This window comes from Coregonus clupeaformis, chromosome 36 (assembly GCF_020615455.1).
Source record: "Coregonus clupeaformis isolate EN_2021a chromosome 36, ASM2061545v1, whole genome shotgun sequence".
Classification (NCBI taxonomy): Eukaryota; Metazoa; Chordata; class Actinopteri; order Salmoniformes; family Salmonidae; genus Coregonus; species Coregonus clupeaformis.
Window position 1 is genome coordinate 33,455,641 of NC_059227.1, and position 70,286 is coordinate 33,525,926.

The 70,286-nt window shown below is 45.8% G+C and overlaps 4 protein-coding genes across 9 annotated transcripts in view; 2 read left to right on the forward strand and 2 right to left on the reverse strand.

The window, feature by feature from the left end:
• Positions 1–6,533: 6,533 nt before the first annotated feature.
• mideasa (mitotic deacetylase associated SANT domain protein a) lies at positions 6,534–19,589 on the reverse strand. 2 transcript variants are annotated; one of them, XM_041865541.2, is made up of 13 exons: positions 19,140–19,589; positions 16,541–18,435; positions 13,545–13,772; positions 12,537–12,885; positions 11,965–12,034; positions 11,602–11,747; positions 9,215–9,318; positions 8,885–8,960; positions 8,607–8,695; positions 8,259–8,402; positions 8,012–8,134; positions 7,319–7,497; positions 6,534–6,826 (listed from the first exon to the last, which is right to left on the reverse strand). In XM_041865541.2, exons 2-13 carry the CDS (start codon positions 18,107–18,109, stop codon positions 6,583–6,585), a joined length of 3,321 nt encoding a protein of 1,106 aa, XP_041721475.1. In that variant the 5' UTR covers positions 18,110–18,435; positions 19,140–19,589; the 3' UTR covers positions 6,534–6,582. The 2 variants fall into 2 exon arrangements, with proteins under 2 accessions (XP_041721475.1, XP_041721474.1); XM_041865540.2 differs by having other exon boundaries at positions 13,545–13,775.
• A 634-nt stretch (positions 19,590–20,223) lies between these two features.
• Positions 20,224–33,631, forward strand: LOC121552416 (tau-tubulin kinase 2). Of its 5 annotated transcripts, none has more exons than XM_041865340.2 (15): positions 20,224–20,311; positions 21,858–21,983; positions 22,342–22,489; positions 22,727–22,800; positions 23,008–23,148; positions 23,582–23,686; positions 24,221–24,286; positions 27,456–27,548; positions 27,637–27,762; positions 27,982–28,139; positions 28,969–29,179; positions 29,706–29,923; positions 30,391–30,862; positions 31,143–31,858; positions 32,129–33,631. In XM_041865340.2, exons 2-15 carry the CDS (start codon positions 21,912–21,914, stop codon positions 32,493–32,495), a joined length of 2,967 nt encoding a protein of 988 aa, XP_041721274.1. In that variant the 5' UTR covers positions 20,224–20,311; positions 21,858–21,911; the 3' UTR covers positions 32,496–33,631. The 5 variants fall into 5 exon arrangements, with proteins under 5 accessions (XP_041721274.1, XP_041721276.1, XP_041721273.1 ...); XM_041865339.1 differs by lacking the exon at positions 20,224–20,311 and adding an exon at positions 20,674–20,980; XM_041865341.2 differs by lacking the exon at positions 20,224–20,311 and adding an exon at positions 20,674–20,980 and having other exon boundaries at positions 32,132–33,631.
• Positions 33,632–34,868: 1,237 nt separating this feature from the next.
• On the reverse strand, positions 34,869–37,168 carry churc1 (churchill domain containing 1). Its single transcript, XM_041864955.1, has 4 exons — positions 36,963–37,168; positions 36,551–36,686; positions 36,276–36,346; positions 34,869–35,909 (listed from the first exon to the last, which is right to left on the reverse strand). The coding sequence occupies exons 1-4, from the start codon at positions 36,999–37,001 to the stop codon at positions 35,817–35,819; spliced, it is 339 nt and encodes a 112-aa protein (XP_041720889.1). The 5' UTR covers positions 37,002–37,168; the 3' UTR covers positions 34,869–35,816.
• A 65-nt stretch (positions 37,169–37,233) lies between these two features.
• Positions 37,234–70,286, forward strand: part of LOC121552618 (zinc finger protein 106) — a 38,875-nt gene continuing 5,822 nt past the window's right edge. The window contains exons 1-12 of the mRNA XM_041865582.2: positions 37,234–37,329; positions 37,855–37,952; positions 38,246–38,307; positions 38,878–39,078; positions 51,229–52,719; positions 53,026–53,395; positions 53,502–53,571; positions 60,730–60,884; positions 61,097–62,214; positions 62,486–62,535; positions 62,736–62,878; positions 65,594–65,728. Of these exons, the coding sequence (XP_041721516.2) occupies positions 37,857–37,952; positions 38,246–38,307; positions 38,878–39,078; positions 51,229–52,719; positions 53,026–53,395; positions 53,502–53,571; positions 60,730–60,884; positions 61,097–62,214; positions 62,486–62,535; positions 62,736–62,878; positions 65,594–65,728 (3,891 nt within the window). The 5' untranslated portion in view covers positions 37,234–37,329; positions 37,855–37,856. The remainder of the gene's footprint in view (positions 37,330–37,854; positions 37,953–38,245; positions 38,308–38,877; positions 39,079–51,228; positions 52,720–53,025; positions 53,396–53,501; positions 53,572–60,729; positions 60,885–61,096; positions 62,215–62,485; positions 62,536–62,735; positions 62,879–65,593; positions 65,729–70,286) is intronic.

A 70,286-nucleotide genomic window follows, 5' to 3' on the forward strand; every position in this document is an offset into this window, starting at 1 on the left:
AGAATGTTATTCCTATAATCCCAGAATGAAAAAAATAAGTTTTGAACAGTCCATGGAGGTTTCTTTCATGTCTTACTGTTATCTTACTGTTGAGGAAGTTAGTTGTACAACAACCCATGTAGAACCACATATGGCAATTATTTGGAATCACATGACAATTTATTCAACATTTATTATACAAACATAGTTTTACCATATTTTGTTGATAGTCACAAGTATGTTCTATAAACATGACATTACCTGGGAACCTAATGAGAACATTTGGGGAATGTTCTGTGGGGGTTGTTACAGATGTTGCGCACAACACTTTAGTGAATGTTAGGAGAACATTCTGAGGATATTTCCTTTAAAACATTTTTAAAAACTAAATGTTAAATAAAACCCTAACTAGAACTTAATGGGAATCTTAGATAATGTTCTGGGAATGCTCCCAGTTTGCTGGAAGGGGATTCATAGGTGGTGGGGTCACTGAGGCAGATTGGGTCCTTGGTCCCCGAAGGCCAATGACTAGAGGTTTACTCCATTGCGGAAATGATTTGCTCAAATCATATTGAGTCGACACACAGGACTGCTGTATTGATGTATTGCAGGTCGTGTCTGTAACCTTGATGATTTGATGAGATTCATGTCGTCAAAGCTACTAAAAGTTCTGTTCTTACATCCACGTGTTCGTCTTTTGACACTTTTCCCCCATGTAAGCCTATGACATTGACATGCTTTCTTTAATCATTTTCTGAAAAGTGTCCTGGCCTTTTGCTTAAATAAAAAAAAACATAGAAATTCACTTTGAAGGCGTAAATGCCTAAGCGTTTGTAGTAATGATGACTGCATATTTCCACTTGATGCAGACTTTAACCTAGACTTTGCTGCTGATCCAGAGGAATTGATCGGCCAATAAGTCTTCTAAGACATTACAGCGACATTGATCCTCTTCCTGCCCTTGTCTCCTATCTTTAAAGTCCACACAATAAAATCATCCATCTTGTTCCCCGTCCCTAACATAACCCATCATCATAGTGCACTTTAGACCAGACCGTAGTGCGCTATGAAGGGAATAGGTTGCTATTTGGGTCATAGCCTGGGTTTGACTCTGCTCGTAATGGGGCCTGATTAGCAGTGGGAGGACTCGATGAGGACACTTGATCCCCACTTAGCCCCTGCTGCCTCAGCACGGCCCACAGGGGATGACCGATGCTGGCTCCCTAGGAGACGAGAGGGGTGGGAGATGTGGAGAAGGCCTCAGCACAGCCCACAGGGAAATAGGACCAACGCTGGCTCCCTAAGAGATGAGAGGGGAAGGAGACGTGGAGAAGGCCTCAGCACAGCCCACAGGGAAATAGGACCAATGCTGGCTACCTAAGAGATGAGAAGGGAGGGAGACGTGGAGAAGGCCTCAGCACGGCCCACAGGGAAATAGGACCAATGCTGGCTACCTAAGAGATGAGAGGGGAAGGAGACGTAGCGAAGTCCCATAGATTAAGTCATTGAGACTGAAGGCTATAGGACCAGAGAAACAACACTAGGTCCATATCCTAACACTAAACATAGTGCACTATATAGGGCAGTGGTTCAGAGAGATAAGGGGAGATGAATAAATGAAAATAAAAATACTTTTCTTATTTTTTGGAACTCAGCCGGCCATTACTACGCCAATAAATGACAACATACATCCGGACCTTTGCCACCTAGGACATTTGTGTGACCGGACCTTCTCAAATAGTAAATAGCATGAGTGAAAGTTTGGGAATCACTAAATAGGGAATAGGGTGTCAGACACAGAGGAGGACCATATGCTTGAGGTACTCCCAATCAGTAGGGATCATAACTGATCAATTGTGTTGACAGAAACAAGAAGGGGAGGAGTCTTACCATTGAGCCACAAAAATACACATTTCTTATCGTAAAAAACATCTGTACAGGGTAACATTACATTTTGTCCCCTTTACAGACTCGAAACACTAAAGACCACCAGGCTGGAAGAAAAGAGAAGCAGGAGGGTAGTTAAACCCCCGGCCGGTAGCCCTATATCACTCTCTTCAGGAGGGTACAGTAGGTAGTTAAACCCCTGGCCGGTAGCCCTATATCACTCTCTTCAGGGCTGATGGAGCAGTCTTGGCTGTGTCCCAGGTGCCTCTCTCTCTCTCTCCCTCTCTCAGCAAAGTGGAGATGTAAATGAGGGCTGGGAGGGAGGGAGGGAGGAAGAGGGAAAGAAAGAGGCAGAAAGGTAAAGGAGTGGCTGTCAGGAGAGAGAGAGAATGTGGCTGTCAGGGCCCCCTGTGCGTGATGACTGTGGGATGAAGGCGAGGCAGGCCACTTTATTTTCTTCTCTAGGCCTTGCATCTAATCTCCTAAATGCTGCTGCTGCCTAGGCCTGGCTGTGTGTGTGTGTGTGTGTGTGTGTGTGTGTGTGTGTGTGTGTGTGTGTGTGTGTGTGTGTGTGTGTGTGTGTGCGCGCGCCAGGCTGTCCCAGCTCTTACCCAGTGTTCTTTTTAACAGCTAGTTATTTAACCTTGGCAGAGTCACAAAACACTTGCCACGCCCCCAAGGCTCAGACGAGCTCGCCCTCTGTCCTTCCCACTGTGTAGACAGTGTGGAACCTGGGTTGTATTCATTAGTGCATAGCGTAGCAAAACGTTTTGAAACGGGAAATGCTTTGCAACAAGAAAGATTGTTTCTTATTGGACAAGTTGAGGTTCTCCCCCACCCGTTCTGGTCAGTTTTCATGCGCTTGGTGAATACGACCCTGTATAGGCATGACCTGTTGGATAGCTATGAGGTTTTTGATGCTCTTCCCTCTTCTACAGTCATTGACAAAATGTGTATATTGGACTTATGTACACTAATACATAAATAGATGCTAGTTATGGCTGAAATAACAGGCCAAAGCACAGTCCTGTAAATAAATACAAAATTCATCTTTGTTGTATACAATTTTCTCTTATAATGTGTCATATCAAATCACTTTTGACATTTGCTATAATTTGTTATTGACTTGTCTTATGTCTTTAGTTTTGTGTAGTGTAGTATGTTGTCCTACTAATAATAGAGCATATGTATTGAAACCCAAGGCAAGTTTTTGAAATGTAAATTGGGTGGGGAAATAGTCCATTGATGATATTGAAGCACTGCTTCCCTCTAGTGGTGGTTGTTAACAGCATACAGGAGTGCATTAACTAGGAAGCAAATATAAGCAAACAGGCTGAAACAGGGAGGTACCATAGAGTAAGATAGAGGTCTCTGGATGAATAAAACCCGTTTTGGCATGGACATTGCATTAAGGGATCCACTATTTTAAAGTAGTCAACTGGGTGGGACTTCCCAGAGAGGAAGATGTGAAGCGAGAGGATTTACTCTGCCCAAAATCTGTCCATGTGAGTGAGATAAGCCGTTTTTTGTATGGAGGTACAGTATATGACTTTTTATAAACACTTTTATACACAAAACACACACATTCAATGTTAAAGGTCACTTACTTTGTAGTTTAAAATGTGCAATTCAACCTTAGAGTTTGATGACAATTCTTAAAAATGTCCCCACAATATTTTCCTTAAAAAAAGTAAAGAACAATTCATACAAAGTGATATCTACATTATCCCCAATTTTAGAAAACAGATCGATATTATAAAAGTGAAGTCACTTTGATCATGATTTAGTAAGGCAAAACAGGTATCCACGTGTATAGCTAGTTCGTTTAAACGGCCGCTGCGTACAAACTATTGAGAACAACCATTAGGCCTAAATAGTCCACACAAAGATATAGCAATATAGATATTCCAATATAGATATTCAATTAATAGCAATATAGATCTTCCAATATAGATATTCAATTAAATAAGTGATATAAAAGATGTGAGATTGGCAAAAGCAGTAGAATACAATACAGTGCATTTACAAATCCTTTTCACATTTCCTTGTGAAAAATAAACACGTTAAAAAAATTGTTTGAAAGATGTGGAGTGGCAAAAGCAAAACAGAAGTTGTGGCACTGTGATGTGAGACAAAGTGGACGTTCCAGGTTGCGCTGGGCATCTCTGAAGATTGCTATATCATATACAGTGCCTTCAGAAAGTTTTCCACATTTTGTGGTGTTACAGCCTGAATTTAAAATGGAATAAATTGAGATTTTGTGTCACTGGCCTACACACAATACCCCATAATGTCAAAGCGGAATTATGTTTTTGAGCCAATAAGTATTCAACCCCTTTGTTATGGCAAGCCTAAATAAGTTCAGGAGTAAAAATGTGCTTAACAAGTCACATAATAAGTTGCATGGACTCTCACTCTGTGTACAATAATAGTGTTTAACATTATTTTTTTATGACTACCTCATCTTTGTGCCCCACACATACAATTATCTGTAAGGTCCCTCAGTTGAGCAGTGAATTTCAAACTCAGATTCAACAACAAAGACCAGGGAGGTTTTCCAATGTCTCGCAAAGAAGGACACCTATTGATAGATGGTTAAAAATAAAAATAAATGTAGAGATTGAATATCCCTTTGAGCATGGTGAAGTTATTAATTACAAAGACACAGGCGTCCTTCCTAACTCAGTTGCCGGAGAGGAAGGAAACCATGCAGGGATTTCACCATGAGGCCAATGGTGACTTTAAAACAGTTATAGAGTTTAATGGCAGTGATAGGAGAAAACTGAGGATGGATCAACAACATTGTAGTTACTCCACAATACTAACCTAAATGGCAGAGTGAAAAGAAGGAAGCCTGTACAGAATACAAATATTCCAAAAACATGCATCCTGTTTGCAATAAGGCACTAAAGTAAAACTGCAAAAAATGTGGCAAAGAAATTAACATTATCCCCTGAATACAAAGCATTATGTTTGTGGCAAATCCAACAACACATCACTAAGTACCACTTCATATTTTCAAGCATGGTGGTGGCTGCATCATGTTATGAGTATGCTTGTCATTGGCAAGGACTAGGGAGTTTTTTTTAGGATAAAAAGAAACGGAATAGAGCTAAGCACAGGCAAAATCCTAGAGGAAAGCCTGGTTCAGTCTGGACAATAACCTAAAACACAAGGCCAAATATACACTGGAGTTGCTTACCAAGACGACATCTAATGTTCCTGAGTGGCCTACTTACAGTTTTAACTTAACTTGAATATCTATGGCAAGACTTGAAAATGGCTGTCTAGCAATGATCAACAACCAACTTGACAGAACTTGAATAATTGTTTTAATAATAATGTGCAAATATTGTACAATCCAGGTGTGCAAAGCTCTTAGAGACTTACCCAGAAAGACTCACAGCTGTAATCACTGCCAAAGGTGATTCTAACATGTATTGACTATGTAAATGAGATATCTGTATTTCATTTTCAATACATTTGAAAACATTTCTAAAAACATGTTTTCACTTAGTTATTATGGAGTATTATTGTGTGTAGACGGGTGAGAAAAATAAATGTAATCCATTTTGAATTCAGGTTGTAACACAACAAAATGTAGAATAAGTCAAGGGGTATGAATACTTTCTGAAGTCACTGTAAATGTGGTTCCTTAGACTCTAAAACACCTCCCCGGGTGTTGTAAGATCTGATCATTAGTGCAGCACGTCTGAAATAATGACGACCTGGAACGCCTCCATACTCAATATCATTGTTTTAGGTACAAAGATGATTTGTATTGGTTTGTTTTTCTGGGGGTGGGATTTGTCTTTCCATCCCTCTTTCTCTGCCGCTCCTCCCCATTCCTCCCCTCTCTCACTGCCAGTCCTCCCCATTCCTCCCCTCTCTCACTGCCAGTCCTCCCCATTCCTCCCCTCTCTCACTGCCAGACCTCCCCATTCCTCCCCTCTCTCACTGCCAGTCCTCCCCATTCCTCCCCTCTCTCACTGCCAGTCCTCCCCATTCCTCCCCTCTCTCACTGCCACTCCTCCCCTCTCTCACTGGCAGTCCTCCCCATTCCTCCCCTCTCTCACTGGCAGTCCTCCCCATTCCTCCCCTCTTTCTCTGCCACTCCTCCCCATTCCTCCCCGCTCTCACTGCCGCTCCTCCCCATTCCTCTCCGCTCTCACTGCCGCTCCTCCCCATTCCTCCCCTCTCTCACTGCCACTCCCTCCCCATTCCTCCCCTCTTTCTCTGCCACTCCTCCCCATTCCTCCCCTCTTTCTCTGCCACTCCTCCCCTCTCTCACTGCCGCTCCTCCCCATTCCTCCCCTCTCTCACTGCCACTCCTCCCCATTCCTCCCCTCTCTCACTGCCACTCCTCCCCTCTCTCACTGGCAGTCCTCCCCATTCCTCCCCTCTCTCACTGGCAGTCCTCCCCATTCCTCCCCTCTTTCTCTGCCACTCCTCCCCATTCCTCCCCGCTCTCACTGCCGCTCCTCCCCATTCCTCCCCTCTCTCACTGCCACTCCCTCCCCATTCCTCCCCTCTTTCTCTGCCACTCCTCCCCATTCCTCCCCTCTTTCTCTGCCACTCCTCCCCTCTCTCACTACCAGTCCTCCCCATTCCTCACCTCTCTCACTGCCAGTCCTCCCCATTCCTCCCCTCTCTCACTACCAGTCCTCCCCATTCCTCCCCTCTCTCACTGCCAGTCCTCCCCATTCCTCCCCTCTCTCACTGCCAGTCCTCGTCCTTTTCATCTTCTGCCTCATCACTGACCTCATCCTGTTCCCCTGCTCCATTCCCACCCTCATTCCCATTCTGCATAGCCTCTGCTGCCTCCCTGGCCCTTGCCTCCCCCATCGCAATGGCCGCCCGTTCCTCCTCCTCCTCTTTGAGTTTGAGCGCGGCTTCCTTCTTCTCCCGCTCGGCGTGGCTCTTCATGTGGGCGCTGCGGCTTTTCACCTTGTAGAACACCCTGGAGGTCAAAGGTCAGATATATACATGAACAATATAACCCAGAGAGCTATATATATAGAGAGATACCTATGGCTCTGATGGAACCTACAGCCACACAGGTGACATTCCAGGTCACCTTTTTTTGCAGTCGTTCTGTGCATCTCAGAAGATTGCTATAGCATATCAATGTGGTTACTGAGACGTAAACTCTTCTCCAGGTGTTGTAAGATCTAATTATCTGTGCAGTGCGACTGCAACAAAGACAACCTGAAACGCCGCCAATGGCGATTGTCTCCATTGTTGCCACACCGGTCTGAGATATGTCCAGTGAACACTGGTCTCTAAAAGAGATGCCTGGTTTATAATACTCTTGGTCAATCCCTGTCTTTCCCTGTTGTTTTCTTTCACTCAATTAAAAACTGGTGGGGAAAAGCATTAATGGTGAAATGTGTTTATCTGTTTGCAGATCATATAAACATAATCTTACAGGGACAGACACACACACACTGACCTGCTACACTTCTTGCAGGGGAACACGCCCTCTGGGTCGCCCGGGGGCTTTGGGGGCGCTCCACTCTTCTTCCCAGCAGACTCGGGACGAGGTTTTCTGGGTGCAGAGGGATGGGTTGGATGGGGAGGACCAACCTTGTGTACAGCATCCTGGTCCCTGTGCCCTAGCACTGCTCCTGTCTGGTGGGCCAAACATTATATAATTGTGTTAGTCTGTTATACCAGTGTTGTACTGTCCTGTTGGTGAATCAGTCTGTTATACCAGTGTTGTACTGTCCTGTTGGTGAATCAGTCTGTTATACCAGTGTTGTACTGTCCTGTTGGTGAATCAGTCTGTTATACCAGTGTTGTACTGTCCTGTTGGTGAATTAGTCTGTTATACCAGTGTTGTACTGTCCTGTTGGTGAATCAGTCTGTTATACCAGTGTTGTACTGTCCTGTTGGTGAATCAGTCTGTTATACCAGTGTTGTACTGTCCTGTTGGTGAATCAGTCTGTTATACCAGTGTTGTACTGTCCTGTTGGTGAATCAGTCTGTTATACCAGTGTTGTACTGTCCTGTTGGTGAATCATTGGTCAAAGGACATATGATAGCAAGTATAAATAGATACCGCTATGGGATGGATATAAACATGGTACAATGAGGTTTAACAATCATTTTTTAAATGTAATTTCAAGTGAAAATTAGCACTTACATTGTCGTGAGCCTGTAGTGTCTGAGTAACCCTCGACTGGTTGCCATCTTGACCTCGGTCACATGACCTTTCCCACTTCCTGTCAACTTCTTCTTTCTGACTTGTTTTCGATCCCTGAGAGCTCTGTGAATAAGAGACAAATAACACAATAAGTGGTCATCTTAGTAAAAGTAATGTTAATATATATTTTTACGTACTCATGAATGATTTGTTTCATAATATTTGTTTTCATTAACTAAAGACTTACCTTGACATCCCCTACTGCCTCTGTGTGTTTCTCTGCTGGGGACTCTGGAGGTCCGTAGGTAAGGGTTCCACTGCGACTGACCTTCACCTGTTTCTTATGCATGTAGTAAAACTCCACACATTGTGCCACTGTCTTTGTCTGCACCTGTATACGGAAAGACAAAACACACACACAAAGTTATTCATTACACTCTTCCTCTCCCCTCATTCCTGTACACACACACACAAATACAGACACAGTTATTAAAAGGTTATTGACTTCTTATAGTATTCCCACTGTTTGCCCAGGTGATTCATGCCATGTGGTGAAACCGCATGGCCGACATGGCCTGGTTAGAAGTGAGCGTACCAGTTTCTGCACCATGAAGAAGTCCTTCCTGTAGACAGAGATGCCTTTGTTGAAGCAGCGCTTCTCTGAGGGAGTCCAACTGTCTGATCCTGGGGGGAAATTATTCACCATACTGTCAATGTGTGTGTGTGTGTGTGTGTGTGTGTGTGTGTGTGTACCGGAGTGAGGGGTGTGTGTGAAATTTGGGGGTGAATTAATTCCACCACCCCCTCCATTTCCCCTTTAACAAGCGCACTCTTCAGAAAGAAGCACTTGAGGAAACAAAATGGCTTCCCCACCTGAGTAGTGATAGTCTGCCAGGTTGTGGTCTTTAGAGAAAATGGGCTCCTTGAGCAGCAGGAACGCCAGGGTCTCCTGGGGAGAGCAGCACAATTCATCATCGGGGATGTGTCCTAAATGGCACCCTATTCCCTATACAGTGCACTATTTTGACCAGGGGCCATAAGGCTCTGGTCAAACAAAGCACACTATAAAGGGAATAGGGTGCCATTTGGGATGCAACCTGGGCGAAACTAATTTGCCACAAAGGGGATTATCGTGGAAGTGTACGGGAATCGGCATCATGTTTAATCACTCGGTTAAATCACTGGGTTAGTCACTCTACTCACAAGGACATTGCCCCCGCACTCATGCAGACAGTGGAGGGCCAGCTCCTGATTGGTGCCTCCGCCATACAGAGCGCTGGAGCAGGCCAAGCTCATCAGGTCGTCCACTAGGGGGAGAGAGTGAGGCAGTTTTAAGGGAGGAAGACAGGGAGGGGGCAGGTGCAGGGAGAGAGAGAGAGGGTGGGGGAGAGAGAGAGAGAGAGGTGGGGGAGAGCGAGAGAGAGAGAGAGGTTGGGGAGAGAGAGAGAGAGAGGTTGGGGGAGAGCGAGAGAGAGAGAGAGGTTGGGGGAGAGAGAGAGAGAGGTTGGGGGAGAGAGAGAGAGGGTGGGGGGAGAGAGAGAGGGTGGGGGAGAGAGAGAGGGTGGGGGAGAGAGAGAGAGAGGTTGGGGGGAGAGCGAGAGAGAGAGAGAGGTTGGGGGAGAGAGAGAGAGGGTGGGGGGAGAGAGAGAGGGTGGGGGGAGAGAGAGAGAGGTGGGGGGAGAGAGAGAGAGAGGTTGGGGGAGAGAGAGAGAGGTGGGGGGAGAGAGAGAGAGGGTGGGGGGAGAGAGAGAGAGGGTGGGGGGAGAGAGAGAGAGAGGGTGGGGGGAGAGAGAGAGGGTGGGGGAGAGAGAGAGGGTGGGGGGAGAGAGAGAGGGGGGGGGAGAGAGAGAGGGTGGGTGGAGAGAGAGAGAGGGTGGGGGAGAGAGAGAGAGGGTGGGAGAGAGAGAGAGAGGGTGGGGGAGAGAGAGAGAGAGGGTGGGGGAGAGCGAGAGAGGGTGGGAGAGAGAGAGAGGGTGGGAGAGAGAGAGAGAGCGAGAGAGAGGGTGGGAGAGAGAGAGAGAGGGTGGGAGAGAGAGAGAGAGGGTGGGAGAGAGAGAGAGAGGGGTGGGAGAGAGAGAGAGAGGGTGGGGGAGAGAGAGAGAGAGGGGGGAGAGAGAGAGAGAGAGAGGGGGAGAGAGAGAGAGAGAGAGAGAGAGAGAGAGAGAGAGAGAGAGAGAGAGAGAGGGTGAGAGAGAGAGAGAGGGAGAGAGAGAGAGAGAGAGAGAGGGTGGGAGAGAGAGAGAGAGGGTGGGAGAGAGAGAGAGAGAGGGTGGGAGAGAGAGAGAGAGAGGGTGGGAGAGAGAGAGAGAGGGGGGGGAGAGAGAGAGAGGGGGGAGAGAGAGAGAGAGAGAGAGGGGGAGAGAGAGAGAGAGAGAGGGGAGAGAGAGAGAGAGAGGGTGGGAGAGAGAGAGAGAGAGAGAGAGGGTGGGAGAGAGAGAGAGAGAGAGGGGTGGGAGAGAGAGAGAGAGAGAGGTGGGAGAGAGAGAGGGGGGGGAGAGAGAGAGAGAGAGAGGGTGGGAGAGAGAGAGAGAGAGGGGGAGGGAGAGAGAGAGAGAGAGAGAGAGAGAGAGGGTGGGAGAGAGAGAGAGAGGGGTGGGAGAGAGAGAGAGGGTGGGAGAGAGAGAGAGAGGGTGGGAGAGAGAGAGAGAGAGGGTGGGAGAGAGAGAGAGAGAGAGAGAGAGAGGGTGGGAGAGAGAGAGAGGGTGGGAGAGAGAGAGGTGGGAGAGAGAGAGAGGGTGAGAGAGAGAGAGAGGGTGGGAGAGAGAGGGTGGGGGAGAGAGGGTGGGGGAGAGAGGGTGGGAGAGAGAGAGAGAGGGTGGGAGAGAGAGAGAGAGGGTGGGTGAGAGAGAGAGGGTGGGTGAGAGAGAGAGGGTGGGAGAGAGAGGGAGAGAGAGGGTGGGAGAGAGAGCTACCTTGGCGTTACAAGCGAGAGAGAGCGAGAGAGGTCCTCTGTAGCTCAGCTGGTAGAGCATGGCGCTTGTAACGCCAAGGTAGTGGGTTCGATCCCCGGGACCACCCATACACAAAAATGTATGCACGCATGACTGTAAGTCGCTTTGGATAAAAGCGTCTGCTAAATGGCATATTATATTATTATATTATAGAGAGGGTGGGAGAGAGAGTGAGAGAGAGGGTGGGAGAGAGAGAGAGAGAGGGTGGGAGAGAGAGAGAGAGAGAGAGAGAGAGAGAGAGAGAGAGAGAGAGAGAGAGAGAGAGAGAGAGAGAGAGAGAGAGAGAGAGAGAGAGGTGAGGGAGAGAGATGGGTGGGAGAGAGAGAGAGGGGGTGGGAGAGAGAGAGAGAGGGTGGGGAGAGAGAGAGAGAGAGAGAGAGAGAGAGAGAGAGAGAGAGAGAGAGAGAGAGAGAGAGAGAGGGTGGGAGAGAGAGAGAGAGGGTGAGAGAGAGAGAGAGAGAGAGAGAGAGAGAGAGAGAGAGAGAGAGAGAGAGAGAGAGAGAGAGAGAGAGAGAGAGAGAGGGAGAGAGAGAGAGAGAGAGAGAGAGAGAGAGAGAGAGGGTTCGGCTCGGGTTGGCCCTATCCTGTGAAAACAGTATTAGATTACTATAATCTTTGAGTAAGGGGCAGTGTAGTTACCAGTCTCCTGCTCTGCGTGGCGTAGCAGGGACTCCTTCATGGGGAGCCAGACCAGGTCAGCCTTGTGCTGGTCGCACTGGGTCAGCGAGGTGTCACACTGCAGCTCTGGCACCTCCGCCTGGTACTTCAGGCCAATGTTAATACGCCTGGGGGTGGGGAGAGGGAGGGAGGGAGGGAGGGAGGGTGGAGGGAGAGAGATTGTGGGTTTGATTCCTGAGGCCACCCATATGTAAAATGTGTGCATGCATCACTGTAAGCCGCTTTGGATAAAAGCATCTGCTAAATGGCATATATATTACAACTGCATCATAATGCATTATACCTGCAGGCTTAGAGTCCAGTGTTACAGAGGTTTGTACTCACGGTTCAAAGCTGACAGGTGTGGCATCGGTGATCAAAGGGAGGACTGGGGGCGTGATGTCTGTAGAGCTGGCTGCAGAACACAAAGGAACACAGGACCTTTAGGACGCTACTATCTGGACAGAGATAGAGAGCATGTAGAACTTTAGCTGATCTCAGAATGCAGGAAGTCATGGGGCCATTTACCTCTGGAGGACTGTGGGGTGCGTCCCAAATGGCACCCTATTCCCTACGTAGTGCACTGCTTTTGGCCAGGGTCCATAGGACCGGTCAAAAGTTGTGCACTACATAGGGAATAGCATACACTTTAAGCACTGGTTTCAATGTTCAATAGCGATTTCTCCATTGAAAATGCTTTTTTAGTCCAGGACTAAGCTTTACTACTACTAGCCCTAAGAGTAGCGGACTATTGACAGAGAAATACATTGTGACAAGGATGCATGCAGTGCATGGGAAAAGAAAGGAACAGATTTGGAGAGAAAAAAACATAAGAACAATAGAGGTAGGGGACCTCTAGGAGAGAGAGAGGGAGAGAGATACAGCGAGACTCCTCAAGTTTCCGTGACAAGACTTACTGGAACGCAGGAGGCTGCGTGAGGCCGACTTGGGCGTGTTGGGTGGCGGCTGCAGAGTCTGGTTGCCGGCGGCGATGGAGGACAGGAAGGTGGAGAAATAGAGACCCGAGCCTTCGCGCACCGGCGACAGGATGGGCGGTGGGGTGTAGGGCGGCAGGGTGAAGGGGTGGTCGGGCAGGCGGATTGGCGAACGCAGATGGCTCTGGTAGGGAGTGATGGCGGAGTAGACCGAGGGGGCGATGAACGTGGCCGGTTTGGGCGGCGGGATGAAGAGGGGTTCGGGACGAGGACGCCGTTTGTGCTTGGCTGATTTCACATCGTCGTCCTGCCCAGCGTCGCTCTCCCCGTCCTGGTTGGGTGAGACAATCGTGAGGAGTTCAGTGATATTTCAGAGAATGACAAGGACAAATAGCGAAACAACCAACTGCAATGGTTCAGTGGAAGGCGAGAGTGATATTATGAGACTTGTGTGGGGGTGGGGAAGTAACCAATGGGATTACTGAAGTCGCTAAATAATCATGTTGTGAAACCACATCGAATGTTTTTGGCATCAAAGAGGCTCCATTGAGTCCTATTGATTGATAGCGAATGACAACCCAACCCATTGTGGAGTTAAGGCCTAATTTCTACATTCTAAAGCATGTCCCCCACAGCAGGTCATCATATCTGGGTTCAAATAGTATTTGTTTTCTTTCAAATTCTTTAGCTGCGCTTGATCGAGCGTGTCTGGCTGGCACAACAGAACAAACAGAATAGTTTAAAAAGGGCAAACCCCCGCCCACCTGGAACTCCAGGCAGGCTCAATCAAATGCTCAAAGTATGTGAAAGAAAGCAAGTACTATTTGAACCCTAGATCGTGTTCATTAGGCACCAAAACATAAGAAAACAGACTGAAACAGTGAGGGACTATGTGGACTTGTCCAACAACGAACACTAAAATGCTGCAAAACATTTTTACTACGCCGTGCCTAATGAATACAACCAAGGTCTGCATGCAACAGGACTGACCTGGCTGAAGCTCTCTGACAGGGAGTTCCTCAGTGAGCGGCGGCGGGCCACAATGACCGAGGGCTTGTGTTGGGACTGGTGCGGGAGCAGGGCGTGCTGGCCCGGGGGGCGCCCGTGAGGCCAGGTGCCCGGAGGGGCTGTCTGACCCTGGCGCACTGGCACGGACACAGGGATAACCAGGGGCACCATGCCAGCCTGTCTGCCAGTAAGCCCCTCCTCCTGCTGCTGCTGCTAGAGAAAGAGAGGGGGGGATAGAGGGGAATAACTGATGAGGTGAGAGACAGAAAAAATACAGAAATGAGAGAATAGAGATAGTGTGTACATTGCCTTCGGAAAGTATTGAGACCCCTTGACTTTTTCCATATTTTTTTTTACGTTACAGCCTTTTTCTAATATATATATATATATTTGTATTGCCTCATCAATCTACACACAATACCCCATAATGACAAAGCAAAAACAGGTTAGTAGAAATTTAAACCCTTATATGACACTTTACTCAGTACTTTGTTGAAGCACCTTTGGCAGCGATTACAGCCTAGAGTCTTCTTGGGTATGACGCTACAAGCTTGGCAAACCTGTATTTGGGGAGTTTCTCCCATTCTTCTGTGCAGATCCTCTCAAGCTCTGTCAGGTTGGATGGGGAGCGTCGCTGCACAGCTATTTTCAGGTCTCTCCAGAGATGTTCGATCGGGTTCAAGTCCGGGCTCTGGCTGGGCCACTCAAGGACATTCAGAGGCTTGTCCCAAAGCCACTCCTGCGTTGTCTTGGCTGTGTGCTTAGGGTCGTTGTCCTGTTGGAAGGTGAACCGTCACTCTAGTCTGAGGGCCTGAGCGCTCTGGAGCAGGTTTTCATCAAGGAACTCTTTGTACTTTGCTCCATTCATCGTTGCCTCGATCCTGACTAGTCTCCCTGCCGCTGAAAAACATCCCAACAGCATGATGCTGCCACCGTCATGCTTCACCGTAGGGATGGTGCCAGGTTTCCTCCAGACATGACACTTGGCATTCAGGCCAAAGAGTTCAAACTTGGTTTCATCAGACCTGAGAATATTGTTTCTCATGGTCTGAGAGTCTTTAGGTGCCTTTTGGCAAACTCCAAGCGGGCTGTCATGTGCCTTTTACTGAGGAAAGGCTTCTGTCTGGCCACTCTACCATAAAGGCCTGATTGGTGGAGTGCTGCAGAGATGGTTGTCCTTCTGGAAGGTTCTCCCATCTCCACAGATGAACATTAGAGCTCTGTCAGTGTGACCATCGGGTTCTTGGTCACCTCCCTGACCAAGGCCCTTCTCCCCCGATTGCTCAATTTGGCCGGGCAGCCAGCTCTAGGAAGAGTCATGGTGGATCCAAACTTCTTCCATTTAAGAATGATGGAGGCCACTGTGTTCTTCGGACCTTCAATGCTGCAGATTTTTTTTGGTACCCTTCCCCAGATCTGTTCCTCAACACAATCCAGTCTGAGCTCTAAGGACAATTCCTTCGACCTCATGGCTTGGTTTTTGCTCTGACATGCACTGTCAACTGTGGGACCTTATATAGACAGGTGTGTGCCTTTCCAAATCATGTCAAATCCATTGAATTTACCACAGGTGGACTCCAAGTTGTAGAAACATCTCAATGATGATCAATGGAAACAGGATGCCTCTGAGCTCAATTTCGAGTCTCATCGCAAAGGGTCTGAATACTTATGACTCCAGTAAATGCCTCAAATCTCAATTCTGCACTTTGCACCATTGAACTCCACTCCACCCCATCCGGGCCAACTCAGAAGTGTGCTGGCTGGGCTTGTGATTCAGAAATAGAAAAAAGAAAGCAGCTCAACCTTGGGATTGTGAATAACAGTGGTATAAATGTTTTATTAAGGCACCTGGTTGGGGAGAGAGTGTGCAGGAGTGTGAGACTGCAGGCTGTGGATCTAGGCTGCAGCCTCTCCCTAGCTCAGCTGAATGTTTGGGGAGGGAGAACCCGGAGTGGATCCAGCCGCGGCCCTCCCTGGCTCAGCTGAATGGCTGGGGAGGAAGAGTCCTGTGGAATGTAGAGGTGTGCAGACATGTAGCTGCTTCAACAGTCTGCACCCAGCACACAGTTTCTCTCTCTGCAGTCTGCACCCAGCACACAGTCTCTCTCCCTCTCCCCAACGATTTATTCGATAATCAGCATGTTTTGCCTTTAAAAAGCAAGTTCTGAAAAAATGCAGCTGCTTCAGACTGTTGAAGCCTAAGGGAAACGTAAACATAAATTCCTGACAGCAAGGCTAGGGATCACTCTTTTCTCACAGAAGTACAGCATAAGGGGAAGTCCTGCATAGAAACCATGCTCTTCGTCTTGGAAGAGGAACAGAGAGTTGTAGTGGTCACAGTGGCAGCAAAGTATGGGAATGACACAAACATTTTTCCTGTCAGCCGAGAACTAATCTAACGTTAATAGTCAGTCCGCTGTGGGGTAAATCCAGCACTTGCAGAAAGAGGAAAATATGTATAATTATTTAACTAAATGTACTGTACAAGTGAGCGAAAATAACTGTAAGTAGCAGTAGAAGTATTGTTGTCTTAATTTACTCCAATCAGGGGAGGGGTGGTAGGATTCAGGGGTCACATTATTATTAATAGCTTCAGGAAATACATGAGGTATTTAACTCAAACAACATAATTATTTCCCTGACCCATTGTGTAGGCGTTTGTGTACACAGAGACAATTTTGAACACTTGTTGTTCAGAGGTCTATGTGAATGATTGTTTTTTGTGTTCTTTTAAAGGAGTCTGGCAGACCCACTCCTTTTGTATTTTGTGTTTATTGGACAGATGAGAGAGAGGAAAGTTGATAGGAGGACGGTGCTAGAGCATTGGTTCAGATTCAAACCAATGCTTGCAGCGGTACACAGTACATGTGATCCAGACGCAGGGGCTTAGACCGCTGGACTACCCCAGGCCACTATGTGAGTTGAACTTGGAACAGGTTTTAGGCCTGGTTGAACTAAACAAAAGAGTGTAAACAAACCTTTGCCATCTTGGCGGAGGGCAGTGATTCCCTCTCCGAAGCCTCCTGGGCCAGAGTCTCCAAGTTGATCTCTTTCGACGCCCTCCTCCTCCGGTGGGTACTCTGGATGACCCCCCCAGTCGGCCCCTGTCTCTCCCCCCCCTCTCGTCCGGCCACCACACCATTCTGGGGTACCTCTCCGGAGGTCTGGTTCCAGGAGGATAGTGAGGGAGGGTCCCCGAGGGGTGATAGCCCGTCTCTGGAGAGGCGGCGGGAGCGACGGGGGGCAGCCGGAGATGCGTCTGAGGAGGGTGACATGGGGTCCGATGTGAGCTTTGGAGGGCAGGAGGGAGTGCTTGACGGGTCAGTGGATGGGGTCTCTACATCCGGTGTATGTCCCTGTGTTTCCACAGACGGAGGCATGTCCTTCTGAGGGGGTGTGGGGCTAGCGCTAGACAGACAGTTGTCAGGGGGCTGGTTGTAACTCAGGAAGTGTTGGTTTGGCTGTTGCTTTTGCTGAGACTGTGGCTGCAGTATTTCCTGCGGTGGTAAACTGTGCGGTTGCTGCTGCTGCTGGTGCATTTGTTGCCGTTGCTCCTGTTGTAGTTGCTGCTTGTAGTACTGCTGCTGCAGCTGCTGCTGCAGTTGGATCTGATGCTGTTGCATTTGGTGCTGGAGCTGTTGCTGCAACTGGTGCTGCTGTTGTTGATGATGATGCTGCTGCTGATGTAGCTGTTGTTGCTGCTTCTGCTGTTGTTGATGTTGTTGCTGCACTTGGTGCTGCTGTTGCATCTGAAGCTGCATCAGTTGGTGTTGTTGTTGGGTTTTGGGCTGCTCGTTGTAGCTCAGGTTGGGCATGGCCTTGGTGCCCCCCTGGACCACCTGGTAGTACCCAGACGGAAGGTGCTGTTTGGTGGGTCCGAACGCCAGCTGGAAGGGCTGCAACAAGGACCCTGGTGGCATGGAGGGGTGAGAGGAGGGGGCATGGGGGGGCTGAGCCTGGAGATCTACACCCTTATGGCCCTGCTGGAAGGCCTGGAGCTGGGCTTGACGCATGGCGCCTGCCGCACCATGCTGACCCCACTCTAAGCCCCTAGCCTGGACCTGGGCTTGAGCTTGGGCTGCCTCCCTGTAAACCTCCATGGATCCTGGAGCCTGCTTCTCTGCTGGCCCCATTTGCAGAGCAGCTCCTCCATCGTGGCTCCCCTTGGGGAAAGCCATCTGGCCCCTAACATTGTTCAAGCCACCCATATACGGGCTAAAGTTCTGCCCCCATGGATTGGTTGGCAGGGGCCCAGGAGCATCCTGAGACCAGCCAGCGGCTTGGATGGGGTCCTGGTGCATCCATTTGACAGGGGCAGTCTGCTGGTAGTGTGCCCGACTTTGGGGCCCCTTCTCTGGGTTGAAGACCCCAGAGCCGTGGCCTCGAGACTCCCCGACCCCGTGAGCAGACTCCAGAGCTGGGGGGCCCATACCCCCATAGAAGACATCCCCGGCGTGCTGCACTGTGGGCTCCTTCATGGCAGCTGCAGCCCGATGTTTGCCCCCACTCTTATCAGGGATCACTTTCTGCTGGGGAGGAAGACTCATACTATAATCATCAAGCTAAAAAAAAAAAAGACAACAGCGGGGGAAAAAGTTGAGGTCCTTTATATATATCCCCAGTCACTTGAGTGAAAAACAGGGACAAGGCCAAGTGTTTCTGCCTACACTGCCTCGGTCTGGGACCGTTGTGGCCTGCTTCGTTTAATAGCGAGAACAGAGGGACTCGGGAGGAAACATAAGTCCTACAGGAAAGGGTAGAGGGTGGAGACCACACACACCTCCTCCCTCAAGTCAGATCTGAAGAAGTTTGCTGCTGTTAGGGGTCCCGGCAGACCTGGATCCCCTTGTGTCCCTCATTCATGTGTGGGACCCTGAAAGACAGAGGGTGAGAAAAACGACTGGTAAAATATTTGTGAATTAAGTTTTCAACAAGCTTGTGTGCAGGACAGGCCTGTTTGATTGGCTCGGAGGAAGGAACTAGGCTAATTATATTGAAAGTAAAATACGTTTCAGAGAGCACGCACTGTACAAGTATTGTGCAAGCAAAGTATTAATAATGCTGAAATATTTCCAAATCCAATTACCGTAATGACATCACAGACACAAAAGTAGTCGTGTCGGCCCATTGTTTACAGATCATATATATGTTGGTTTCGACTGTGATAGCAGGCTGCAACAGTTGAGGCGTGGACTGTACAGAATTGCCATTTGACACAACGAGAAATACAGGAAGCGAAGGAAAACAAGTTGAGTCGCTTTCCACCCCCCTCGCGGAGCCCCCAGTCCCCAGCCAATTGCATGCAGATTTCAGGCAACCTTTTGTGTTGTAGTAAAGTCTTGTTGCCACACTGTTGCCTTCGCAGATTAGATACAGTAACAATCTGCGCATGAATTTATCTGCAATAAATGTGGCCATTAAAATCACATCGTGGCTTCTTTAAAAAGTAAAACTAAACCTACAAAACACAAATTGCATACTGCCATGGGATTGTGTTTACAATTGCAACTTCTCCATGTTTTGCGATCATGTTGATCGACACGTGATATGCCATTAATTAAATTAATTGACACTTACCGTTTCGATATCATTTTATGTATATGACGGCGAGTTCTGCGGAGCCAATTTCCTCTGGGCCAAAGTCGAATGCATGCAGCTCCATGACCGGATCGTGCGCAACAGATAACATATACTTCGAGTTCGACTACTTTTCTTCAAGCCAAAGAGTAAACAATTTGCATCGAAACAATTCAAACAAGCGATTTGGGATGTTTGTTGTTCAAACCTAAATCCAGGTAAGTACAATGTCTACAATATTGCACACAGTGAATTAATAACACACTTTCAGGAAAACATGTCCAGCAACTTTCTCCCCGCATCGAGTGTGTAGGTACATAAACCCCTGATCCCGTTGGGTATGATCACAATGTGACTTACATTTGGTTATTTGCGTATTTTGAATAGATCTTTCTGTCATATGCATTGGTTCTATTGTATTCACTGATACGATCAGTCTACACAGAGTATTTATAAATCTAGGAAGCTGCGCAAACGCATTGACGTTCTGAGCCCATGAATGCTCCGCCTCACCCTTCAACCGCTCATCTGACGTATGCTATCCAATCCGATTGTCTGACCACGCCTATGTCCATATCCTTATAAGGTTGTCCCACTGCTTGTGGCATCGTCCAGTAAATTGCAGCACACCCTGGCAATGAGGGGATTCGATTAATCTGGCCTGGGCGCCCGGATAGGCGTGTTTTGCACAGGGAGAAATTGATTTTGCATTCGTTTTGGAACCGGCTGCCTCCCGGGTGTGAGCCAGATGCCCCGTTCAAAGCCCACGGCGAAGTCGGCTCCAAACAAAAGTGACGTAATTAAGCATGAAGTAATGAGTAGGATTCTGTGTTTTCACATGCAAAAGTGATTGAGTTCGATAAAAACGCTTTATCTGCCTTCCCAATGAAAACTAGTTCAACAAACATATATTTATTGAAAAGAGATGTATGTGTCTGAAAGATGCACCATGCTGCTTTGTTGACAACGTGACCGAGCAGCGCAGAATACTGTTCGATTTGAGATGGGCGCTCCTCCCTCACCGCTTTTGCCGATCTCGTCATAGGCCATGGGACCGGTACCCCGCAGCTCAGCATAATCGGTTCCGCCCAGTGCTTCTGAAGGGGGATTTCCGTCAGCAAGGGGGCTCCCAAAGGGGTCACATGTTGAAGGGTGCATGCACGGCCAATTCCGTAAGTACCTAATTTGGGTAGTACAGTGGTGTGGCAGACAATGTCATATTTTGGATATGTGGATAGATATCAAAATGCATCATTTGAATTCCCAAAGTAATCTATTGTAGCATTTTATAGCACAACTATCATAGAATGCCATTTTGGTTTAATGGGCTGTCTGAACTGTCATTTGTTCAATGCCAGTGCCCTGTCATTGTCAATCAGATTCAGGTGTCAATGACTCTGCATTGACTCTGCGTTGCTGTCCTGAGGATGCCACTTTTTTTGCGCATAGTACTGTACTCTCACAACCTCATCACATTCACAGCATGTGCCAGGAAACTCTGTTGATTCTAATAATGCTGTGACAGTGACATCCCTAGCCCGGCAGCGGAGATAAACAGAGCATCCTCTTCTCACAGAGAGAACTCTGCAAAGATTCTGAGGGACAAAGATGCAGAGGGATGATCAATCAATGGATACAAGGGGGAGTGCTTGTCGGTGACGTAACGGATGCTGTTGGGTGAATGAGCGGAGGAGAAACCTTCTCCCCAGTTCGTTATGTGCACAATAAAATGTTTTAAGAGTTGAAGGCAGCACTCACAGCAATGGATATGGAGAAATGTCAGTTAACTGCCTGCATTTAAAATAGTAGCTACATGCTTGGAAATGGTGCAATCAAACAAGGTAGGTTAAGATGTAACAAGTTAGGATGAAACAGCCGCATGTGCATCTGCCTTGCTAGCTAGGCTACCTAACGTTAAATAGCATGCTAGCTATTTTGCTAGGTAGTTAAATAGCTTATTCCAGAGATAAGAAGAAAACATTTGCTGGTACCAGATCACTAGCTTGGGTTACCCATATTTATTATTACCCTAGCTACAAAATGTCGGATAGTTAGGTATGTAGCGTTAGCTAGCTATCTAGAAAGATAGCTAAGCTAGCATTGGTTTGTTGATAGCTAGCTAACGCTGCCAGGCAGTAGATGCAGAGCCAGAGGGTGGCGCTTTATTGAAGCAAAGCAAGGTAAGGTCGTCCTGGTGCAGGCTAGCAAATTTGATCAATGCCAGTTAACTGTTCCCTTTCTCCCTCTATTGCAAGACATTAGACCTAACTTTAGCTAGCGAGCCAACCAGCTTGCCAGATAATATCAAATCAAATTCTTATTGACAGAGTTTGTCAAAATGTGCTGAGTATGAGTCTTAAATTCTTAACCACCTAGTGCAGTAAATGACTTGGCTAAATGAGATTTGAAAGTAGCTAGCTAGCATGCAATAGAGGTTGTATATTCTGCTGATGGGGCTATTGATATGTTCAGTGTTGATTCAGTTTGATAGAAACAATCATTGTTAAAGCTGTGGGTATAAACAAATAGATTCAAATGTTCCAATATATCCTTTACATTAGTTTGTTGGTGAAGAAAATGAAAGGACAGTGACAGCACGCAAATGATGACATCTCTCTGAGGACACATGTAGATGGAGGTAGTCAAGGTCTCCAATACTTTTGCATGATTTGTCAGATAAAACATCTAATTGTCTTCGTCCTTTCCCCCTTACTGCAGTAAGAAGCCAGCGACACTGATGCCAGGGTCAAACCGTCGTTGGGAGCACTCAAGATGAGTTGCGTTGTAGAGCAGGCGGCAGACATCCTGTCAGTGACAGACCTGGTCCGGGAGAGATGGAGGGTGGTGAGTGACTTAAATACTACCGGCTGCAGAAAGGGCACAGCTAGCTTCGGTCAAATCTGTCTTGTTGCTGCGCCCATTCTCATAGCCAGACTGCAGCAGAGATATTTTCAAGGAAGCTTTCTCTAATGTGTTCATTAATTCAACATTTCTTTAGAATATCATGTTCAACTTTGGATATGGACTACCGGTATGAAATGTTGTGTGTGTGTGTGTGTGTACCTTTTTTATTTCTGTAGGTACAGTACGGGACTTTTCACACAGGACACTCACATTTTCACTCTCTCTCTCTCCTCCCTCCACCTCTCTCGTTTCTTTCTTTACTACCTGAATTCTACGTTCTCCTCCATTCCATTTGCAGGTGAAGAAGATTGGCGGGGGAGGCTTCGGGGAGATCTACGAGGTACTGGATCAACTGAGCCAGGTCAACGTGGCACTGAAGGTGGAATCTGCACGGCAGCCCAAACAGGTGCTGAAGATGGAGGTGGCTGTGCTGAAGAAGCTCCAGGGTGAGAGACAAGGGCCCTGTTGGAATACAGTAGGACCTCAGAGATACAAATACGTCTAAAATGGACGTAGTTCGTAAAACACTGAAATGTCCATAACTTGGAATTTCATTCAAAAACCCGCATCAAACCTTTATGGAAAATATTGATTGCATATTTACATTAATCATTTAGGCAGATACTGTACATATCTGGTGTGTTTTAGGGCATGTAAGCAACATTTATGTTTCTCTGTTTCAGGTAAAGATCACGTGTGTCGCTTTGTGGGCTGTGGTCGTAATGACCGCTTCAACTATGTGGTGATGGAGCTTCAGGTAGGGTGTGTGTGCGTACCTGCCCTTTGAAATATTTGAATCCTTTTGATTGTAATGTGATTCGTGGATTCAAATAAAGTATTTGAAATGTTCAAATAAAGTATTTGAAATGTGTGTGTAAAAGCATGATTGAGTAGCTCAGCCTTGGGTGACCATGACAATGTCCCATACCCCACACCACAAACATTACCTTACTGTATCCTATAGGGGAGGAATCTGGCAGACCTGCGCAGAACTATGTCTCGCGGCACCTTCACCGTCTCCACCACTCTGAGGCTGGGCCGGCAGATGTTGGAGGCCATCGAGAGCATCCACTCTGTGGGCTTCCTGCACCGGGACATCAAACCGGTAAGAGGTCATGGGATCATGGCGAGGGAACAATGGGGGGTGATGCATCAGGAGTGAGGGAACAAAATGAGAGCATAAAGGAGTTCCTGGTAACGCCTGAACTTAAAGCGTTAATGCAGGTATATCGCATTATTATGCAGTTAAAATGTATTGAACGCCTTGTCATAAGCGTGTATGACCCCCCCTTATAATGTCTAATGGTCATCTCATAATGATCCTGACTAAATCCCAGCCATTTTTATTTAGTAGGAACATTTAATAATACATAATAATAATACATAATACTTATTGTAAGCCTTATTATAAAACAACAAGTTATAAAGCATTATACCAGGCTCTGTAGTAAAGTGTTACCGGGTTTACCTGGAGATGATTGGTAAGGACGAGACGGAGTAGCACTGACCGATGTTACCTGTGTTTTTTACTGCTCCAGTCAAACTTTGCCATGGGGCGCCTGGCCAGCACGTGCCGATGCTGCTACATGCTTGACTTTGGTCTGGCCCGGCAGTTCACCAACTCTTGTCAGGAAGTGCGCCCTGTAAGTATTCGTGTCACGACTCAGGATGAGACACTGGAGGCGGACAATTTGAATTATTATACAACAGGGGGGCAAACGGCAGGTCAAGGTCAGGCAGAGGTCAGTAATCCAAGGCAGAGTCAATCAGGGGCAGACAGGGTCGGGGTCAGGCTCAGGGTCGGCAGAAAACAAAACTAGGGAAAACAAGCTGGAACAACCTGACAAGACGAACTGGCAACAGACACAGAAAACGCAGGTATAAATACACAGGAGATAATGGGGACAAATAGGAGACACCTGGTGGGGGGTTGGAGACAAGCACAAGACAGGTGAAACCGATCAGGGTATGACAACTCCTGCCTGTGTGTGTACGTGCGTGTATGTATTCGGTCTCAGCTTCATTTGTGAAATTCTCTGGCTACATTCCAATGTCCACTTATAATGAAGCAATATATTGGGCATGCATTCTAAATAGTATGCTAGTGTAAATAAATAAATAGCTTCAATCTAATTTCTTATCGCTCTTTCTTTTTTTCTCCTTTCTTTCTTTCTCAGCCTCGTCCTGTGGCAGGGTTCAGGGGAACAGTGCGCTATGCCTCAGTCAATGCACACAAGAATAAGGTGAGTCTCTCCCCCTCTCCTTTACTTGGGGTAAACCTTATACTATATATACAGTACCAATAAAAAGTTTGGACACACCTACTCATTCAAGGGTTTTTCTTTATTTTTACTATTTTCTACATTGTAGAATAATAGTGACGACATCAAAACTATGAAATAACACATATGGAATCATGTAGTAACAAAAAAAAGTGTTAAACAAATCCAAATATATTTGAGATTCTTCAAATAGCCACCCTTTGCCTGTGGATGTATTTCAAGGCTTACCTTCAAACTCAGTGCCTCTTTGCTTGACATCATGGGGAAAATCAAAAGAAATCAGCCAAGACCTCAGAAAAAAGATTGTAGACCTCCACAAGTCTGGTTCATCCTTGGGAGCAATTTCCAAACGCCTGAAGGGACCACGTTCATCTGTACAAACAATAGTACGCAAGTATAAACACCGTGGGACCACGCAGCCATCATACCGCTCAGGAAGGAGACGCGTTCTGTCTCCTAGAGATGAACATACTTTGGTGCGAAAAGTGCAAATCAATCCCAGAACAACAGCAAAGGACCTTGTGAAGATGCTGGAGGAAACAGGTACAAAAGTATCTATATCCACAGTAAAACGAGTCCTATATCGACATAACCTGAAAGGCCGCTCAGCAAGGAAGATGCCACTGCTCCAAAACCACCATAAAAAAGCCAGACTACGGTTTGCCACTGCACATGCGGACAAATATTGTACTTTTTGGAGAAATGTCCTGTTGTCTGATGAAACAAAAATAAATCTGTTTGGCCATAATGACCATCGTTATGTTTAGAGGAAAAATGGGGACGCTTGCAAGCCGAAGAACACCATCCCAACCGTGAAGCACGGGGGTGGCAGCATCATGCTGTGGGGGTGCTTTGCTGCAGGAGGGACTGGTGCACTTCACAAAGTAGATGGCATCATGAGGAAATAAAATTATGTGGATATATTGAAGCAACATCTCAAGACATCAGTCAGGAAGTTAAAGCTTGTTCGCAAATGGGTCTTCCAAATGGACAATGACCCCAAGCAGACTTCCAAAGTTGTGGCAAAATGGCTTAAGGACAACAAAGTCAAGGTATTGGAGTGGCCATCACAAAGCCCTGACCTCAATCCTATAGAACATTTGTGGGCAGAACTGAAAAAGCGGGTGTGAACAAGGAGGCCTACAAACCTGACTCAGCTACACCAGCTCTGTCAGGAGGAATGGGCCAAAATTCACCCAACTTATTGTGGGAAGCTTGTGGAAGGCTACCCGACATGTTTGACCGAAGTTAAACAATTTAAAGCCAATTCTACCAAATACTAATTGAGCGTATGTAAATTCTGACCCACTGGGAATGTGATTAAATAAATAAAAGCTGAAATAAATCATTCTCTCTACTATTATTCTGACATTTCACATTCTTAAAATAAAGTGGGGATCCTAACTGACCTAAGACATGGGAATTTTTACTAGGATTACATTTCAGGAATTGTGAAAAACTTGAGTTTAAATGTATTTGGCTAAGGTGTACAGTCGTGGTCAAAAGTTTTGAGAATGACACAAGTATTTGTCTTCACAAAGTTCGCTGCTTCAGTGTTATGAGAGATTTTTGTCAGATGTTACTATGGTATACTGAAGTATAATTACAAGCATTCCATAAGTGTCAAAGGCTTTTATTGACAATTACATTAAGTTTATGCAAAGAGTCAATATTTGCAGTGTTGACCCTTCTTTTTCAAGACCTCTGCAATCCGCCCTGGCATTCTGTCAATTAACTTCTGGGCCACATCCTGACTAATGGCAGCCCATTCTTGCATAATCAATGCTTGGAGTTTGTCAGAATTTGAGGGGTTTTGTTTGTCCACCCGCCTCTTGAGGATCGACCACAAGTTCTCAATTGGAAAAATGTTTTGTTCCCCGAGCCACAGTTATCACTTTTGCCTTATGGCAAGGTGCTCCATCATGCTGGAAAAGGCATTGGTCGTCACCAAACTGTTCTTGGATGGTTGGGAGAAGTTGCTCTCAGAGGATGTGTTGGTAACATTCTTTATTCATGGCTGTATTCTTAGGCAAAATTGTGAGTGAGCCCACTCCCTTGGCTGAGAAGCAACCCCACACATGAATGGTCTCAGGATGCTTTACTGTTGGCATGACACAGGACTGATGGTAGCGCTCACCTTTTCTTCTCCGGACAAGGTGTTTTCCGGATGCCCCAAACAATCGGAAAGGGGATTCATCAGAGAAAATGACTTTACCCCAGTCCTCAGCAGTCCAATCCCTGTACCTTTTGCAGAATATCAGTCTGTCCCTGATGTTTTTCCTGGAGAGAAGTGGCTTCTTTCCTGCCCTTCTTGACACCAGGCCATCCTCCAAAGGTCTTCGCCTCACTGTGCGTGCAGATGCACTCACACCTGCCTGCTGCCATTCCTGAGCAAGCTCTGCACTGGTGGTGCCCCGATCCCGCAGCTGAATCAACTTTAGGAGATGGTCCTGGCGCTTGCTGGACTTTCTTGGGCGCCCTGATGCCTTCTTCACAACAATTGAACCTCTCTCCTTGAAGTTCTTGATGATCCGATAAATGGTTTGTTTAGGTGCAATCTTACTAGCAGCAATATCCTTGCCTGTGAAGCCCTTTTTGTGCAAAGCAATGATGACGGCACGTGTTTCCTTGCAGGTAACCATGGTTAACAGAGGAAGAACAATGATTTCAAGCACCACCCTCCTTTTTTAAAGCTTCCAGTCTGTTATTCTAACTCAATCAGCATGACAGAGTGATCTCCAGCCTTGTCCTCGTCAACACTCTCACTTGTATTAACGAGAGAATCACTGACATGATGTCAGCTGGTCCTTTTGTGGCAGGGCTGAAATGCAGTGGAAATGTTTTTTGGGGATTAAGTTCATTTTCATGGCAAAGAGGGACTTTGCAATTAATTGCAATTCATCTGATCACTCTTCATGACATTCTGGAGTATATGCAAATTGCCATCATCAAAACTGAGGCAGCAGACTTTGTGAAAATTAGTATTTGTGTCATTCTCAAAACTTTTGACCAAGACTGTATGTAAACTTCCGACTTCAACTGTATGTATGTATGTATGTATGTATGTATAGCTGTATGACTACATGTTCTCACCTTGCTCACCCATGATGTGCGTGTCTGGGGTCTGCAGGAGATGGGTCGCCATGACGACCTCTGGTCTCTCTTCTACATGCTGGTAGAGTTCATGGTGGGCCAGCTACCATGGAGGAAGGTCAAAGACAAAGTAAGTGTGTGTGTGTTCGTGCATGTGTGTACGTGCATGTGTGTGTGTACGTGCGTGTGTGTTCATGCGCTTTTCCCTCTACTCACAGGAACAGGTGGGGAACCTAAAGGAGGCCTACGACCATCACCTCATGCTCAAACATCTCCCCTCAGAGTTCAGCGTCTTCCTGGATCATATTCTGACCCTGGACTACTACACTAAGCCTGACTATCAGGTATATAGCTTTCCATATGTGCTCGTTACCTCATAAATATCCAGTAAATATCCAGTCTTCCTCAAACTAGAATTTGAATTTTAGTTTGCTTCCTGATTTGACTGATTTTGAATGGAATTGAACCCAACCCCTGTGCCCATGTGTCTCTGTCTGCCAACAATATAAATTCTTCCCATTGTCTCGTAATGCTAAATGTCAATGTTTTGGGTTCTGTTCCAGCTACTAATATCAGTGTTTGAGAATGCCATGAAGAGCCACAGTGTGTTGGAGAACGACCTGTATGACTGGGAGAGGTGTGACTCGGAGGATATGCTTACCATCACCGCCTCCGCCACCACAGCTCAGCAATTCACCCGACTCACACCAGCTTACATGGGGTAAGAACTGCAATAATGGTGGACTTATTGTTTTTAAAAAGTAGGGGAGAGGTAGAACTGTGTGGTATCAGAAGTTGGGTAACTTTCCCAGAATTCCTGTTTATTGCATCCCCATTCCAGGAATCTTTCAACCTGGATTTCTGGAAAACCTGGACATTTTGGGAAAGTTCCCGAAATTTTGCAACTCAAATCCAAAGTAGTAACTGTTCTATTCTTAAATGCAGAAATGTACTTTGTCTGGCTTCGTGTTGATTGGTGTGATGCAGAATATTTGTGTGAATGCTTGTAATTGATGCCTCATTGGTCAGCATTTGCTGATTGGACTGTAATATCTTCCTTCAAGTCGACGGCGTCCAACTTTTGTCCCACTCATGCAAGTCAACCCATGGGTTGTTTTTATATTCCAAGCTTTTTGGGGGGAAGGGGAAACCTGCATAGTCAGTCAGCGATCCCTTGGAAACCACCGGCCTAATTTGTACTCAGGAAAGTAGCAGCTAAATGACCTTTCTTTCTCTTTCTCTATCTCTCCCTCCCTTTCTCACTCCCTACCTGCCTCCCTCTCTCCCTCCCTTTCTCACCCCCTCCCTGCCTCTCTCTCTCTCTCCTGTCTCTTACTCTTCTCACCTTTCTCACTCCCTCCCTGCCTCCCTCTCTCTCTCCTGTCTCTTACTCTTCTCACCTTTCTCACTCCCTCCCTGCCTCCCTCTCTCTCTTGTCTTTCTCTATCTCTCCCTCCCTCTCTCTCTCCTCCCTCCCTCTCTCTCTCCTGCCTCCCTTTCTCTCTTATCTATCTCCCTCTCTCCTCTCGTCCTTCTCTCTCTCCCCCCAGCATGGCCAACGCCTCGGTGCTCCCCGGCGAGCTGCAGAGGGAGAACACCGAGGACGTACTGCAGGGCGAGCGCCTCAGCGACGCCGACAACTGTCCCCCCATCCCGGCCCAGCACCAACGTGCTGCCCAGGGTGCCGACGTGTGGGAGGAGTTGGACCGCAACCGCAAACACGCCGCAGCCCAGCAACATCAAAAACAGCTCATCAGGAAGGTCCGGATTGGAACACATACATATTTCATTTTTTTGTGATTTCTTAAAATGTATTGACCATAAAAATAAATACTGGGATGGAGACAGAGGAACACACTGTCATGCTATGAAAGAAACACCCCTGTTAGTTTCCCTTTTACTGCTGCAGTTCAGCTAACCTTGTCTACGTCACCAGGAGCATTTTCTATGTTTCTATACTGTTCTTAGTCCAGCTGCAACTGCAGGGATGGATATTAACAATGTACACAACACTACTGAGACCCAATTATGTTATGGACTTCATTGCATTACTTAAACTTGGGACCCAGCGATATGACCTGACCATAGACAGCAACAGCAATCAAATGTATTACTAAGGGAGAAGCAAGAGGCTGAACAAGATTAGCCTCTTACCTCATCCTCTCTTTGTGTGTGTAAGAAGTCACCTGGCTTTGTTAACGTCATTGTGGAATCCTACCTTTAAAATAGTATTTCCTACTCCCAACACCTTTTTTGTGACACAGCTAAATTCCAACCCCTTCTCCAGGTGGTGAGTGAGGACGAGCACAGCCAGAACCAGGGGGGTAACCAGAGCCCCAACACAGGCTCCGTCCAGAGCTCCCCCAGACGGGTGCGCTCAGAGACCATGTTCCTGGACCGGGCAGCCCCCCTGCTCCGGAGGATGAGACACAGCCAGAGCCTGGCCTTCGAGAAGAGACTGGCCCCCGAACCCAAGCCCACCATCGAACGCTTCCTTGAGGCCTAGTCAGTTCCTTTTATCATTCTGCTACAGTAGTTTAATAGTTTATATTGTGCTACAGTATGCACTAGGACAGTGGTTCTCAAACCTCCTCTCGAGGACCGTTAGACATTTCACAATTTGGTTTTAACCCTGAACTACCACACCTGATTCACCAGTCAAGGGCATGATGATGTAAAATCAGTGTTCTAGCTCTGGAAGAGATCAACTTCATGGAACTGTTGAGGGTCCCTGAGGACAGATTAGAGAACCACTGCACTAGGACGAGGCAGGCACAAGGCAGAGTGATATGTTTTAACAAATTAAGAGTTGTTAGACTTTTGTTTCACCCAAGCTCTTATTTTGTTGGACTGTTCATTGGCAAGTTAGGCAGATTTTATGTTGCTATTTTCTATCTCATTTCCATTAGTCAACTTTAAAGATGAATTGAACGATTACTCAAATGCCAATTCCCAAATGCCTATATTTCCAGTCTGGGGAAGCAGCGTCCACAGGAGCGAGAGAAGACCATCCCCGAGAGCGGTGGGGGGCAGGGGGAGCAGGTTGGCACCCCCTGTGACGAGGACCAGGCGACAGGGACTCCCGGCGGAGTGGGGACCCCTGACCAGGACCAGGAGGATGGGGCTGGGGCCAGCAGTGGAGGCTTTGTGGCCCTCAACCTTAGCCCCGTGCCCCAGGAGGGAGACTCCCAGGAGTGGGTGATGCTGGAGCTGGAGCAGGGGGGAGGCAGCGGGGCCTCTGGGGCAGCCAAGCCTCCAGGAGATGACGCTCTGGATGGGGATAAACCAGGGGCCCAAGCAGAGGCCGAGGCCCAGGACCAACAGCCTCCCTCAGCCCCGATCAGTCCCGTCCAGTCCCACATGGCCCTGCCCTGTACCTGGTTACTGGGCGGCAAGAGGCTGCCTGGGATGCTAGGCCACATGGGCCGAGCTCAGATGGAGCAGGTGAGTGAGAGTTTGGCGGAAGAACTGCTCACACATATACTCCATGCATACATACAGTTCTATTACTTTTTCAAAATGTCTTGGTGCAGCATTTCTTAAATATGACCCTGACGGTGCATTTACATCCACTTTGAAGGAAATGTTGTTTACTTCAGCAGGTAATTTTTTGAATGCTAAGAACTGTACACACCCACACACACACAAAAACAGAGAAATCTGTACTTCTCTCTACTTGTGCCTCCTCACTCCATCTCCCAATAACCTCTGTCTCTATTTACAGTCACCCAACCCCGTGCCACAGTCCCCCGTGACAGAGAAGAGTGAAGCCATACCACTAGAGGCCCCGTTCACCAGACCCACCGACCTCCAAGAGGGCAAGGTTGGCGAGATGGTCCAGTCAGCCCCCAGCCCTGTGCCAAGCCTCATCCCAGCCCACCTCGCAAACGATAAAGACCCAGAGAGCGACTCTGGTCTCCCCGACCGTTCCTCTGAACCCAACCAGCGCCCCCAGGTGGAGAAAGCTAGAGGCGCCGCGGAGAGTGCCGGCACTGTCTCCTCCTCACCCCCACCGGTCCTCCTACGAAGGGACTCCCCCTCCTCGTCCAGACTGAGCCGCATCCCCGTACGAGACCCAACCACTGCCCCGGATTCCCCCACCCCCTTCACCATGGACCACCGTCACCGCTGGAGCAGCCCTGTGCCCGGCTCGCCCTCCCACTCGCCCTCGCCATCCCTCTCCTGCGACAACCTGCTGCCCTGTGGCGTCCGGGAGCGGCTCCTGTCCTGCTCAGACCGCGGCTCACGCTCCGACTGGCTTGGGGAGGACCGCGACTCCCTCTCGCTCTCCTCCTCAGGCAGCAGGAGTAAGATCCCGCGTCCCGTCAACCCCCCTCCTCTGGGGCCCGAGCAGCAGCAGCAGCAGCTCTCCTCCTCCGGCAGGTTCCTGCCTCGCCCGCCTCCCGGGAAACCGCCCACACGCCTGGCTGTAGACAACAGGTATGAAAAACATGGCGTGATGGCACAGCATTGGGCCACATTCAGTAGGGCAAGCATTATGGCACGTTGCATATAGAAATGTGATGAATACCGCTGGTGTAATTTCTCATTGGACAGTCTCTATTCTTCAGTCTGTCTGCTCTACATTATATAGCTGTGTCTGAACGTTCCACAACGTTGTGCCCTGCCGAACGCAACCCAGGTAGGCTGTAATAGTAAGGGTTGCAGTTTTTAAAAACCTTACCTTACCCCTTCTGTTCTCTGCCCCAGTAGGCACCGGCGGTTCCGGGTGCGCGCCAGCAGCACCAGCGATGCTGACTTCCTGGCCAGCCTGACCCAGCTGATGAAGGACCGCGGCGGCGCACTCTTCAGTCCCCCGCCACGCCCCCGCAGCTCCTCCTCCTTGCTGCAGCGCTCACTCAGCTCCTCCCCCTCCCGTCACGAGCTCCGCGAGGGGTGCGGGGTCTTCCTGGGGCGCAGCTGCTCTCCGTCCAGCTTCTCGGGGTCCCCTCCCCCTCCGCGGTACCCCCAGGACAGGCTCAGCGGGCAGCAGGGAATACCGTGGGGTGCAGGGCCCGGTGCCAGAGGGAGGGCCTTCAGCCACGAGGGCAAAGGCAGCGGCAAAGTGAGCCGATAAGTGGACAGAATGGAAAAAAGTTTTTTGTTCAGAAGCAGGATAAATGTTGTCCTGGAGGCAGAGCTGAGTGATTTCCACTAGATAGGCCAGCTGCAAAGTCAAAATTGGCTATATATTATAACAATTAGCTTTTTTGGGGGGTGTTGGTCTTAATATATAATGTTAGGTTTAAAATGAGATTTTATGACTTTGTGGCTGTGTCAGCTAGTGACTACTCTGCAGAGCTGCCTCCAGTACATGAGTCATCCCAATAAATGGCAACCTGCTGTTCAGAAGGGCACACTGTAGTAAAAAGTTTTGCAACGGTAAACAGAAATTAGCGTTTCTCATTGGACACGTTCAGGAGGTACATCTCCATTTCACTGAGATTCAAAACGTTTCCTCCCCACTGCACACGACCCAGACTGCAATGGTGACTAAGACTGTAATAATGTATGTACAGAGAATATACTGGATCTGGTCTTTGATAGCATGTGTAAATATATATTATCTACTACTGTACTCCAGGGAATGTAAAATGTATGATAGAATGTATCTATTTATTTGTTGGATGCGTCTCGAACAAAGTACTTGACAAATGTAGCTCGATTCCTCAGTCGAAAAGACAAAGGTTTCCTAAAAAAAACCTGTTCTCTCCCCGACCCTAGTCCTGTGCTCTTAACACTATTTATGTATGTATGTATGCCATGAGACCAAAAAGATCTGTATTGTATCATATTTGAGGAATGGAAAGGAGGTCTCCTTTCCCTTTATGTATGGACCATTAGAAAAACCTAGTATAGAGAGCACTTTAGTGCTGTTCAATCAAAATACATTTTCGTCTTATTGCACCAACACATCAGCCTTCATTTGTGAAGACCAGGGTATTTAAGCTTCATTCCTCCTTTCCCTCAGAAACGACTAGATGAAACAAAATGTAATTCAAGCTATTTAAAAGAAATGTCACTCACTCTGGCATATTTACAATGTATTTGTATGCTTTTGTTGTGAGAATCTCCTAATCACTCGTACCGGATTAATGTAACAAGTGCATGGATATCATTGCAAATACATTTTTTGTTTTTATTGTTTTTTAATCATTTGTACAGTGTCCGCTAAAACAAATCAGTATTTTTTAATAAACTGGTCCCAATGAAGTAGTATTTTTATTTACCCCCCCTGCAGAATAATGTATCATCATTTCAGGATTGCAGAAAATCTAATCCAGTACACATTTGTCGTTTAGTGAACTATACTGAACAAAAATCTAAACGCAACATGCAACAATTTCAAAGATTTTACTGAGTTACAGTTCATATAAGGAAATCAGTAAATTGAAATAAATCCATTAGGCCTTAATCTATGGATTTCATGACTGGGAATACAGCTCTGCATCTGTTGGTCACAGATACCTTTAAAAAAAGGTAGTGGCGTATCTGGTGTGACCACCATTTGCCTCATGCAGCGCGACACATCTCATTCTCAGAGTTGATCAGGCTGTTGATTGTGGAATGTTGTCCCACTCCTCTTCAATGGCTGTGCGAAGTTGCTGGATATTGGTGGGAACTGGAACACGCTCAATGGTTGACATGTCTGGTGAGTATGCAGGCCATGGAAGAACTGGGACATTTTCAGCTTCCATGAATTGTGTGCAGATCCTTGCGACATGGGGCCGTGCATTATCATGCTGAAACATGAGGTGATGGCGTGGCACGACAATGGGCCTCAGGATCTCGTCACGGTATCTCTGTGCATTCAAATTGCCATCAATAAAATGCAATTGTGTTCATTGTCCGTAGCTTATGCCTGCCCGTACCATAACCCCACCGCCACCATGGGGCACTCTGTTCACAACGTTGACATCAGCAAACCGCTTGCCCACACAACGCCATACACGTGGTCTGCCTTGTGAGGCCAGTTGGATGTACTGCCAAATTCTCTAAAATGGCATTGGAGGCAGCTTATGGTAGAGAAATTAACAATTACATTCTCTGGCAACAGCTCTGGTGGACATTCCTGCAGTCAGCATGCCAATTGCATGCTCCCTCAGAACTTGAGACATCTGTGGCATTGTGTTGTGTGACAAAACTGCACATTTTAGAGTGGCCTTTTATTGTCCCCAGCACAAGGTGCACCTGTGTAATGATCGTGCTGTTTAATCAGCTTCTTGATATGTCACATCGGTCAGGTGGATGGATTATCTTGGCAAAGGAGAAATGCTCACTAACAGGGATGTAAAGAAATGTGTGCAAAAAAATTGAGAGAAATAAGCCTTTTGTGCGTATGGAAAATGTCTGGGATCTTTTATTTAATCCCATGAAACATGTGACCAACACTTTACGTTTATATTTTTGTTCAGTATATATGAAATAATAAATGCTCTAAGTAGTAGGCTACCTACACGTTATCTTTATTATGTTACGATTCAACCAACAAATGTTTTATTTTACGTTTTAACCAACAAATGCGTACAAAGTGTGTGCAGATCCATTACACCCCCCCACATACAAACATTTGTTTCACTTAATATTTATATTTAAAAAACAATACTGTGAAAGCTATTTAAACACTCATGTGATCTGTAACTGTTATTTCTCCTTAACAGCAGTCTGTCTAGATCTAACTAGGGTTCCAAGCCCTAAAACATGTATTTGTCTGGAAACCTATGCACTAGCCAGAAAGAACCCCTAGCCCCCAACCTAGGCCCTATACAGAAACAACCACTAGTCCCTAATCTAGGCCCTGTCCAGAAACAACCCCTAGCCTCCAACCTAGGCCCTGTTCAGAAACAACACTTAGCCCCAAAACCTTCAATAAACTTCATGTAGATCCGTAGGTATATGTGATATGGTAGTAGCTCCTTCTTGCGCTCTGATAGGCCAAGATGAATCTGATAGTGCTTATGGGGTAGGGGCTTGGGGTTGTTACTGAGTGAACTAGACCCTACAATCCAATTCTAGCTAAATTGGACGGTATATACCTCTGTGGTCAATGATGAGTAGCATGTTCTATACTATGTGGTCTTTGCTTACCCTTACTGCTGATGATAAGTCTATGTTAAAGAAGACTGGTATTATTTCTTCAATTTGCTGAATTTAGGACTTGCCATCTTAGACAAGTTCTGTGTTCTATAAGTGAAATGTTATGTCTGGGCAGAGCCATATAGAGATGCATGGCTATATGGCCCTGGGTTTGAGATGTGGTATGTGTTCTAGAATACCTGCTCTATTTTCTAGAATGCTAATAGTCTATCTCTTTCATGGGACTTCTGGTCCATGTTGAGCTAGCAGTTCTTGATTGTTTACATCTGGTCATCTCAGTCTGTTATTGTACTCTTGATTTCTAGAAGAGAGGGGCGGTTTGCCTGGGATCATCTGGCAGCACACTGATGGAGTCTTCTGCCTTCCCACACAGCATGCACAACATTGTGTACTCCTGGAGTGGACAGAGGACCATGACGTTACCGTCAGGAGAGAAATCACAGGGAATAGTCAATACAGTTATGAGGTATTTACCATTGTGACACCCACCTTGGACCAATATCATTTTTTATAATTTCACATAATGGTATGGAAGTCTTCAACCCCTTTCACACCATTGTGCTGACCCGAACCTTACTGTGCTGGCTCAGATATATTCTCTATTATTACATAGTTTTTTCCAGCACAGTTAGTTCTGGCAACTATGGTTGATGTGTAACCAGGCCAGCACAGTACAGCTCGGCTTGGCTCAGTAGTGTAAACAGGGTATTATCGCACTGTTATTCAGTGAGTATTTAACCTTCAAAAGAGACATCTTTACCTGATAATCGTCCACTACAGAGAAGGTATACTCATGCCTGGCTACGACGTGGTCACAGGTTTTACACACATCTGCCAGGTAGTAAAGAAAGACCACTTGTAAGATGAAAGTCAACTCTAGCACAGCCACACCTTTCTCAGGACCATGTTCATTAGCCACAAAACAGAAGAAAACTGAGATATGCTAACTGAAATTGTCCAATAAGAAATGCTTGTTTTTGTTTGCTGTTGCAAAAACTTTTGACCCAAATCATCACTGGAACAACATTAACTCACGATCATAGGTGACTATCTCCTCTCCATCCTCATCCTCTGTGGCCTTGTTGCTGATCAACACAAAGTCTCTCTGGTGACAGTTGGCACAGCCCAGGTAGTTCATCAAGTAGGAGCCATTCTCCAAACAGGTGTTCCCCTGACAACCAGAGATGAGGGTATTTTACAGTTGACAAACAATTATGTATGAAATATTTGTATTTATTTATTGAACCTTTATTTAACTAGGCAAGTCAGTTACCTAATGACAGTATTCTATATTCCATATCAGGTTTGACAGAAAGAAGATCCTCTTCAAAGTTACATTTATAAAAGCAGTTATCATAAAATACAGAGTTATATACTAGATGACTACTACTGCAAATATGTTTACACTAGATTCTCAGTTTTGGTCTGATTTTTAAAACATACTCACCCTGTCAGGGTACTCTTTCAGCACACAACCATTACACATTTTGCTACTCTTCAAAAAGCCAGCAATAGACACAGTAAAAACGGTTAGTATCTCTAACTATATACCGTGATTCGTTTTCTCACGATAGTAAATTATTATCTTTCAATTCTCAACAAAAAACGTTTTCTTCATTGAAGCTACTTCCGCAATGACAGGCTATCCTAAACTTCCGGGTATAGGTCGGGAGGATGCATCTGATTGGCTCCTCTGGCCAACTATGACGACGTAGATCTGCAGCGGTCGGGGTTTTGTGGACCACAAGCATGGCGACAAAATTGGCCATGTGAGATTTGCTGAATACAATAATATACAAAAATAACTATAGGAGGTAAGTATGGTTTGTCCACTGCAATGTATGTATCTACACAATTCATAAACTAATATGTCTGTGGTCCTGGTATCTTGAGAATGTTTTGAAAACGTGTTTGCCATATTTTGCAAACGTAGCTAGCTAGCCAGCCAACATATAACGTAGCTAGCTAAACCTTGACAGACAGACAGTAGTAATACAATTCTAAAAAAAGCTAGCTAGCTAACAATATAATGCATTTATTTATCTGCCTGTTTTTAAATGAATGTGTTTGTAAGTAAGTGTGTATTGGATAGGTTCATTGTCATGAGTGACATGACACACCATCACACAGACACTCAAATATTATCTTGTTGGCTCTATGTGGTAAGAAATGGCAGGGTAGGCAGTGATTCATAACTCCAAAGACGAGGCAAATTTTACATGGTAAAAAGCCTTGTCTTTGGAGTTTTAAATCATAACAAGGTAGTTAGCTAGCTAAATAGCTAATGACAGTTGCAAACCTGTCTTCAAAATTTGCTGCATATCATTTTCCCTTTCCAGAGATGACCCCAACTAAGAAGACCCCAACCTCCAACGTGAAGGTGGAGGTGGAGGTGACTTGCTATTGCATACTATGCCGCAAGGTCTACCTGAAAAAAGTAAGATCAGTCTTGTTATCATTATTAGTTTAGCCATATTTCCCAGAACAGAGCACATTTCAACTGGATCTCTTGTAAAGTTTTGCTGTGTTGTTAGACAATATTTTATAGACCGATAACCAAAAATAATTGTCCATACAAAATATTGGCTACTAAGTCCATATAGATACTGTGATTTGGTTTAGTGATTCCAGGCTGAAGCCAATGGCATGCTGTTGATTGCCTTTTTTCACAAGTTTCATGTCTTGAGAGATGTTATTCAGCTTGAGAGATGTTATTCACCTATCCTACAGGACGTGCACGAGCACATGCAGAGCATGCTACACCACCGAGAGCTTGAGAATGTGAAGGGCAGGTGAGCTACAATTCCTGGCCCTACATGTCTTTTGTGAACTGAATAACCTATCTTAATGCAGACATATCTTAATAATTATTCTAATATTCCTATGAGAAATGATGCTTTCAAGTGTAAAGACTTTGTGGGGGTTAGTACCACACACCATCTAGGCTCAATTTCTAGACCTAATATTAAGTTGATATGCATGAGCAGTTTTCATTGTAATATAAATAGTTGTTCCTGTTGTGAGAACATGTATGCACTCAGGGCACCATTGGGAATGAAACCCTGGTCTCAATTGGGCTGCCCTGAATAAATAAAAGTTAATAAATAAATAATCACGAATAGAGAAGTATCCATTATGAGGACTACATAAATAAACATTATCGGGACTAGAGAAATGTGCATTATCGGGACTAGAGAAATGTGCATTATCGGGACTAGAGAAATATGCATGATCAGAACTAGAGAAATATGCATGATCCGGACTAGAGAAATATGCATGATCCGGGCTAGAGAGATATGCATGATCAGGACTAGAGAAATATGCATTATCAGGACTAGAGAAATATGCCACCTCTTCCCCAGGAACTGTAGGCACTGGTGCAAAGTCTGCAAAGTGTCCTCGAAGAGTCTGACAGAGTACGCCGAGCACATCTCCACCCAGTCGCACGGAGACAAGATGAAGAACCCGCCACAGAGGACTAAGCCCATGTCTGTGGAACAAGACCTCGACGCAGACCTGCTCGCCAAGGTCAGGGAAAGGAACAAAGAACTGCAGAAGATGGAGTGAGTTCCAAGTTGCTTACTTAGTTTTTTCATTTTAGAGGAGACCTGAAGGTACTTTTTAAAATGTTCATTGTTGTGCCAGTTGAGAAAATTATTACAGCTTCCTTGATATAAAGCAGCTACATGCACTACATTGACACATGCGATACTAGAGTTTGCTTAGCAAAGAAGCCTGTCTTTTGGGGATGTGCATCTTTCCCTTTCAAGACGATTCCATATGTACAGTGAGGGAAAAAAGTATTTGATCCCCTGCTGATTTTGTACGTTTGCCCACTGACAAAGAAATGATCAGTCTATAATTTTAATGGTAGGTTTATTTGAACAGTGAGAGACAGAATAACAACAACAAAATCCAGAAAACCGCATTTCAAAAATGTTATAAATTGATTTGCATTTTAATGAGGGAAATAAGTATTTCACCCCCTCTCAATCAGAAAGATTTCTGGCTCCCAGGTGTCTTTTATACAGGTAACGAGCTGAGATTAGGAGCACACTCTTAAAGGGAGTGCTCCTAATCTCAGCTTGTTACCTGTATAAAAGACACCTGTCCACAGAAGCAATCAATCAATCAGATTCCAAACTCTCCACCATGGCCAAGACCAAAGAGCTCTCCAAGGATGTCAAGATTGTAGACCTACACAAGGCTGGAATGGGCTACAAGACCATCGCCAAGCAGCTTGGTGAGAAGGTGACAAAAGTTGGTGCGATTATTCGCAAATGGAAGAAACACAAAATAACTGTCAACTTCCCTCGGCCTGGGGCTCCATGCAAGATCTCACCTCGTGGAGTTGCAATGATCATGAGAACGGTGAGGAATCAGCCCAGAACTACACGGGAGGATCTTGTCAATGATCTCAAGGCAGCTGGGACCATAGTCACCAAGAAAACAATTAGTAACACACTACGCCGTGAAGGACTGAAATCCTGCAGCGCCCGCAAGATCCCCCTGCTCAAGAAAGCACATATACAGGGCCGTCTGAAGTTTGCCAATGAACATCTGAATGATGAGTGGCGCAGTGGTCTAAGGCACTGCATCGCAGTGCTAGCTGTGCCACTAGAGATCCTGGTTCGAATCCAGGCTCTGTCGTAGCCGGCCGCGACCGGGAGACCCATGGGGCGACGCACAATGGTGGCCAGCGTCGTCCAGGGTAGGGGAGGGAATGGCCGGCAGGGATGTAGCTCAGTTGGTAGAGCATGGTGTTTGCAACGCCAGGGTTGTGGGTTCGATTCCCACGGGGGGCCGGTATGAAAAAAATAAAATAATGTATGCACTAACTGTAAGTCGCTCTGGATAAGAGCGTCTGCTAAATGACTAAAATGTAAATGAAAACTGGGTGGAAGTGTTGTGGTCAGATGAGACCAAAATCGAGCTCTTTGGCATCAACTCAACTCGCCGGGTTTGGAGGAGGAATGCTGCCTATGACCCCAAGAACACCATCCCCACCGTCAAACATGGAGGTGGAAACATTATGCTTTGGGAGTGTTTTTCTCCTAAGGGGACAGGACAACTTCACAGCATCAAAGGGACGATGGACGTGGCCATGTACCGTCAAATTTTGGGTGAGAACCTCCTTCCCTCAGCCAGGGCATTTGAAAATGGGTTGTGGATGGGTATTCCAGCATGACAATGACCCAAAAACACACGGCCAAGGCAACAAAGGAGTGGCTCAAGAAGAAGCACATTAAGGTCCTGGAGTGGCCTAGCCAGTCTCCAGACCTTAATCCCATAGAAATTCTGTGGAGGGAGCTGAAGGTTCGAGTTGCCAAACATCAGCCTCGAAACCTTAATGACTTGGAGAAGATCTGCAAAGAGGAGTGGGACATAATCCCTCCTGAGATGTGTGCAAACCTGGTGGCCAACTACAAGAAACGTCTGACCTCTGTGATTGCCAACAAGGGTTTCGCCACCAATTACTAAGTCATGTTTTGCAGAGGGATCAAATACTTATTTCCCTCATTAAAATGCAAATCAATTTCTAACATTTTTGACATGCGTTTTTCTGGATTTTTCTGTTGTTATTCTGTCTCTCACTGTTCAAATATACCTACCATTAAAATTATAAACTGATCATGTCTTTGTCAGTGGGCAAATGTACAAAATCAGCAAGGGATCAAATACTTTTTTCCCTCACTGTATCTAGATACATGGGATAAGGTACAGGAACGATACTTTTTAGTTGAAAATGATTTGGTTTGATGACAGGAACGAATCGATGCGATTTGATAGGATTACGATTCGATGCAACATTTGTTGCATAAACACATTCATTTTCCATTCTAAATGCAAATCTGCTGCTGATAGAGCGCATGAGCTGGTCCTCTCTGAGCTTGTGTGTTAGGGATTTGACTAGAGATGCAAATTTCGGTCAATTTTGTTGCCAACTAGTGTCACATCTGGAGGAAACCTGGCACCATCCCTACGGTGAAGCATGGTGGTGGCAGCATCATGCTGTAGGGATGTTTTTCAGCGGCAGGGACTGGGAGACTAGTCAGGATCAAGGGAAAGATGTCTAAACAGTTTTGCTTTGTCATTATGGGGTATTGTGTGTAAATTGATGAGGAGAAAAATACTATTTAATCAATTTTAGAATAAGGCTGTAACGTAACAAAATGTGGAAAATGTCAAGGGGTCTGAATACTTTCCGAATGCACTGTATGGCAAAGCACCCAGCTAGTAAACCGAGAGCTCACCTGTTACCCACTTAAGAATATATAGCACTACTTTGGATTTCATTGCCGTCTCATAATCGAATGGTTTAGACCGTTTGGGAGTTTTGACAGACTCGGCTTGAGCTTTTCTTCTTCTCCTGCTTGGACCATGAAGTGCGGGTAGCAAAGGTGCAATGTTGGGGAGTAGTGAACTACATGTAGTTCAACTAGTAATTTAACTACATTTTGCAGTAGGTAGTGTTTTCAGTAGTTAATTACTTTTTAGCCATGTAGCGGTGTAGCTAATAAGGTTGGGCAGTATCCAGATGTTCATATCATCATACCGTCCTTCTCTCACCCCAGGATATATGGTATTACCAGTGTAGTACACAAGGGGGCGCCAAAAGACGAAAAAGTCCATTGGGTGTCTATTACCAGAATGCTAACAAAATTAACACTAGTAAAAGCACATTTCCATGGAGGCTGCTAGCTAAATATGCTAACGAGCGCAAACGAAAATAAACAAATTGTAAAGACAGGCAATCCAACTCATAAAGTTATACATATATACAGTTGAAGTTTACATACACCTTAGCCAAATACATTTAAACTCAGTTTTTCACAATTCCTGACATTTAATCCTATTACAAATTCCCATGTCTTAGGTCAGTTAGGATCACCACTTTATTTTAAGAATGTGAAATGTCAGAATAATTGTAGAGAAAATGATTTATTTCAGCTTTTATTTCTTTCATCACATTCCCAGTGGGTCAGAAGTTTACATACAGTTTACATGGACAATGACCTCAAGTATTCTTCCAAAGTTGTGGCAAAATGGCTTAAGGACAACAACGTCAAGGTATTGGAGTGGCCATCACAAAGCACTGACCTCAATCGTATAGAAAAGGTGTGGGCAGAACTGAAAAAGTGTGTGTAAGCAAGGAGGCCTACAAACCTGACTCAGTTACATACACTCAATTAGTATTTGGTACCATTGCCTTTAAATTGTTTAACTTGGGTGAAATGTTTCGGGTAGCCTTCCACAAGCTTCCCACAATAAGTTGGGTGAATTTTGGCCCATTCCTCCTGACAGAGCTGGTGTAACTGAGTCAGGTTTGTAGGCCTCCTTGCTTACACACACTTTTTCAGTTCTGCCCACACCTTTTCTATAGGATTGAGGTCAGGGCTTTGTGATGGCCACTCCAATACCTTGACTTTGTTGTCCTTAAGCCATTTTGCCACAACTTTGGAAGTATGCTTGAGGTCATTGTCCATTTGGAAGACCCATTTGCGACCAAGCTTTAACTTCCTGACTGATGTCTTGAGATGTTGATTCAACATATCCACATCATTTTCCTTCCTCATGATGCCATTCTATTTTGTGAAGTGCACCAGCCCCTCCTGCAGCAAAGCACCCCCACAGCATGATGCTGCCACCCCCGTGCTTCACGGTTGGGATGGTGTTCTTCGGCTTGCAAGCCCCCCCCCCCCCTCCCCCCTCCCCTTTTCCTCCAAACATAACGATAGTCATTATGGCCAAACAGTTCTATTTTTGTTTCATCAGGCCAGAGTACATTTCTCCAAAAAGTACGATTTTTGTCCCCATGTGCAGTTGCAAACCGTAGTCTGGCTTTTTTATGGCGGTTTTGGAGCAGTGGCTTCTTCCTTGCTGAGTGTCCTTTCAGGTTATGACATTTTCTTTCGGTTACTGGCACAACGCTCTTAACCACTAAGCTACCTGCCGCCCATGACGATGTAGGGCTCATTTTACTGTGGATACAGATACTTTTGTACCGGTTTCCTCCAGCATCTTCACAAGGTCCTTTGCTGTTGTTCTGGGATTGATTTGCACATTTCGCACCAAAGTACGCTCATCTCTAGGAGACAGAACGCGTCTCCTTCCTGAGCGGTATGACGGCTGCGTGGTCCCATGGTGTTTATACTTGCGTACTATTGTTTGTACAGATGAACGTGGTACCTTCAGGCGTTTGGAAATTGCTCCCAAGGATGAACCAGACTTGTGGAGGTCTACAATTTTTTTTCTGAGGTCTTGGCTGGTTTCTTTAGATTTTCCCATGATGTCAAGCAAAGAAGCTTCTAAAGCCATGACATCATTTTCTGGAATTTTCCAAGCTGTTTAAAGGCACAGTCAACTTGGTGTATGTAAACTTCTGACCCACTGGAATTGTGATACAGTGAATTATAAGTGAAATAATCTGAAAAATTACTTGTCATGCACAAAGTAGATGTCCTAACCGACTTGCCAAATCTATAGTTTGTTAACAAGAAATGTGTGGAGTGGTTGAAAAACGGGTTTTAATGACTCCAACCTAAGCGTATGTAAACTTCCGACTTCAACTGTAGGTAGGAGCTTTTTGGTGAGTTTGGACATTTACAAGCGAATGTGAACGAGAGACAAAGTTTTGATGCATGCAGTACTGGCTCTCCAGCAGCATGTCTACAGCTGTCTATGTCTGGAGTTGCTAGGCCAACGGGCCTGCCTGCTCTGCTCAGAGAAGAGGGGGGAGGAGCCGATGAAACGCAAAGAAATCAAGATGGCAGTAGCAGCTGTACAAATATCTCATCCAAAGGGCTTTGCCTTCTCAAACACGGCAGAAAGCTAACACTATGATGCCTCATCATCTTATTAATTCCGTAACTTACTTAGATGGCAAGTTAAACTAGGGGTCATGTTAACTAATAATTATGCGTTTTTCGCGCAGGAAAAACATTTCTGCACGGCATCAGACTAATTTTGGGCTTCAGTTGCACTTCTAAACTCGGATAAGAATTCACTAATGGGCATTCTATCAGCAGACAGCTCTCTGGCAGATGTGGAGCTACTTTTCTCAGGTACTTTTCTCGGTGTAGCCAGCCTATTTTCCTCCGGTAAAATACAAGATTTTAGCATGTATATCTTGATGGGGCATGCCAGCAAAGCCACTACACAACACTAAACAATACATTAATTGCCTAATTCTCACTTGAAACATTGTTTTTGTGTTTAATAGGCTAAATTACACATTCCGTTAACATATGATTCATATCGATTCCAGGCTGTATCACAATCCGGCCGTGATTGGGAGTCCCATAGGGCGGTGCACAATTGGCCCAGCCTTCGTCCAGGTTTGGCTGGGGTAGGCCGTCATTGTAAATAAGAATTTGTTCTTAACTGACTTGCCTAGTTAAACAAAGGTTAAATAAAAAAATGACTCCAAAGTGATCTGTTCTTATAATTTGTTGCCTATGACATTTCAGATTTACATATGATAATTTCTCTAGAAGTAGTTTGGATGTAGTGAACTACTTTTCCAAAGTAACTTTATTTAAGTAAACTATATTTTTCTTAAGAGTAGCTTTAGTGTAGCTTAACTTCTTCCAGTGTAAAGAAATTGGTAGCTTGGTAAACTTTATTTTCAGAGTAGCTTCCCCAACACTGCAAAAGTGACTGCTGTCCTAGTTATGAAATTATCAACTTTAGCCTGTATTTCAAAAAATTACCATATAGTGTACCGCCACTGTACTCATATCCTTCCATGTTCTTGTCTGTACATAATGCCCTGAATCTATTCTACAACCAAAAATTCAGAAATGTCCATCCCCAACTACAACATTTTCCGTCTAGATAGAACTGCCAAAGGGGGCGGAATTGCAATCTACTGTAGCGATAGCCTGCAGAGCTCTATCATACTATCCAGGTCTGTGCCCAAACAGTTTGAGCTTCTACTTCTAAAAATCCACCTTTCCAGAAATAAGTCTCTCACTGTTGCCGCTTTGCTACAGACTCCCCTCAGCCCCCAGTTGTGCCCTGGACACCATATGTGAATTGCTTGCCCCCCATCTATCCTCAGAGTTCGTACTGCTTGGTGACCTAAACTGGGATATGCTTAACACCCCGGCCGTCCTACAATCTAAACTAGACTCACACAAATTATCAAGGAACCTACCAGGTACAACCCTAAATCCGTAAACATGGGCACCCTCATAGATATCATCCTGACTAATTTACCCTCTTAATACACCTCCGCTGTCTTCAACCAGGATCTCAGCGATCATTGCCTGCATCCGTAATGGGTCCACGGTCAAACGACCACCCCTCATCACTGTCAAACGCTCCCTAAAACAATTCAGCGAGCAGGCCTTTCTAATTGACCTGGCCCGGGTATCCTGGATGGATATTGACCTCATTCCGTCAGTAGAGGATGCCTGGATGTTCTTCAAAAGTGCTTTCCTCTCAATCTTAAATAAGCATGCCCCATTCAAAAAATTCAGAACTAAGAACAGATATAGCCCCTGGTTCTCCTCAGACTTGACTGCCCTTGACCAGCACAAAAACATCCTGTGGCGTACTATATTAGCATCGAACAGCTCCCGCGATATGCAACTTTTCAGGGAAGTCAGGAACCAATATACACAATCAGTTAGGAAAGCAAAGGCTATCTTTTTCAAACAGAAATTTGCATCCTGTAGCACTAGCTCCAAAAAGTTTTGGGACACTGTAAAGTCCATTGAGAATAGGAGCACCTCCTCCCCAGCTACCCACTGCACTGAGGCTAGGAAACACTGGCACCACCGATAAATCTACGATAATCGAGAATTTCAATAAGCATTTTGCTACGGCTGGCCATGCTTTCCACCTGGCTACCCCTACCCCGGCCACCAGCTCTGCATCCTCCGCTGCAACTTGCCCATGCCCCCCCACTTCTCCTTCACCCAAATTCAGAGAGCTGATGTCCTGAAAGAGCTGCAAAATCTGGACCTCTACAAATCAGCTGGGCTAGACAATCTGGACCCTTTCTTTCTAAAATTAGCTGCCGAAATTGTCGCAACCCCTATTACTAGCCTGTTCAACCTCTTTCTTATTGTCTGAGATCCCCAGAGATTGGAAAGCTGCCACGGTCATCCCCCTCTTCAAAGGGGGTGACACTCTAGATCCAAACTGTTACAGACCTATATCCACCCTGTCCTGCCTTTCGAAAGTATTTGAAAGCCAAGTTAACAAACAGATCACCGACCATTTCGAATCCCACCGTACCTTCTCCGCTATGCAATCTGGTTTCCGAGCTGGTCATGGGTGCACCTCAGCCACGCTCAAGGTCCTAAACCAGGGGTGTCAAACGTACGGCCCGCGGGCCGGATCAGGCCCGCAAACGGGTTTAATCCGGCCCGCGAGATGATAAAAAAAATATATATATATATATATATATATATATATTTTTTTTAAGTATAAAAATGCGCTGCAATTTTTCAATAAAATAAACTGCTGTTCCAATTGCGTCCACTGGATGGCGCAATAGCAATTGTGTTAAGCAAGCAAACTGTTTATACCGGGGCAGAGCAAGTAGGTCAAGCACGTGCAGCCAATGAGCTACTTTGTTTTGCCCGCGATATTTATTACGGCTTCTACTTTTAACATTATGTGCTTTGGCACCCTCATTGCCCCAATATGTCTCTGTCAAAAAGAGAAAAGTGGACGCAGAGTGCAGAGTGTTCCAAGAAAAATGGTCATCCTATTTAATCACGGAATTGAATGGGAAAGCTGTATGTTTGGTGTGTTCAGAGCATGTTGCAGTGCTGAAAGAATATAACCTTCGTCACCACTATGTGAGTCTTCATGCCGACAAATATGACAACTTTCAAGGACAGCGGAGATGAGAGAAGGTGAATGAACTGTTGGCGGGTCTGAAGAAACAGCAGTCTGTGTTTACTCACAGCCGAGACATCAGTGACGCTGCAGTGAAAGCTAGCTACCTCATTGCTAATGAAATCGCAGTGGCTTCAAAACCATTTAGTGAGGGTGAATTTGTAAAAACATGCATGATGAAGGCAGCGGAGATTGTGTGCCCTGAAAAGCGGCAGGCTTTTGCAAATATCAGCCTGACAAGAAACACAGTTGCAGACAGGATTTCCGATCTTTCAGTGGATTTGGACAGCCAGTTGAAGCAAAAAGTAAAGTCATTTATTGTGTTTTCGGTTGCAATTGATGAAAGCACAGACATTACAGATGTTGCACAACTGGCCATTTTTTCATCCGCGGAGTTGATGACACATTGACCGTCACCGAGGAGTTCGTGGAGTTGGTGCCGATGACAGATACAACGACAGCAGCTGATATTTTTACCGCACTCGTCGGCGCGCTGGACAGGGTCGGAGTGGACTGGTCCCGCGCTGTCAGCCTGGCTACAGATGGTGCGCCCTCAATGATCGGGAAAAAAGCAGGCGTTGTGACAAAGTTCAGAGAGAAAGTGCAATCTGCAAATGTGCAATCTGCAATCTGCAAAATGTTAATTTCATCCGATCCAGAAGCCTGAATCACCGTCAGTTTGACAGCCTTCTCAGAGAGAAAGACCACATCTATGGCCTGCCATACCACACTGAGGTAAGATGGTTAAGCCGAGGTGCTGTGCTGAGGCGTTTCTTTAATTTACGAGAAGAAATTGAACAGTTCATGGAAGAAAAGGGCAAACCAGTGTTAGAATTTCATTCCGCAGAATGGATGCCGGACCTTGCATTTATGGTGGATTTTACAGAGCACCTGAATAACTTGAACAAACAGCTGCAAGGGCGCAACAAAGTTGTCACGCAGTATTATGACAGCATACGTTCTTTCAAGTTGAAGCTGTCATTGTGGGAGACGCAACTTGCCGGTGGTGATGCAGCTCACTTCCCCTGTCTGAAAAATGTGTGCGCGACCCAACATGTGGCAGACATGAAGCGGTTCAAAGATAAAATAACTGGACTGTTACGGGAGTTTGAGCAACGCTTTCAGATTTATGTTTATATGTTTTTATGTTGATGTGCTATTGTTTTTAATTGATTTTATTTTATTTGTATAATTAACCTATTCTTGACTCTGTGGTTCTTGCACTTGTTTGGGGAACAGGATTTCATTATTTTTATCTACATTTCTGCCTGAGAAATGACACCCTGATATAGTTCTGTGATCTGTGAAACAGTTCTGTTAATCACTGAGGCATTGTGTGTTTGTGTGTTCTTTTTCTTTAGAATTTTCAAATAAACTTGACGTGTTTTATGATTAATAGTGATGTTGTGCTTGTACTATTTTGGACACACTGTCCTCAGGCTCCAGCTTTATGTTGTATGTTGATCGTATTAAAACAAAGAAAACAATCTGAAGTTGTTGTTTTTAAGTTATATATACCATGATTTTTCCAGTCCGGCCCACTTGGGAATAGATTTTCCTCCATGTGGCCCCTGAGCTAAAATGAGTTTGACACCCCTGTCCTAAACGATATAATAACCGCGATCGATAAAATACAGTACTGTGCAGCCGTCTTCATTGACCTGGCCAAGGATTTTGACTCTGTCAATGACCGCATTCTTATTGGCAGACTAAATAGCCTTGGTTTCTCAAATGACTGCCTCGCCTGGTTCACCAACTACTTCTCAGATAGAGTTCAATGTGTCAAATCGGAGGGCCTGTTGTCTGGACCTCTGGCAGTCTCTATGGGGGTGCCACAGGGTTCAATTCTCGGGCCGACTCTATTCTCTGTGTATATCAATGATGTCGCTCTTGCTGCTGGTGACTCAGATCCACCTCTACGCAGACGACACCATTTTGTATACATCTGGCCCTTCATTGGACACTGTGTTAACAAACCTCCAAATGAGCTTCAATGCCATACAACACTCCTTCCGTGGCCTCCAACTGCTCTTAAACGCTAGTAAAACTAAATGCATGCTCTTCAATCGAACGTTGCTTGCACCCGCCCGCCCGACTAGAATCACTACTCTCGGCGGGTCTGACTTTGAATATGTGGACAACTACAAATACCTAGGTGTCTGGTTAGACCGTAAACTCTCCTTCCAGACTCACATTAAGCATCTCCAATCCAAAGTTAAATCTAGAATCGGCTTCCTATTTCGCAAAGCCTCCTTCACTCATGCTGCTATAAATGCCCTCGTAAAACTGACTATCCTACCGATCCTTTACTTCGGCGATGTCTTTTACAAAATAGCCTCCAACACTCTACTCAGCAAATTGGATGTAGTCTATCACAGTGCCATCCGTTTTGTTACCAAAGCCCCATATACTACCCACCATTGTGACCTGTACGCTCTCGTTGGCTGGACCTCACTACATATTCGTCGCCTAACCCACTGGCTCCAGGTCATCTATAAATCACTTCTAGGCAAATCCCTGCCTTATCTTAGCTCATTGGTCACCATAGCAACACCTACCTGTAGTATGCATTCCAGCAGGTGTATCTCACTGGTCATCCCCAAAGCCAACACCTCCTTTGGCTGCCATTCCTTCCAGTTCTCTGCTGCAAATGACTTGAACGAACTGCAAAAATCTCTGAAGCTGGAGACTTATCTCCCTCACTAACTTTAAGCATCAGTTGTCAGAGCAGCTTACCGATCACTGCACCTGTACACAGCCCATCTGTAATTAGCCCACCCAACTACCTCATCCCCATATTGTTATTTACATTGTTATTTATTTTGCTCATTTGCACCCCAGTATCTCTATTTGCACATCTATCACTCCAGTGTTAATACTAAATTGTAATTATTTTGCACTATGGCCTATTTATTGCCTTACCTCCATAACTTACTACATTTGCACACACTGTATATAGATTTTCTACTGTGTTATTGACTGTACGTTTTGTTTACCCCATATGTAACTCTGTTGTTTTAATCGTACTGCTTTGCTTTATCTTGGCCAGGTCGCAGTTGTAAATGAGAACTTGTTCTCAACTGCCCTACCTGGTTAAATAAAGGTTAAATAAATACAAATAAATACAGATTGTTTCTAGCAAAACTACCAAAATTATTGTTGATGTTGAACCTGAACAATCAAAATAAAATAAAATGTAAGCGCCCCGTATGTATGTATGTATGTATGTATGTATGTATGTATGTATGTATGTATGTATACATACGGGGGCATATGTATAGCCAGATGAGTTGTTTCCGGTGGTAGTTTAGGCTACTTTTATTCCAGTAAAACACAATTTTCAACAGTGCATTTGATAAAAATAACCTACCAAATTAAATTGGTTGTCACTCAGCTAATAAAGCAAAATATTGCGCAAGCCATTTTACAAACATTTGAATGCTGAAGGTGACACGCATGATCAGGAATAGGCCTACCTCTTGTTAGTCAGCGCGCGAAGCTGAGCACAGTTTGACTAGGCTACTGATATTGCCTGGGGTTGATGCAAAATGACTTGTAGATCAATGACTGTCAACACAATTACTTCTGTAGTTCAACACTGAAGGAGAGGACACAGTTGTCACAAAAGAGGAGGTATTTTCGGAAGGTAGAAAGAAAGTAATTTGAGCAACCGAAAAATTGTGAACCGGCGATTCGTAATGTTTGAATCGATGTTCTGACCGATGAATAATACATTTGGATCGGTTTCGGTCCCGCGGGCCGACACATTCATATCTTAGACATTTGAAACAGGGACCGATGCGTATCGGTGAATCCTTTAATCCGTCTGTCTTCATTCCATTTATCTTCCAATGTAGGAAGAAGACAAAGAGGAAGAAAAGGAAACAAATTATAAAAATGGAAGCGCAGCAAGACCCTGAAAAGCAGAAAGCTCCCAAGCGGAAATTTCCCAAGCAGCCAAAGAAACAATCACTGAAATGGATACCGCAAGTGGCAAAACTAAAAGCAGCTAAATCTAAAACAGCAAAACAACAGGCCATAGAGAAGAAACCCCAGCAGAAGACATTATCACAGCCACCCAGTGGTAAGATGGTACAAAACAAGGAGAATAGGCTTGCCGGGAAACTCAAGGGGTCCCCCAGTCAGCCAGCCACACCGCAGGGGCAGAGTGGAGCTCAGCCTCCCTGGCCAGAGTTTAGGGGACCCCCAGGTGGAACGTGGCACCCCTATAGTGAACACACCCAGTCCACATGGCCCCAGACCCATCAAGTTAGCAGTGATGACAATCCTCCAATATCTGACACTGGTGACAGAGGAAGGGGCTTCAAAGCTAGCAGGCCCAGTACATTTCATAAGAGCTTTAGGGGAGCTGGAGTAAATCCTGTGACTCCACCACCAGGCCAGCTGAGATGGCCTAAAACCAGCCAGTTTGGTTACGAGTTCTATGGGCAGGCACCCAGTGGGCCCACCCCCAGAAAGACCCAGGATATGGACTTCACTAGTGATCACCTACCTCCAAAAGGAGCGATCATCTTCAGCCAAGTGGAGGGACTTCCTGGTAGTACCCCTGCCCCCGTCTCTACCTCCAGCTCAGGTCCCTCTGGTCAGGGTGACAGCGACACTGGCCGGATACGGAGCGTGGACGTCACTGTGATGCTGCGTCAGGTCCGGAGAGCCCTGGGAGTGAGGGAGCCCCCAAGAGCCTCTTCCGTCACCCCGACTCTCACCACGACTCGGGGCCATCGCAGGGGGGCAGAGGTCGATGAGGGCCAAACCAAAAGGACACAGAGGACCAAGCGCGGAGAGGCTGCCACACATCCACGTTCCGCAGTCAGCCAGTTCACCAGCCTCCCCTCCACCACCTCCTCCCTGCAGTCCCCACAGGTTAGTACTACCAGATCTGTGGCTTCAAGTGAAACGTGGCCTCTCCCTGGCAACCGAGCTCAACGAAGATCAACCCGACACCCCAAGGTAGAGGAAAACAGTAACTCACAGCCAACGAATAAAGGTGAGGGATTGGCTTCCGACACATACGGTCCGGGTAGCAGCCAAACGGATCCCCAGGAAGGGTCAACTGTGCCCCGACTGAGCACCCTGGCACTACCCGCCTCTCTGAAGAGGGACTTGACCCGACACATCAGCAAACCCGGCGCCCATGAGCCTAACCTGAACGCCGCTCGCCGGATACGGAAGGGCGAGGGGGAGAAGGAGACGGGGACCGGGGCGGGGCTCAAACCCACGCTGCAGAAGCTGCTCAGCTCAGCGGGGTCACAGAGGAAGGTCAACTGGAGGGAGATGTACCAGGAGGCCAACCGGAAGAAGCAGGAGAAAGTCAAAGGCATGCCCAGGTGAGGGAGGGCAGCACTTAGGACTGGTTTCCTAAACCCAGGTTAAGCCTTGTCCTGGAGTAAAACACACTTTCAATGGATATTCTTCATTGAGAATGGTTGGTTTTTAGTCCATGACCAGGAAACATGTCCAGATTAGCAATTTGATTATTCTGGACCATTATGTGTATTTATTTTTTTGACGATGCAGTTTAAGACTAAGATAAGATCAAAATGTCTATTTTTGACTGTTGCTCTGGAAGCATGCATCTGTTTTTCCCACTACGATATTCTCTCTAATTGGAAGGTAATGGTTTCATGTTGCAGGTTTGGCATTGAACTGGTGAACCCCCCCTCCGACCCAGAGGGCCTGGCCCTGGACGAAGACGAGGACCTCCCCCTAACAGAGGGCTTCCAATGGGAGTCTGCTTTCCCCGATGGAGCGCCGCCCCCTGCAGCCCTATCCACTCCCTCTCTCCCGCAGGCAACGCCTGCCAGTGATGTCATCAGAGAGCAACCACCAGAGGCTCGGATGCTGGGCTCGGAGCAGCCTAGCACTGCACTGTGGGATAGCAGGTCATCCCAAGCCCCTCGGTCTTTATGTGTGAAGACTGAACCAGAGCAGTACAGGGAGGCAGGAGTGGACAATGAACAGAGCGAGTTGAACACAAAGAGGAAAAAGAAGAAGCGGAAAGCGGTAAGGGGAGGAGTTATTAGACAATCAGGCTTCTTTCAAGTCTATTGATATTAACAAATGTGCCGGCTAGTGTTCACCCTTCTCTTTTGCTCTGTCTTTGTCTTAGTATAGTGACTTGGTAGACGCCTCTAGTGTGGATCAGAGTGGGAAAAAGCAAAAGGTTAAGTCAAACAGCGGTAAGTTGTTTCTTAAGAAATATTTAGTGATACCCTCCTTCTTCCTGAAATATGCCCATATTGTTACTTCTCTGTTTGTGTCTACGTTATAATCGGTTCTACCCCAGCTACCATAAAGAATGAGCCCGGTATTGTTACTGGAACTATTGTAAACAGCATGGGTAGTAATTGCATAGCTTTAAATTCTGTTCCTGTAACCCCACTGAACGTAATAATTTTTCGTCATACATTTTGACAACCACACGGAGGCCAAATACCCCTGTGCGTTACCTCCAACTCCGGAGGTGCTTGCTGCTCACTAGTCGGTGAAGAAAATGTCTGCACAGCCGCACTTAGCCCGGAATGAGCCGGCGTAGAGGGCTCAGGCACCAACGTACAGTCTCTCACCCAATAGCCAAATGCGCCGCATTGGTGACGAGGTTCGGTGGCTTTTCACTGCCGAATGTATTTGTTGTCAGATTTACCTCTCGGCTTGGTTTTGTTTTTGTTACTCTTGAGTCCATTACCGGTGCCTGGGATATGGGTAGCCGCGACTACACGCACTGCAAAGTGAGCGGAATTAGATTCCACTCTCAGTGTGGCTTGAACTATCTCTGCCCATGTGGAGTGTTGGTCCACCACCCCTGCAATAGCAGTCAAAGCAGAGGTAGAAATTACTGCACCTTCATTACCATTATCTGCTAGTGCCAGATGGGTGCGCAACGCGTCTTCCATCCTATCAACGTACTCACTTACCCAGTCCTTTTGATGCTGAGTACATCTACTAATTGTGGTTCTATCATTTTTGTTTTTATGTTGATAGAACGCTAACATCAAAACGCTGGTGTATTGAGCTTTTTAGATTTTTGTTTTATGGCCAACTCAAAATAGCATCTCTGAATTCATTATTAGATGGTCAGCAGTTAATCTGATCCAGTGTGCTACATTTTTCCCATATTCGAGCAGAATTGGTAGATTGCTCGTGTGCCTCTTTCAGCGCCTCTATGGCTTTGTTAAACTTTTGTACCTCTAGCCCCCCCTTTAAAGGGAGGATCGGGGCCGCCGGTCACCATTTCAATAATTATTATTCCGACACCTCTCCCGACGGTGGCTAGGGTGTTTAGATTTCCTCACCTACGGCTCTAATACACGCAATCTTAACTATTTTTCCAGGTAGTCCACTTCCTGGAGAGTAGTTATGGTATAGGTGCCTAATAATTTGGTCACGGGACCTGATACCTTGTATTAAAAACGCGTCTGACAATTTACTACTAGAGAATATGGGAGACCTAATGTCTAATACCAGTGTCACGCCTCAAATATCACTGTTGTTGACAACACACATTACCAAAATTACTCAGTTGTCTTCCTATTTCCACATAATCTGTCACGGTTCCCTGCTCCAATAGGGCATATACCAACCTCTCTCATTATTGCTACTGCTAATACACACATCACTTTCAAACAACTTTCTAATATCGTTTCGTTTTTCCAACCATGGAGGGTGCCCTCCTCCAGAACTTACAGGCAACCTTCTATCGCCATCCACATTCCCACTCACTGATCATGTTTCATCTTTAAGCACAGATATTCTTAGATATCTCCTGTTCTCCACCGTATGCACATCCTGCATTTGTCCTTCTACATGGACTACTTCTCCACAACCTATCGTACTAGTACACAAGCATGACAATTTACCCATACATACACTTTATATACACCATACTTGCTATTAGCCAACGTTAGCGTCTTCACCATTGTCCGTGGCCTGCACTACCCACCAGCCAGCTCTAGCTCTAGCCTGGACAATTTGTTGGCCAGTCTGCACAGCGTGCTATCGACCCAGAGCATATCGGATTTTCTGCCGGAATCACTGGACCCTAGCGCCGGATCGCAACCAGCTTGCTGCAACCAAATGGCTGTTGTTGTTGGCTAATTACCATTGCCCCTTAGCAAGCACCAGTTAGCCTTGAGCTAGCCTCGAGCCAGGCCCCTCTCCCGGCTATCTACCTCTGTCAACCGGACGGGATCTCCTAGTGTTGACACGGAGCCCCGCCGATCCAACACGACTGGTTTGCCGACGAAATCGTCTGATGTGGTTTCAACAGGCTTCCCGTTACGACAGATCCATCTGCTAGCCCCGGCCCGCTAGCACACGCAAGCCGGGCCTCTTGCTCGCCAGTGCTGTAGCAGCCCCCAAACTACCTCCGAACTCTCCTATTGCTGTTCACCGGACCTTATGATAACTCAGCTATACAGCTGATGCCTGCTGGACTGTTCCTTTATACGGTACCGCATCCTGTTTATGTTTAGCCTCAGCCCAAACTTTGTCGCCATTACCAACTGTTGTCTTAGCTCTCTCGAATAACACATGTGATTGCTTTATGCCTCTCTCCCATGTCAATATGCCTTGCTTATTGCTGTTTCGGTTATTTTTTATTGTACTATTTCACTGTAGAGCCCCCAGCCCAGCTCAACCTGCCTTAGACAGCTCCTTTGTCCCACCCCCCATACACGCGGAGACCGACTCAATCGGTGCCTCCAGTGATGCTATCTCTTTCATCGTTACCCAACGCTTAGGTTTACCTCCACTGTACTCATATCCTTGTCTGTACATAATGCCCTGAATCTATTCTACAACGCCCGGAAATCTGCCCCTTTTTTTCTCTGTACCCAACGCACTAGAAGACCAGTTCTTAAAGCCTTTAGCCGTATCCTTATTCTACTCCTCCTCTGTTCCTCTGGTGATGTAGAGGTTAACCCAGGCCCTGTAGCCCCCAGTATCACTCCTACTCCCCAGGCGTTATCATTTGTTGACTTCTGTAACCGTAAAAGCCTTGGTTTCTTGCACGTTAACATCCGAAGCCTCCTCCCTAAGTTTGAGTTATTCACTGCGTTAGCACACTCAGCCAACCCTGATGTTCTAGCAGTGTCTGAGTCCTGGCTTAGGAAGGCCACCAAAAATTCAGAAATTTCCATCCCCAACTACAACATTTTCCGTCTCAATAGAACTGCCAAAGGGGGTGGGGTTGCAATCTACTGTAGAAATATCCTGCAGAGCTCTATCATACTATCCAGGTCTGTGCCCAAACAGTTTGAGCTTCTACTTCAAAAAATCCACCTTTCCAGAAATAAGTCTCTCACTGTTGCCGCTTGCTACAGACCCCCCTCAGCCCCGAGCTGTGCCCTGGACACCATATGTGAATTGCTTGCCCCCCCATCAATCCTCAGAGTTCGTACTGCTTGGTGACCTAAACTGGGATATGCTTAACACCCCGGCCAACCTACAATCTAAACTAGATGCCCTCAATCTCACACAAATTATCAACGAACCTACCAGGTACAACCCAAAATCTGTAAACATGGGCACCCTCATAGATATCATCCTGACAAATTTACCCTCTAAATACACCTCTGCTGTCTTCAACCAGGATCTCAGCGATCACTGCCTTATTGCCTGCGTCCGTAATGGGTCCGCAGTCAAACGACCACCCCTCATCACTGTCAAACGCTCCCTAAAACACTTTAGCAAGCAGGCCTTTCTAATTGACCTGGCCCGGGTATCCTGGATGGATATTGACCTCATTCCGTCAGTAGAGGATGCCTGGTTGTTCTTTAAAAGTGCTTTCCTCTCCATCTTAAATAAGCATGCCCCATTCAAAAAAATTCTGAACTAAGAACAGATATAGCACCTGGTTCTCCTCAGACTTGACTGCCCTTGACCAGCACAAAAACATCCTGTGGCGTACTGCATTAGCATCGAACAGCCCCCGCGATATGCAACTTTTCAGGGAAGTCAGGAACCAATATACACAATCAGTTAGGAAAGCAAAGGCTATCTTTTTCAAACAGAAATTTGCATCCTGTAGCACTAGCTCCAAAAAGTTTTGGGACACTAAAGTCCATGGAGAATAAGAGCACCTCCTCCCAACTGCCCACTGCACTGAGGCTAGGAAACACTGTCACCACCGATAAATCTACAATAATCGAGAATGTCAACAAGCATTTTGCTACGGCTGGCCATGCTTTCCACCTGGCTACCACTACCCCGGCCACCAGCTCTGCACCCTCTGCTGCAATTTGTGGTCCTCTGTAGCTCAGCTGGTAGAGCACGGCGCTTGTAACGCCAAGGTAGTGGATTCGATCCCCGGGACCACCCATACACAAAAAAAGTATGTATGCACGCATGACTGCAAGTCGCTTTGGATAAACCTGGCCAAGGCTTTCGACTCTGTCAATGACCGCATTCTTATTGGCAGACTAAATAGCCTTGGTTTCTCAAATGACTGCCTCGCCTGGTTCACCAACTACTTCTCAGATAGAGTTCAATGTGTCAAATCGGAGGGCCTGTTGTCTGGACCTCTGGCAGTCTCTATGGGGGTGCCACAGGGTTCAATTCTCGGGCCGACTCTATTCTCTGTGTATATCAATGATGTTGCTCTTGCTGCTGGTGACGCTCGGATCCACCTCTATGCGGACGACACCATTTTGTTTACATCCGGCCCTTCATTGGACACTGTGTTAACAAACCTCCAAACGAGCTTCAATGCCATACAACACTCCTTCCGTTGCCTCCAACTGCTCTTAAACACTAGTAAAACTAAATGCATGCTCTTCAACCGAACGCTGCTTGCACCCGCCCACCCGACTAGAATCACTACTCTCGGCGGGTCTGACCTAGAGTATGTGGACAACTACAAATACCTAGGTGTCTGGTTAGACTGTAAACTCTCCTTCCAGACTCACATTAAGCATCTACAATCAAAAGTTAGATCTAGAATTGGCTTCCTATTTCGCAACAAAGCCTCCTTCACTCATGCTGCCAAACATTCCCTCGTAAAACTGACTATCCTACCGATACTTTACTTCAGCGATGTCATTTACAAAATAGCCTCCAACACTCTACTCAGCAAATTGGATGTAGTCTATGACAGTGCCATCCGTTTTGTCACCAAAGCCCCATATACTACCCACCATTGTGACCTGTACGCTCTTGTTGGCTGGCCCTCACTACATATTCGTCGCCAAACCCACTGGTCTCCAGGTCATCTATAAATCACTGCTAGGCAAATCCCCGTCTTATCTTAGCTCACTGGTCACCATAGCAACACCACACCCGTAGTCTGCGCTCCAGCAGGTATATCTCACTGGTCATCCCCAAAGCCAACATCTCCTTTGGCCGCCATTCCTTCCAGTTCTCTGCTGCCAATGACTGGAATGAACTGCAAAAATCTCTGAAGCTGGAGACTCTTATCTCCCTCACTAACTTTAGGCGTCAGTTGTCAGCGCAGCTTACCGATCACTGCACCTGTACACAGCCCATCTGTCATTAGCCCATCCAACTACCTCATCCTCATATTGTTATTTATTTTGCTAATTTGCACCCCAGTATCTCTATTTGCGCATCATCTTCTGCACATCTATCATTCCAGTGTTAATACGAAATTGTAACTATTTTGCACTATGGCCTATTTATTGCCTTACCTCCATAATTTACTACATTCGCACACACTGTATATATATTTTCTGTTGTATTTTTGACTTTGTTTACCCCATATGTAACTCTGTGTTTGTTGTTTTTATCGCACTGCTTAACTTTATCTTGGCCAGGTCGTAGTTGTAAATGAGAACTTGTTCTCAACTGGCTTACCTGGTTAAATAAAGGTGAAATAAAAAATTAAAATCCAGCCGACAACGCCAACTGTTAGCTTCTGAACAAACAGAATAAAAACTCAAACGGATGACTCGAAAAAGCTCAAACCAAGGTTATTCAACCCACTGGGTGCTTCAGCTGCAAACACAACCTACAAGTCAAACAAGCACATATTTACACCTTCCGACTAGGCGGAGTCATCTCCTTGCATGTCTAAGATGGACACTCCTCCTCTTTTGTTAGTCAGAAATACTGTAGGTTCCTCTCACTGGTATTGTCATGGCCTAAGTTTAGGACCCTCATAAGCGTGGAAGTGTGTGTGTGTGTGTGAGATGGTCTTCGGGGTGGGCCCCTGTGGCCCCCCCAAGAGGTGTCTTATCTCATCAACTGTTGACCTTATCTCGAGTTGAGTTCCACATCCCTCATGGTCCAGGTTCCGCAGCAACTGGACTGCCTTATCAAGAACTGAAACTAGACTGTTGCCCTTTGCCTCCCTCCTTAGGAACATTAATATTAAACAATAACATATTTGAACAGAATATTACCTTTCTGCACTTCCCCTTTTCTCACCCAGTAACTTTCCATATCACTCAGTAACTTTCCATACACAAAGTTCCTCTTTACCCTTCCTTGACCCCCAACATATACATTTCTTATACATGTAAAGTAATCACTAAGTTCTGGTATTTTAACATGAATAAGTATATTTCAAGCTAGAATCCAACAATTATAACTTTGCGCAATAGAGCTAAATGTCAACATGGGCAAATGTTTCTTTGCTCCACATGTTCCATATCACTGTTGTAACTCATTTGCACTTCCATAGTCAGTCGGTGTGATCACAGTTCTGTGAGTGCATCTCAATAGTCCAAAGTGGCTTTTTTTCCCTTGTCTCCCCTCCTTTACCTGCACTGTGAAAGAACTGGGCAGAACCGGGCAGGGGAAAGACACTCCCCAGTAGGACCGGGAAGTGGTAAGCCACTCTCCAGTAGGGTTGAACCGGGCAGGGGAAAGACACTCCCCAGTAGGACCGGGAAGTGGTAAGCCACTCTCCAGTAGGGTTGAACCGGGAAGGGGGAAGACACTCCACAGTAGGATTGAACTGGGAAGTGGGAAGTCACTCCACAGTAGGATTGAACTGGGAAGTGGGAAGTCACTCCACAGTAGGATTGAACCGGGTAGGGGGAAGACACTCCCCAGCAGGAATGAACTGGGAAGTCACTCCACAGTAGGATTGAACTGGGAAGTGGGAAGTCACTCCACAGTAGGGTGAACTGGGAAGTGGGAAGTCACTCCACAGTAGGATTGAACTGGGAAGTGGGAAGTCACTCCACAGTAGGATTGAACCGGGTAGGGGGAAGACACTCCCCAGTAGAAATCTACCATATTGCTTTGACATGTCCTGTGTTCTCCAATTATTGCTGATGAAGGAGATGGGACTGGTAAAGACCCCCACATTAGACTATTGAGATTCACCCTGTGTCTGTGCGGTCGTTGCGTCCTGATTTACATCCCTTGTTCTATAGAAAATGTCCAGGTGGACCAGCTGCTAGCCGTGTCTCTGATGGAGGAGGAGCTGAGCGGCTCCCTACAGACCCTGGACACCTCCCTAATCCAGGCCCGCAACACCCTGCAGGTTGCCTACACAGAGGTGCAGCGCCTCCTACTGGTCAAACAGCAGGTACTACGCCCGGGACGCTCACTAGATCTACCTGGGTTGTGTTCAGTAGGGACGAAAAGGAAGGAAACCGAGTGAAACGGGGAGGTTCTACCTGGATTATTCTATTAAGATGCACATAGGAACGACCCTGATCACGACCCTGAAAACAAACCTGGCATAGAGGATGAATAGATGAAGTGTGGCATCGGTTTCACTTTTGTTGTCTGTTTCAGGTTACCACGGAGATTAACGGTCTCCGAGCCAAGCGTATTGAGATCCTGCAGGGGATGCAAGGGGCGGTGGCAGCCGCTACGGTGCCTATGGTGTCCACCCAGCACCCCTCAAACCTTCCCCTGCCCAACCTCTGTATCCCCTCCCCCACCGGAGACACCGCTGCGGCACCCTTGTCTTCCTTTCCCAATCTGACCCCAGCTTACCCCTCCACCTCCTCTGCCATGCCCATCCTAAACCCCACCCCCTCCACCTCAGTGAGCCTGCCGGTCAAAAAAGAGCCTGTCTCTCTCAACAGCCAGTCTCGCGCCACCCCCTCCCACAGTCCTGTCATTTCCAACACACTCGTGAACCCTCCCTCCACCACCCCTGTCCTCCTTCCCACACCTCTACCCATACCCATCCCCGTCAACCCCCCTTCCACCACAGTGACCTTACCTGCAACTACACCACCTGCTTTTGCACCACTCAGCCAGCAAAGGGTGGTGGGTAGCTCCACCTCAGTGTCCACCAGCACCAAGCAGCAGGAGAAGCAGCTGAGGGGGAGGCTGACAGAGCGGCAGAAGAAGCAGAGGGTGGTGGGTAGCTCCACCTCAGTGTCCACCAGCACTAAGCAGCAGGAGAAGCAGCTGAGTGGGAGGCAGAAGAAGCGGAGCGAGGAGGAGGCCGCCAGGAGGACCATGTCAACGCGGGAAGACGTTCAAGACCAGAGTTCAACCGCCAGTTCCACCACCAGCGACTCTGAGGACTGGGAGGACCAAGAGGGGCTCACCCTCACCTCAGTCGACCTCACACGGGGACGAAAAGACCCCGTATCGGGGCAGGAGAAGGACGGGGGGAAAGGGGGCGACGAGGGAGACAGCGACTGCTACGTCGAGGCGGTCACTGAAGAGCGCCAGCTGAGATCCAACATGGACGTCGTCGCCATCGATGACTCTGATGTCGAGGAGGAGCCGGAGGCTATTGTTCCCGTCGTCCACACCCCTACTCCCGCACAGCTCCCCTCCACCCCTTCTGCCCCACCTAGGTCTGTGTGTTTGGAGGTGAACTCTAGCAGTACCCAGACAGTCAAGGTAAAAGAGGACCGTAAGGACGTCAAACTAAAGGACACCAGCTACGGGTTAGTCTCTTTACTGGACATTTGCCATATGGTGTGTACAGGAATAAACAATAATATAATCTCAAGGACCTAGGTATCCATAACAGTAATGGAAGCAAACTAGTTTGGTAATTGCAAGATCAGTGTATCCAGGCATTATAGTGTATCCAGGTATTATATTTTAGCCCTTATCAGCGTATCAACCCACATCGTTGCATTAGAATCCTGCTCTTTTGAATGCAATGTCCCCCCCCCCCCTAATGTGAAATACCTGTGGCTTCTGTTTCCCCAGCAAAAGCAAGTTACCCCCTGTAACTGTGAAAGAGCAAAATAGTTCCCCAAGTGAGTTACCTGCTTCATTTGTCCACTTCCACCACTTTTTGGCTGAAATGAAAGATAGGCAATTATGCATAAACTTTGAATGTTTTGTATGTCTGTTTGTTTGTAAGTCAGTCTACACGGTGTACGAGTTCCTGTCAGATAACCAGTATTTGTGATATGGCTCTGTTTCCTGGTTTGACCCTCTATCTCTCCCCCTTCAGAGTCTGCCGACGTGGCTGAGGAGCAGGAGCTGTCTCTGGGGAGCTTCGAGGGCCACACTGGTGCCGTCCATGACCTCCAGATCCACGGGGGCCTCCTGTATACGTGTTCAGGAGATAACACAGCACGAGCATATTGCCTAGTGGTGCGTATATACCAGGTGTATAGGACAGGGGTCTTCAACCTCTTCTTGCCCAGTGACCCCATTCCAGGCAACCGGCAACCCAGGGATCCCCATTATAAGTTAGCAAAAATTCACATCTTGTCTTATCATCATGTGATTGATCATGGCAAGGAGAAGTAATCAACATTTTAAAATGAATGGATTTGGTAGATCGTTTTTCAATATTTTGACCTACCCACATTATAATTGGAGGAAGTCTAAACTCTAACATAGCTTATTAGCTAGAAAGGTAACTCGAAACACATTTTCACTAAGAGCAGCTGTTTAGCTGGTTAAACAATGGTTTGCCATGTGTTGGTAAAAATTGATGTTCAAGTCAAGAAAGCTTGCCGCACTGGTAGCCTATTCGCCAGTGCTTTTTCAAAGTCTGTCAGGTACTCCAGTGAGTGTAATTGGCTCAAATAAGTGTAATTTGCTCAATATTAGGAGTTGAGAAATAAAGTTGCCTCGTCCCGCTGCGTCGTCCATTATTTCCAAGGTAATGTACAGAGCGTCAGCATGTAACCCGCTTATACCACAGTTGCCAATTAAAACAATATGAAAGCACACATTTACTTGTAGAAATACTTTTGTTGTTGATATTTTCATTTTTATAAGCAAATTCATACTTTTTCGTCTTTTGGTTGCCAGTCGTTGGTTCGATTAGTTCGATATTTAGGGACGTGACCCAGTCGTTCGTTCTTTATAACGTTCTTATCCCTTGCTTGTTGCTAGCTAGCCAACTAGCTACGGCCACACAGTCACTACCTCTGCAGCCAGAATAACAGCAAAGTTTATTCCATTGCGTTTGTTTAAGCGATTTATCCTGCTAATACCACAGTAGCCAAAGAAAACAATACTAAGCACACATTTACTTTGAAGAATCTCAAATATGAAATATTTTGATTTGTTTAACACTTTTCTGGTTACTAAATGATTCCATATGTGTTATTTCATAGTTTTGATGTCTTCACTGTTATTCTACAATGTAGAAAATAGTAAAAAATAAAGAAAAACCATTGAATGAGTAGGTGTGTCCAAACTTTTGACTGGTACTGTGTATATATATATATTTGTTACTGCTCGACTAAAAAAATCTCGGTCGACCAACAGCCTAACGACCAAACAATCGACCAGTCGACTAATTGGGGTCAGCCCTAAAGCTAATTCATACTTTTTCATATTTTTTGTTGCTAGAGATGCGACCCAGTCGTTCTTTCTTTATGTTCCGTTGCCATTCTCGCTGGCAATGTTCCTATCCCTGGCTTGCTGGTAGCCAGCTAGCTATGGCTGACACAGTCACGACATCGGCAGCCAGAATAACAGAAAAGTAGCTGTTTTCTATTGACATTCATTTGGATATATTCATAACATTGAGCTGATAATGCCCAATTTTCCCTGGCATAGCTAGAAAAGTTTGCCTTCTCGTCAGGGTACTCGTCAACACTGACTGTTAATTACGAGGAGATCATATTGCATATCAAACACTAGGCTAGAAGCTTGCTAAATAGTTTGTTGCTAGCAAACCTGCCAATATGACAACGGAATTCAGAAGTATCAGTTGCTGAAAAATTCATGTTCATCACTCACCACGTTAGGTCATCAGATGCTCCAAAAAAAATTCTCTGCAAAAACAAATAAATGCTAGCTAGCCACGTTTTTTTCCTCGTTGGACCTGCGTTTACAATGTATCCAATTTCAGTTTGTGTGGTTGTTGGTTTAGCTTTCTGTAACTTTGTAGCAGGCACGGTCTGCATGTGTAGGCGTATATTGCGTCATGATTGCAAGGTGTCCCGATATCTTTTCCAACTGTCCCGATATCTAGTTTTAATGTTCATTCTAGAATGCCCTTCTAGCCAATCAGAAACGAGTATTCAACAATGCTGTGGTATAATAAGGCACAAGGGGGTGTGGTATATGGCCAATATACCATTGCTAAGGGCTGTTCTTATGCACAACGCAACGCCTTATTGCTATTATAAACTGGTTACAAACATAATTAGAACAGTAAAAATAAAAAATGTATAATACCCGTGATATGCAGTCTCATATACCACTGCTTTCAGACAATCAGCATTCAGGGCTCGAACCACCCAGTTTATAATAAAATATATATATTCTTTGTTGTTGCTGACCACCTTCAGTACCTCTGTGGACCCTGGTTGAATACCGCTGGTATAGGACAAAGACTGAAGTGGAATATACTGTGTAAGGTACACAGTTGGACGAGGGATGGGTTGGTGCAGTAATGTGTGGCGACGTTTTGCCTTAATGCTGGGTCTCTAAGATGTTGGGATGTATGTGCAGCATACAGACGTATCCCTTTTACACCGATAACAATGTTGACTACAGATGTGTTTCACCCCAAAACATCTTACCAGGACACTATCCCAGAAAAAGAAAGAGGAGGACTCGGATGTCTGCAATGATCTTTGAAGTTTATTAGGGACATTGACTCCGGTACCCCCTGTATATAGCCTTGTTATTGTTATTTTGTTACTTTTTTTTACTTTAGTTTATTTAGTAAATATTTTCTTAACTCTTATTTTTCTTAACTGCATTGTTGGTTAAGGGCTTGTAAGTAAGCATTTCACCTGTTGTATTTGGCGCATGTGACAAATAACATTTGATTTGATTTGACAAACAGACAGGCTTACGATGCTGAGATACTGTATATTTGTCCCTGTGTGTGTTCAGAGCAAAGCGTGCCAAGCGGTGTTTGAGGGCCACACCAACAAGATCAACTGCCTGCTGGTGTCATCTCTGCCCGGCCTGCCAGCACGTCTCTACACCGGCTCCAGTGACCTCACCATCCGCTGCTACAGCATCAAGGTACCACACCCCTTTCATCACATAGTGCCTTCAGAAATTATTCACACCCCTTGACATTTTCCACATTTTTGTTGTGTTACAGCCTGAATTTAAAATGGATTAAATTGAGATTTTTTTTTGTCACTGGCCTACACACAATACCCCATAATGTCAAAGTGGAATAATGTTTTTAGAATTTTTTTACCAATTAATTAAAAATGAAAAGCTGAAATGTCTTGAGTCAATAAGTATTCAACCCCCATAAGTTGCATGGACTCGCACTGTGTGCAATGATAGTGTTTAACATTATTTTTTTATGACTACCTCATCTCTGTACCCACACTCATAATATAATCTGTAAGGTCCCTCAGTCGAGCAGTGAACTTCAAACACAGATTCAACCACAAAGACCAGGGAGGTTTTCCAATGCCTCGCAAAGAAGGGCACCTATTGGTATATGGGTAAAATATTTAAAAACAGACATTGAATATCCCTTTGAGCATGGTGAAGTTATTAATTACACTTTGGATGGTGTATCAATACACTGATACAGTCGTCCTTCCTGACCGGAGAGGAAGGAAACCGCTCAGGGATTTCACCATGAGGCCAATGGTGACTTTAAAACAGTTACAGAGTTTAACGGCTGTGATAGGTAGGGCTCACCCCATTTAGTCGACTGGTTGATTGTTTGGTCGATAGGCTGTTGGTCGACCGAGATTTCTTTAGTCCAGCTGTCACCATTTTTTATGGTGCACAAGACACCTGTCTGATTCGTGTCTGTCTCGGTGGACTGATCCATTGCGGAGGCCACGGGGATGGCATCATCACTAAGACGTCACTATAATATGTAAAAAAAATAATGGTGCAACACAAATAAATCTAATATTATTTTATAACAAATGCGCTTTCTCTCATACGGTCGCTGCCCGCGGTTCTGAAACATAATCTTCAGTGCGCCATAGAATTGGCGCCTTTCCATATGTTGCTATGTGCATAATAGCAAAGTTAACCAGCGTATTGGGATTGAGAACAATGCGGCGGAGGCAGCAGCAGCAGAAACGAGGGAACAGCCCATGCCTTAGCCTAATTGTCCAAGAAAATTGAGGAGAGAGGAAACCCCAACTTAATTCGGTCTTTAATCAATAGCCTAACTGTTAAATGTGCCTGGCTTTATAAATCATCAATATATCTACAGAAATAAGACAGATCCTGCTTTTGTTGCCTGTTTGAGTGTTTGTTAAATAGTCTACTGATTCCATGAGCACCAAGCCTCATGCAACGGCAAAATGTCGGATAAAGCAATTTCACAGATTCGGCTGTTTTTAATTTACATTTACATTTTAGTCATTTAGCAGACACTCTTATCCAGAGCGACTTACAGTTAGTGAGTGCATACATTTCTTTTTCTTTTTTCATACTGGCCCCCTGTGAGAATCGAACCCACAACCCTGGCGTTGCAAGCGCCATGCTCTACCAACTGAGCTACACGGGGCTCTTTGCTATGCTGTAATAAAGGTTTAAAAAAAAAAAAAAACCTTTAGGAGACTGGTATTAATTATATTTTATTTAGTGTTTACACTGTTCCAAACAGACAGAAAAATAATATTGTAATATAACAGCACCTGTGTCACACATAATATGCACGCAGCTCTCGCTCCTATACCCTTTTCTTGATCTCATTTTTATGGTTATTATTACAATTATTATAATGATCATCATTATAATAATAATTAATGTCGTTATCATTAGTAGACTTTGTATAGGAGCCTTGTATAACCACCATCGAGCTGTAGGCCATACGAGACATTCTTGCATTTTAGTTTTTTAATTAAATAACCAAAGGGAGCTTTGAATATTTAGCCTAAACAAAAAATAAACCGCAAATCACGAATGCATGAAGCTGTTTTTAGTCTGCTGTAATAAAGGCTTTATATATATTTTTTTGTTAGAACAGACTCTCTGGTACACTTATTTAGTGTTTACACTTCCAAACGGTCAGAAAAAATAATAATATTGTAATCTAACAGCAACTGTTTGGCACACATAATAATCACGCAACGCTTGCTCCTATACCCTCCTTTTTCTTGATCTCCAGTAGTTTCCACAACTAAGTCAAAATGTCTTCCACAGATCTGACTTCCCCTTTCCCTCCTCAGCAACCAGTAAACATTCGCCCATTTCGAGTTTATTTTTCACGTCCTCCGCATCCATTTTGCTGTCACGTGTTACTGTGTTCGGACTTTATCACCAATTTATCGATGTGATTATGATAGGCTATAGGTCAGGCCATATTGGTCACATGCATACGATGCTTACATGTTTCACGTAAAGAGAGCAAGGGTTGAGGGAATAGGAAATGTTTTTCCTAAACAAATTAGGGATTTCAGTAACAACCTTTTCAGTCAGAAACAAGTAAGAAACTAAATGGCTGAAATTATGTTGCAGCGCAATAAACACTTGTGCTGTGGTGCCTTTTTGCTGCAGTAGGGAGGAGAGCGAGACAAGGTGGGCCAGTGACACAGGCACTTGCTGTAAAAATTGTTTTACGCAGTGTGACCATCGGGCTCTTTCTTTTAGTAATTTGTGTGTCTTAATTATTTAATCAAACAGTGTGCTTAAAGCATCATACAAGCTCAGTGCATATGTACTTTATTTTATTCAAACACAAACTCAGCAAAAAAAGAAACGTCCTCTCACTGTCAACTGCGTTTATTTGTGTGTAAATATTTGTATGAACATAACAAGATTCAAAAACTGAGAAATAAACTGAACAAGTTCCACAGACATGTGACTAACAGAAATTGAATAATGTGTCCCTGAACAAATGGGGGGGTCAAAATCAAAAGTAACAGTCAGTATCTGGTGTGGCTACCAGCTGCATTAAGTACTGCAGTGCAGCTCCTCCTCATGGACTGCACCAGATTTGCCAGTTCTTGCTGTGAGATGTTACCCCACTCTTCCACCAAGGCACCTGCAAGTTCCCTGACATTTCTGGGGGGAATGGCCCTAGCCCTCACCCTCCGATCCAACAGGTCCCAGACGTGCTCAATGGGATTGAGATCCGGGCTCTTCGCTGGCCATGGCAGAACACTGACATTCCAGTCTTGCAGGAAATCACGCACAGAACGAGCATTATGGCTGGTGGCATTGACATGCTGGAGGGTCATGTCAGGATGAGCCTGCAGGAAGGGTACCACATGAGGGAGGAGGATGTCTTCCCTGTAACGCACAGTGTTGAGATTGCCTGCAATGACAACAAGCTCAGTCCGATAATGCTGTGACACACCACCCCAGACCATGACGGACACTCCACCTCCAAATCGATCCCGCTCCAGAGTACAGGCCTCGGTGTAACGCTCATTCCTTCGACGATAAACGCGAGTCCGACCATCACCCCTGGTGAGACAAAACTGCGACTCGTCAGTGAAGAGCACTTTTTGCCAGTCCTGTCTGGTCCAGCGACAGTGGGTTTGTGCCCATAGGCGACGTTGTTGCCGGTGATGTCTGGTGAGGACCTGCCTTACAACAGGCCTACAAGCCCTCAGTCCAGCCTCTCTCAGCCTATTGCGGACAGTCTGAGCACTGATGGAGGGATTGTGTGTTCCTGGTGTAACTCGGGCAGTTGTTGTTGCCATCCTGTACCTGTCCCGCAGGTGTGATGTTCGGATGTACTGATCCTGTGCAGGTGTTGTTACACGTGGTCTGCCACTGCGAGGATGATCAGCTGTCCGTCCTGTCTCCCTGTAGCGCTGTCTTAGGCGTCTCACAGTACGTACATTGCAATTTATTGCCCTGGCCACATCTGCAGTCCTCATGCCTCCTTGCAGCATGCCTAAGGCACGTTCACGCAGATGAGCAGGGACCCTGGGCATCTTTCTTTTGGTGTTTTTCAGAGTCAGTAGAAAGGCCTCTTTAGTATCTTAAGTTTTCATAACTGTGACCTTAACTGCCTACCATCTAGCTATTAGTGTCTTAACGACCGTTCCACAGGTGCATGTTCATTAATTGTTTATGGTTCATTGAACAAGCATGGGAAACAGTGTTTAAACCCTTTACAATGAAGATCTGTGAAGTTATTTGGAATTTTACGAATTATCTTTGAAAGACAGGGTCTTGAAAAGGGGACATTTCTTTTTTGGCTGAGTTTAGGTGTCTGTCTATATACGGAAAATAAGTTGAAACATTTCGACCAATCGATTGGTCGAAAGAACAGGACGACTCTCGGTCGACCAAGTTCTTTTTTTTCGGGGACAGCCCTAGTGATAGGAGAAAACTGAGGATGGATCAACAACATTGTAGTTACTCCACAATACTAACCTAATTGACGGTGAAAAGAAGGAAGCCTGTACAGAATAAAAACGTACCCAGAAAGACTCACATCTGTAATCGCTGCCTAAGGTGGTTCTACGAAGTTTTGACTCAGGGGTGTGAATACTTGTGTATTTCATTTTCAATATAGTTGCTAAGATTTCTTCAAAAATGTTCACTTTGTCATTATGATAAATTGTGTATAGATGGGTCATCTTTTGATTGGAGAATTCTCATCCTATACATCACTTACCCTCTCCCTACTGCATAT

What these genes read in the sequence shown, in the direction of transcription:
- churc1 (XM_041864955.1), bottom strand. Translation starts at nt 37,001, where the DNA reads ATGTGTAATGGTTGTGTGCTGAAAGAGTACCCTGACAGG. An exon ending in TGAAAGAGTACCCTGACAGG is followed by an intron (nt 36,687 to 36,962) that starts GTGAGTATGTTT and finishes TCTGGTTGTCAG; the next exon opens with GGGAACACCTGTTTGGAGAA. An exon ending in CTGTAGTGGACGATTATCAG is followed by an intron (nt 35,910 to 36,275) that starts GTAAAGATGTCT and finishes TGTCCACTCCAG; the next exon opens with GAGTACACAATGTTGTGCAT.
- mideasa (XM_041865540.2), bottom strand. Translation starts at nt 18,109, where the DNA reads ATGAGTCTTCCTCCCCAGCAGAAAGTGATCCCTGATAAGAGTGGGGGC. An exon ending in ACGCAGCCTCCTGCGTTCCA is followed by an intron (nt 12,035 to 12,536) that starts GTAAGTCTTGTC and finishes TGTGTTCTGCAG; the next exon opens with CCAGCTCTACAGACATCACG. An exon ending in ACACCTGTCAGCTTTGAACC is followed by an intron (nt 11,748 to 11,964) that starts GTGAGTACAAAC and finishes CCCCACCCCCAG; the next exon opens with GCGTATTAACATTGGCCTGA.
- LOC121552416 (XM_041865340.2), top strand. Translation starts at nt 21,912, where the DNA reads ATGAGTTGCGTTGTAGAGCAGGCGGCAGACATCCTGTCAGTGACAGAC. An exon ending in CTCACACCAGCTTACATGGG is followed by an intron (nt 28,140 to 28,968) that starts GTAAGAACTGCA and finishes CTCTCCCCCCAG; the next exon opens with CATGGCCAACGCCTCGGTGC. An exon ending in GCCGAGCTCAGATGGAGCAG is followed by an intron (nt 30,863 to 31,142) that starts GTGAGTGAGAGT and finishes CTCTATTTACAG; the next exon opens with TCACCCAACCCCGTGCCACA.